Source organism: Scyliorhinus torazame, chromosome 26 (genome assembly GCF_047496885.1).
Source record: "Scyliorhinus torazame isolate Kashiwa2021f chromosome 26, sScyTor2.1, whole genome shotgun sequence".
Taxonomy (NCBI): Eukaryota; Metazoa; Chordata; class Chondrichthyes; order Carcharhiniformes; family Scyliorhinidae; genus Scyliorhinus; species Scyliorhinus torazame.
In genome coordinates this window covers 19,342,978-19,415,066 of record NC_092732.1, presented here as the reverse complement: position 1 = coordinate 19,415,066, position 72,089 = coordinate 19,342,978, and the positions used below count along the sequence as shown (strand labels likewise).

The window sequence follows — 72,089 nt, the reverse complement described above, 5'->3', positions numbered from 1 at the left end:
AATTTACCAAAATTCACTAGACTCTGGGGTGGTCCCGGCGGATTGGAAATTAGCAAACGTGACACCACTGTTTAAAAAAGGACGTAGGCAGAAAGTGGGTAATTATAGGCCAGTGAGCTTAACTTCGGTAGTAGGGAAGATGCTGGAATCTATCATCAAGGAAGAAATAGCGAGGCATCTGGATGGAAATTGTCCCATTGGACAGACGCAGCATGGGTTCATAAAGGGCAGGTCGTGCCTAACTAATTTAGTGGAATTTTTTGAGGACATTAACAGTGCGGTAGATAACGGGGAGCCAATGGATGTGGTATATCTGGATTTCCAGAAAGCTTTTGACAAGGTGCCACACAAAAGGTTGTTGCATAATATAAAGATGCATGGCATTAAGGGGAAAGTAGGAGCATGGATAGAGGATTGGTTAATTAATAGAAAGCAAAGAGTGGGGATTAATGGGTGTTTCTCTGGTTGGCAATCAGTAGCTAGTGGTGTCCCTCAGGGATCAGTGTTGGGCCCACAACTGTTCACAATTTACATAGATGATTTGGAGTTGGGGACCAAGGGCAATGTGTCCAAGTTTGCAGACGACAGTAAGATAAGTCGTAAAGCAAAAAGTGCAGAGGATACTGGAAGTCTGCAGAGGGATTTGGACAGGCTAAGTGAATGGGCTAGGGTCTGGCAGATGGAATACAATGTTGACAAATGTGAGGTTATCCATTTTGGTAAGAATAACGGCAAAAGGGATTATTATTTAAATGATAAAAAATTAAAACATGCTGCTGTGCAGAGAGAATGGGTGTGCTAGTGCATGAGTCGCAGAAAGTTGGTGTTCAGGTGCAACGGGTGATTAAGAAGGCAAATGGAATTTTGTCCTTCATTGCTAGAGGGATGGAGTTTAAGACTAGGGAGGTTATGCTGCAATTGTATAAGGTGTTAGTCAGGCCACACCTGGAGTATTATGTTCAGTTTTGGTATTTTTACTTGAGAAAGGACGTACTGGCACTGGAGGGTGTGCAGAGGAGATTCACTAGGTTAATCCCAGAGCTGAAGGAGTTGGATTACGAGGAGAGGTTGAGTAGACTGGGACTGTACTCGTTGGAATTTAGAAGTATGAGGGGGGATCTTATAGAAACATATAAGATTATAAAGGGAATAAATAGGATAGATGCGGGCAGGTTGTTTCCACTGGCGGGTGAAAGCAGAACTAGGGGGCATAGCCTCAAAATAAGGGGAAGTAGATTTAGGACTGAGTTTAGGAGGAACTTCTTCACCCAAAGGGTTGTGAATCTATGGAATTCCTTGCCCAGTGAAGCAGTAGAGGCTCCTTCATTAAATGTTTTTAAGATAAAGAAAGATAGTTTTTTGAAGAATAAAGGTATTAAGGGTTATGGTGTTCGGGCCGGAAAGTGGAGCTGAGTCCACAAAAGATCAGCCATGATCTAATTGAATGGCGGAGCAGGCTCGAGGGGCCAGATGGCCTACTCCTGCTCCTAGTTCTTATGTTCTTATGTTCTAAATCAGTATCCACTGCTTTACCTCCATCCACATGCTTGGTCACCTCCTCAAAGAATTCAATAAGACTGGTAAGGCAAGACCTACCCCTCACAAATCCGTGCTGACTATCCCTAATCAAGCAGTGTCTTTCCAGATGCTCAGAATTCCTATCCTTCAGTACCCTTTCCACTACTTTCCCTACCACCGAAGTAAGACTAACAGGCCTGTAATTCCCAGGGTTATCCCTAGTCCCTTTTTTGAACAGTGGCACGATATTCGCCACTCTCCAATCCCCTCATACCACCCCTGACAGTGAGGACGAAAAGATCATTGCCAAAGGCTCTGCAATTTCGTCCCTTGCTTCCCATAGAATCCTTGGATATATCCCGTCAGGCCCGGGGGACTTGTCTATCCTCAGGTTTTTCAAAATGCCCAACACATCTTCCTTCCTAACAAGTATTTCCTCGAGCTTACCAGTCTGTTTCACACTGTCCTCTCCAACAATATAGCCCCTCTCATTTGTAAATACAGAAGAAAAGTACTCGTTCAAGACCTCTCCGATCTCTTCAGACTCCATACACAATCTCCCGCTACTGTCCTTGATCGGACCTACCCTCGCTCTAGTCATTCTCATATTTATCACATATGTGTAAAAGGCCTTGGGGTTTTCCTTGATCCTACCCGCCAAAGATTGTTCATGCCCTCTCTTAGCTCTCCTAATCCCTTTCTTCAGTTCCCTCCTGGCTATCTTGTATCCCTCCAATGCCCTGTCTGAACCTTGTTTCCTCAGCCTTACATAAGTCTCCTTTTTCCTCTTAACAAGACATTCAACCAATCTTGTCAATCATGGTTCCCTCTCTCGACCATCTCTTCCCTGGATGAGGGACATACATATCAAGGACACGTAGTACCTGTTCCTTGAACAAGTTCCACATTTCACTTGTGTCCTTCCCTGACAGCCAATGTTCCCAACTTATGCACTTCAATTCTTGTCTGACAACATCGTATTTACCCTTCCCCCAATTGTAAACCTTGCCCTGCTGCACGCATCTATCCCTCTCCATTGCTAAAGTGAAAGTCACAGAATTGTGGTCACTATCTCCAAAATGCTCCCCCACTAACAAATCTATCACTTGCCCTGTTTTATTACCAAGTACTAAATCCAATATTGCCCCTCCTCTGGTCGGACAATCTACATACTGTGTTAGAAAAGCTTCCTAGACACACTGCACAAACACCACCCCATCCAAACTATTTGATCTAAAGAGTTTCCACTCAATATGTGGGAAGTTAAAGTCACCATGACTACTACCCTGTGACTTCTGCACCTTTCCAAAACCTGTTTCCCAATCTGTTCCTCCACATCTCTGCTACTATTTGGGGGCCTATAGAAAACTCCTAACAAGGTGATTGCTCCTTTCCTATTTCTGACTTCAACCCATACCAACTCAGTAGGGTGATACTCCTCGAACTGCCTTTCTGCAGCTGTTATACTATCTCTAATTAACAATGCCACCTCCCACCTCTTTTACCACCCTCCCTAATCTTATTGAAACGTCTGTAACCAGGGACTTCCAACAACCATTTCTGCCCCTCTTCTATCCAAGTTTCCGTGATGGCCACCACATCGTAGTTCCAAGTAACGATCCATGCCTTAGATTCACCCACCTTATTCCTGATGCTTCTTGCGTTGAAGTATACACATTTCAACCCATCTCCGTGCCTGCAGGTACTCTCCTTTGTCAGTGTTCCCTTCCCCACTACCTCATTACACACTTTGGCGTCCTGAATATCGGCTTCCTTAGTTGGTGGACTACAAATCCGGTTCCCATTCCCCTGCCAAATTAGTTTAAACCCTTCCGAAGAGTACTAGAAAACCTCCCTCCCAGGATGTTGGTGCCCCTCTGCTTCAGATGCAACCCGTCCAGCTTGTACAGGTCCCACCTTCCCATGAATGCGCTCCAGTTATCCAAATACCTGAAGCCCTCCCTCCTACACCATTCCTGCAGCCACGTGTTCAGCTGCACTCTCTCCCTATTCCTAGCCTCGCTATCATGTGGCACGGGCAACAAACCAGATATGACAACTCTGTCTGTCCTGGCTTTTAACTTTCAGCCTAACTCCCTAAACTTGTTTATTACCTCCACACCCCTTTTCCTACCTATGTCGTTGTTACCAATGTGCACCACGACTTCTGGCTGCTCCTCCTCCCCCTTAAGGATCCTGAAGACACGATCCGAGACATCCCTGGCCCTGGCACCCGGGAGGCAACATACCTTCCGGCTGTCTCGCTCGCGACCACAGAATCTCCTATCTATACCCCTAACGATTGAATCTCCTTCTACTATTGCTTTTCTATTCACCCCCCTTCCCTTCGGAGCCCCAGAGCCAGACTCAGTGTCAGAGACCTGGCCGCTAGGGCCTTCCCCCGGTAGGTCATTCCCCCCCCCCCCCCAACAGCATCCAAAACGGTATACTTGTTTTGAAGGGGAACGGCCACGAGGGATGCCTGCACTGTCTGCATTTTTGTTTTTTTCCCCCTGAATGTAACCCAGCTATTCTTGTCCTGTACCTTGGGTGTGGTTACCTCCTTGTAACTGTTCTCAATCACCCCCTCTGCCTCACGGATGATCCGAAGTTCATCCAGCTTCAGCTCCAGTTCCCTAACACGGTCTTTGAGGAGCTGAAGTTGGGTGCACTTCCCGCAGGTATAGTCAACGGGGACACCGGTGGTATCTCTCACCACCCACATCCTACAGGAGGAGCATGCAACTGGCCTAGCCTCCATCCCCTCTTACCTGACAGAATATAGCTGCCCTGTGGACTAACTAGATCTCCGCCCTCCGACTCTGCTCCCAGCCAGCTACCCTTTCTGTAAACTCCTGGCTCTCTTCTCACTCTTTGCGGAAATGTCGGAAACAAAATGAAAGGAGCACCTTACTCCCTCCTCACCTAGCTCCCTCCGTCACCAAACTCTTACTAAGGCACTCAAATGCACCAAATTCAGCACTCAGTGCAAACAAATTCTGCACTGTCGGGGATCACTTTTATATTGTGAACCTAGCCTCTGAAAACTGGCCTAATCCAATTAACCAATTAACACGCTCCAGCTGCAAGTGCCTACAAGTAGAAGCTTGTTTAAAGCTGATTGAAAATTCACCTTCTTCTAAACCAAACAGCAACTTTTAAGTTGATTAACGAAATAAAAGAATTACTAAACTTTAGATAAAAATGAAGCCTTATACTCCCTCGGTCACCAAACTCTTACTATAGCACTCAAATGCACCAAATTCAGCACTCAGTGCAAACCCAGAGACACACACAGAGACAGTAATACACACATTCACAGACACGCAGAGACACACATGCATTCAGTTACAGACAGACACAGAGACACTCATACACACACTCACTAATACAAACTCACAGACACGCAGAGGCAAAAAATACACAAACTCATTCACACACAAACACTACTACACACATTCACAGGCTCCGAAACACTAATGTGCCCTCACACACACACACACACACACACACACACACACAGACACGAATGCACACACTCATAGATACACGCAGAGACAGTATTACACATATTCACGGACACACAGAGACACAAATATACACAGTTACAGACAGACACAGGAACACTAATACACACTCTGAAATACATGCACAGAGACACGAATACACACATTCATACACACGCGGAAACTCACTTACACCTCACAGACACACGCAGAGACACGAATACACACACTCACACACATACACAGGCACTAATACACACTCACAGACACACCGACAGATATGCTCACACAGACACAGACAAAGACAGCAATACACACACGCACAGACACACATAGACACTAATACACATACTCACACACATACACTAATGCACACACTCACAGACAAACACAGAAACACTGGTACACGCACTCACATAAACACAGAGCCACTAATACACAAACTCGCACACACAGACACTAATACTCACACAACAGACTCTCAGAGACACTGATACACACACCAACACACACAGACAATACACGCAGGAACACAAACACAGAAACGTATACACACACTCACACATAGATACACTAATACTCACACATAAACAAACATACACTAATGCAGACGCTCACAGACACTCAAAAACGTTAACACACACAGACACCTTTACAGACCCTCTCAGAAACACACAGACACTAACACACACACTCACAGACACAAACAGAGACACTAATACACGCACAAAGATTCACCGAGACACTAATATACACACTCATAGACACACACATAGAAACTAAAGTGCGCATTCACAGACACACATAGACAATAACTCAGACATACACACAGACACTAATGCGCACATTCACATACACGCACAGAGACACCAAAACACACTCACACACAGGGAGACACTAATATACACACTCACGTACGCACACAGAGACACTGTTAAATGCACTCACACACACAGATACTAATACACACTCACATACACAAACACTGATGCACATACTCACAGACATAGACAGAGACACTGATACACAGACTTATCGACACACACAAACAGACACAAATATAAACACTCCCAGACACATAAAATCACTAACACACACACAGACACTAATACACACACACAGACACAGAGTGACACTAATACACAAACAGACACATACAGAGATACTAATACACACACTCACAGACACACACACATAGAGACATAATTATAGGCACTTCCAAACAAACAAAAACACTAACACACACATAGACACGAATACACACACTCGCAGATGAAGACAGATACACTAATACACACACTCAAAGACACACAGAGAGACACTCATACACATACTCACAAACACAGGGCGGCATTATAGCACACACTCAATACACGGACACTAATACACACACTCACACGCACATACACTAATACACACACTCGCACACATAGAAACACTAATATGTGCACTAACAGACAGAGACACGCTAATACAGACACTCACAGCCACACAGGTACACTAATACACATACTCACAAACACACGGAGGCATTATTGCACACACTCACCGACAGAGACACTAATACACACACTCACACGCACATACACTGATGCACACACTCGCACACATAGAGACACTAATATGTGCACTCACAGACAGAGACACACTAATACACACACTCACAGCCACACAGAGACACGAATACACATACACACACAGACAGTAATACACACACTCGCACACAAAGAGACAATACTACACACACTCACACAGGCACACAGAGACAGTAATATACAGACTCACAGACACACACACAGATACTAATGCAAACACTCGCACAGAGAGACTCTAATACACACACTCAAAGGCACAGAGAGACTAATACACACACTTAAAGACACTAAAAGACGCACACAATAATACACACACTCACACACACAGATACAGTAATACACATTCAAAGACACGCAAAGACACTGTCAGACACACTCACAGACACACGCAGAGACAAGAATACACACACTCACAGACGGACAGAGACACTAATACACACACACAGAGTCACTAATACACACACACACATACACTAATACGCACACGCAGAGACACATGCACTGACACGAATACACACACACAAATACGCACACTCACACATGGACACTAATACAAACAGTCGCAGAAACACAGATAAACTAATACACACACTTGCGCACACACACAGCCACTACTACACTCCCACGCACACACAGAGATGATAACATTCACAATCATACAGACACAGATAAACTAATACACACAATCACACGCACATATACCAATACACACATTCAAAGGCACACACAGAGGCCCCTATACACACACTCAGACACAGAGTGTGTGTATACGCACTCTCAGAGAGACACTAAAACACACAATCACACAAACACACAGACCCTAATACACACATCGCAGACACACAGATACACTAATACACACAAATACACACACTCACAGACATATACAGATACACTGATACACACACTCACAGGCACACACACAGAAAACGAATACACAATCTCAGACACACACCGAGATTCTAATACACACATTAACAGACACAGAGAAACCAATACACACACTCATTGACACACAAAGTGACACTGATATAGCCACTGACACACAGAGACTCTAATACACTAACACATACACACTAATACACACACTCACACACACATAGGCACTAATACACACACACAAATACACCCAATCATACACTCACACTGTGACACTAAAGCACACACACACACACACTAATACGCAGACTCACACACATAGAGACACTAATACACACACTCGCATACGAATGCACACACTCACGTACAGAGACACTAATACGAACACTCACAGACGCACAGAAACTCTAACAAAGTCAGAAACACATACAGAGACATTGATACAGTCACGCAGACACTAATACACACACTCAGACATACACACACTTATTCATGCACTCACACACACAGACACTAATACACACACCCACACAGAGATACTAATACACACATAGGCATGTAAATACACTTTCACACTCACTCACAGACACAGCCACTAATATACACACACACGTACACGAATCAACACGCTCAAGGGCACAGAGTCACCAATACAAACACGCATAGACACACACAGTGACACTAATACACAAACTCACACTCAAATACACTTATACAGACACGGGCACTAATGCACACCCTCACGCACCCAGTGACAACAATACACACACTCAGACTCACGCAGAGACACTAATACACGCACACACACAGGAACTAATACACACACATACACACACACCGTGTGGCACTAATACAACACACAGACACTAATACACACACACACATATCTGGACACTAATACACCCACTCGCACACACAGAGACAATAATACTCTCAATCACACATTAAAGTGACACTAATACACACGCACCCTCGGTTACTGACACACACATTCAAAGACACACACAGAGACCGTTAGACATACACTCAGACACAGAGATACTAATATGCACACACACAGACACAAAGAGACACTGACACGCACAATCGCACAGACACACAGACCGTAATACACACATCTCAGCCATACTCAAACAGACGCTAATGTACACACTCACAGGAACACAGAGACACTAATACACACACAGTCACTAATAAATACTCACACACACACACAGATGCACTAATGCATACACTCACAGACACAGAGAGACATTAATAAACACACTCAGGCACACAGAGACAAATGCATACACTCACACACGGACTAGGCCAATTGGATTACGCCAGTTTTCAAAGGCTAGATTCATAGTATAAAAGTGATCGCCTACAGTGCAGACTTTGATTGCACTGAGTGCTGAATTTGGTGCATTTGAGTGCTGTACTGGGCGTTTGGTGGCTGAGGGAGTATAAGGCTTAATTTTTATCTAAAGTATGGTCTTTCTTTTATTGAATTAATTAACTTAAAAATTGCTGTTTGGTTGAGAAAAAGGTGAAGTTTCAATCAGCTTTAAACAAAGGTTCTACTTGTAGGTGCTTGCAGCTGGAGCTTGTTAATTAGTTAATTGGATTAGGCCAGTTTTCAGAGGCTAGATTCACAGTATAAAGCGTTTGATCAGTAAAGCGTTTGATAAGGTTCCCCACGGTAGGCTACTGCAGAAAATATGGAAGCATGGGATTCAGGGAGATTTAGCAGTTTGGATCAGAAATTGGCCAGCTGGAAGAAGACAAAGGGTGATGGTTGATGGGAAGTGTTCAGACTGGAGTCCAGTTACTAGTGGTGTGCCACGAGGATCTGTTTTGGGGCCACTGCTCTTTGTGATTTTTATAAATGACCTGGAGGCGGGCGTAGAAGTATGGGTGAGTAAATTTGCAGATGAGACAAAGACGGTGGCGTTGTGGACAGTGCAGAAGGATATTACAAGTTACCGAGGGACATAGATAAGCTGCAGCGCTGGGCTGAGAGGTGGCAAATGGAGTTTAATGCAGAAAAGTGTGAGGTGATTCATTTTGGAAGTAATAACAGGAAGACAGAGTACTGGGCTAATAGTAAGATTCTTAGTAAGAAGTTTTACAACACCAGTTTAAAGTCCAACAGATCTGTTTCGATGTCACTAGCTTTCGGAGCGCTGCTCCTTCCTTAGGTGAACGAAGAGGTATGTTCCAGAAACATATATATAGACGGATTCAAAGATGCCAGACAATGCTTGGAATGCGAGCATTAGCAGGTGATTAAATCTTTACAGATCCAGAGATGGGGTAACCCCAGGTTAAAGAGGTGTGAATTGTGTCAAGCCAGGACAGTTGGTAGGATTTCGCAGGCCAGATGGCGGGGGATGAATGTAATGTGACATGAATCCCAGGTCCCGGTTGAGGCCGCACTCATGTGTGCGGAACTTGGCTATAAGCTTCTGCTCGGCGATACTGCGTTGTCACGCGTCCTGAAGGCCGCCTTGGAGAACGCTTACCCAGAGATCAGAGGCTGAATGCCCTTGACTGCTGAAGTGTTCCCCGACTGGAAGGGAACATTCCTGCCTGTTGATTGTCGCACGATGTCCGTTCATTCGTTGTCGCAGCGTCTGCATGGTCTCGCCAATGTACCACGCTTCGGGACATCCTTTCCTGCAGCGTATGAGGTAGACAACGTTGGCCGAGTCGCACGAGTATGTACCGCGTACCTGGTGGGTGGTGTTCTCACGTGTAATGGTGGTATCCATGTCGATGATCTGGCACGTCTTGCAGAGATTGCCATGGCAGGGTTGTATGGTGTCGTGGTCACTGTTCTGAAGGCTGGGTAGTTTGCTGCAAATAATGGTTTGTTTGAGGTTGCGCGGTTGTTTGAAGGCAAGTAGTGGGGGTGTGGGGATGACATTAGCAAGATGTTCATCGTCATCGATGACGTGTTGAAGGCTGTGAAGAAGATGTCGTAGTTTCTCCGCTCCGGGAAAGTACAGGACGACGAAGGGTATTCTGTCGGTTGTGTCCCATGTTTGTCTTCTGAGGAGGTCGGTGTGGTTTTTCGCTGTGGCGCGTTGGAACTGTCGATCGATGAGTCGAGTGCCATATCCCGTTCGTACGAGGGCATCTTTCAACGTCTGTAGATATCTGTTACGCTCCTCCTCGTCTGAGCAGATCCTGTATATACGGAGAGCTTGTCCATAGGGAATGGCTTCTTTAATGTGTTTAGGGTGGAAGCTGGAGAAGTGGAGCATCATGAGGTTCTCCGTGGGTTTGCGGTAAAGCGAAGTGCTGAGGTGACCGTCCTTGATGGAGACGAATGTGTCCAAGAATGCAACTGATTTTGGACAGTAGTCCATGGTGAGTCTGATGGTTGGATGGAATTTATTGATGTAATCGTGTAGTCGTTTCAGTGATTCTTCGCCGTGGGTCCAAAGGAACAAAATGCCATCGATGTATCTGGTAAGATTCTTGGCAGTGTGGATGAGCAGAGAGATCTCGCTGTCCATGTACATAGAACCCTGAAAGTTGCCACTCAGGTAGAGACGGTTGTTAAGAAGGAGTACGGTGTGTTAGCTTTTATTGGTAGAGAGATTGAGCTTCGGAGCCATGAGGTCATGTTGCAGCTGTACAAAACTCTGGTGCGGCCGCATTTGGAGTAATGCATGCAATTCTGGTTGCCGCATTGTAGGAAGGATGTGGAAACATTCGAAAGGGTGCAGAGGAGATTTACCAGAATGTTGCCTGGTATGGAGGGAAGATCTTATGAGGAAAGGCTGAGGGACTTGAGGCTGTTTTCGGCAGAGAGAAGAAGGTTAAGAGGTGACTTAATTGAGGCATACAAGATGATCAGAGGATTGGATAGGGTGGACAGTGAGAGCCTTCTTCCTCGGATGGTGATGCCTAGCACGAGGGGACATAGCTTTAAATTGAGGGGAGATAGATATAAGACAGATGCCAGAGGTAGGTTATTTACTCAGAGAGTAGTAAGGGTGTGGCATGCCCTGCCTGCAACAGGAGTGGACTCGCCAACACAAAGGGTATTCAAATGGTCATTGGATATACATATGGACGATAGGGGAATAGTGTAGATGGGCTTTAGCGTGGTTTTACAGGTCGGCGCAACATCGAGGGCCGAACGCCTGTACTGCGCTGTAATGTTATATGTTCGAAAAGTGATCTCCAACAGTGCAGACTTTGTTTGCACTGAGTGCTGAATTTGGTGGATTTGAGTGCTATACTGAGAGTTTGGTGACTGAGGGAGTATAATGCTTCATTTTTATCTAAAGTCTAGTCTTTCTTTTATTTAGTTAATTAACTAAAACGTTGTTGTTTAATTTAGAAGAAGGTGAACTTTCAATCAGCTTTAAACAAAGTTTCTACTTGGAGGTACTTGCAGCTGGAGCTTGTAAATTAGTTAGTTGGATTAGACCTGTTTTCACAGGTAGATTCACAGTATAATGCGTTTGATCAGTAAAGCGTTTGATAAGGTTCCCCACGGTAGGCAACTGCAGAAAATACGGAAGCATGGGATTCAGGGAGATTTTACAGGTTGGACCAGAAATTGGCTAGCTGGAAGAAGACAAAGGGTGGTGGTTGATGGGAACTGTTCAGACTGGAGTTCAGTTACTAGTGGTCTGCCACAAAGACCTGTTTTGGGGCCACTGCTGTTTGTCATTTTTATAAATGAACATGAGGAGGGCGTAGAAGTATGGGTGAGTAAATTTGCAGATGACACTAAAGTCGGTGGGGTTGTGGACAGTGCGGAAGGATGTTACAAGTTACAGAGGGACATAGATAAGCTGCAGCGCTGGGAGGTGGGAAATGGAGTTTAATGCAGAAGAGTGTGAGGTGATTCATTTTGGAAGTATTAACAGGAAGACAGAGTACTGGGCTAACGGTAAGATTCTTGGCACTGTGGATGAGCAGAGAGATCTCGGAGTCAATGTACATAGCATTTCATAGCATTTACAGTGCGGAAGGAGGCTATTCGGCCCATGAGTCTGCACCGGCCTTGGAAAGTGCACCCTACCCAAGCCCACACCGCCACCCTATCCCCATAACCGAGTAACCCCACCTAACAGTAAGGGTAATTTGGACACTAAGGGCAATTTAGCATGGCCAATCCACCTAACCTGCACAATCTTTGGACTGTGGGAGGAAACCGGAGAACCCGGAGGAAACCCACGCACACACGGCGAGAACGTGCAGACTCCGCACAGACAGTTACCCAAGCCGAGAATCGAACCTGGGCTCCTGGAGCTGTGAAGCATTTGTGCTAACCACTATGCTACCGTGCTGCCTGATATAGATCCCTGAAAGTTGCCACTCAGGTTGAGAGGGTTGTTAAGAAGGCATACGGTGTGTTAGTTTTTATTGGTAGAGGGATTGAGTTTCGGAGCCATGAGGTCATGTGGCAGCTGTACAAAACTCTGGTGCGGCCGCATTTGGAGTAATGCGTCCAATTCTGGTCGCCGCATTATAGGAAGGATGTGGAAGCATTGGAAAGGGTGCAAAGGATATTTACCAGAATGTTGCCTGGTATGGAGGGAAGATCTTATGAGGAAATGCTGAGGGACTTGTGGCTGTTTTCGTTAGAGAGAAGAAGGTTAAGAGGTGACTTAATTGAGGCATACAAGATGATCAGAGGATTGGATAGGGTGGACAGTGAGAGCCTTTGTCCTCAGATGGTGATGTCTAACACGAGGGGACATAGCTTTAAATTGAGGGGTGATAGATATAAGACAGGTGTCAGAGGTACGTTCTTTACTCAGAGTGTATAAGGGTGTGGAATGTCCTGCCTGCAACAGTAGTGGACTCGCCAACACTAAGGGTATTCAAATGGTAATTGGATAGACATATGGATAGAGTGTAGATGGGTTTTAGAGTGGTTTCACAGGTCGGCGCAACATCGAGGGCCGAAGGGCCTGTACTGCGCTGTAGTGTTCCATGTTCTAAAAGTGATCCCCTACAGTGCAGACTTTGTTTGCACTGAGTGCTGAATTTAGTGCATTTGAGTGCTATCCGAAGAGTTTGGTGACTGAGGGAGTATAAGGCTTCATTTGTATCTAAAGTCTAGTCTTTCTTTCATTTAGTTCAGTAACTTAAAAGTTGTTGTTTGGTTGAGAAGAAGGTGAAGTTTCAATCAGGTTTAAACAAAGGTTCTACTTGTTGGTACTTGCAGCTGGGTCTTGTTAATTAGTTAATTGGATTACGCCAGTTTTCAGAGGCTCGATTCACAGTATAAAAGTGATTCCCTGCAGTGCAGACTTTGTTTGCACTGAGTCCTGAATTTGGTGCATTTGAGTGCTATACTGAGAGTTTGGTGACTGGGGGAGTTAGGCGAGGAGGGAGTAAGGTGCTCCTTTCATTTTGTTTCCTGCATTTCCGCAAAGAGTGAAAAGAGAGCCAGGAGTTTACAGAGAGTGCAGCTTACTGGGAGCAGAGTCGGAGGTCCAGTTGGTCCACAGGGCAGCTACATTCTGTAAGGTTAGAGGGGATAAACCTAGGCCAGTTGCATGTTCCGCCTGTAGGATGTGGGTGGTGAGGGATACCACCGGTGTCCCCGCTGACTATACCTGCGGGGAGTGCACCCAACTCCAGCTCCTCACAGACCGTGTTAGGGAACTGGAGCTGAAGCTGAATGAACTTCGGATCATCCGGGAGGCAGAGGGGGTGATAGAGAAGAGTTACCGGGAGGTAACCACAACCAAGGTACAGGACAAGAGTAGCTGGGCTACAGTATGGGGAAAGAAAACAGACAGGCAGACAGTGCATGGATCCCTCGTTGCCGTTCCCCTTCAAAACAAGTATACCGGATGCTGTTGGGGGGCGGGGGGGGGGGGGGGAGGGGGGAAGACCTACCGGGGGAAGGCCCTAGCGGCCAGGTCTCTGGCACTGAGTCTGGCTCTGGGGCTCAGATGGGAAGGGGGGGGGGGGGAGAATAGAAAAGCAATAGTAGTAAGAGATTCAATGGTTAGGGGAATAGAAAGGAAACTCTGTGGTCGCGAGCAAGACTCCTTTTGGACACTAAAGGCAATTTAGCATGGCCAATTCACCTGACCTGCACATTTTTGGACTGTCGGAGGAAACCGGAGCACCCGGAGGAAATCCACGCAGACATGCACAGAACGTGCTGACTCTGCACAGACAGTGACCCAGCAGGAATCGAACCTGGGATCCTGGCGCTGTGACGCGACAGTGCTATCGACTTGTGCTACCTTGCTGCTCTAATTGCCCCTTCGTGTCCAAAAGGAAAAGGGTGGGTACTGAGTTATTGGGTTAGGGAAGGGGCTTCACCCTCGGTGGGGAGTCTTTCAAAGTGTCGATGCAGACTCGATGGGCCAATGACCTCCTTCTGCACTGGAAGAATTCTAGGTTCTGCGAATCATGCCGAAAAATAACCTAATCTCAGACTCACTACAAACATACCACTCACTTTCCAAGGGAAATTTCAAGATTATGGTCAAACTCTCAGCCATGAACCTTTCCATCACTCACCGACTCTCACACACACCGACTCTGCCCCGCCAGGAGCATTGAAGACCACAGGACGTGGGTCACTGTCTGTGTGGAGTCTGCACATTCTCCCCGTGTGTGCGTAGGTTTCCTCCGGGTGCTCCGGTTTCCTCCCACAGTCCAAAGATGTGCAGGTTAGGTGGATTGGCCATGATAAATTGCCCTTAGTGTCCAAAATTGCCCTTAGTGTTGGGTGGGGTTACTGGATTATGGGGATAGGGTGGAGGTGTTGACCTTGGGTGGGGTGCTCTTTCCAAGAGCCGGTGCAGACTCGATGGGCCGAATGGCTTCCTTCTGCACTGTAAATTCTATGATAATCTATGACACCACTTCTAAACTGGGAGAATATTCTCCTCTGTTCTGACATGAAAAGTATTGGATTGAAAGGGGTTAACTGGCCCTGTTTGTTCAGTGACTAATTAATGTGAATCTCCATGGAGCTTAACTGTGTCACTGCAGGCTTTCCGTCTTCTTATAATAAGCGATTCCTTTCAACGTGCTTTCACACACTGTCAGCGGGAGCATTAACTCCAACACTGACAGAGACCAGCGGCTTCAGAGAGACCGAGAGGAGGGATCAGAATGTGAAAACAATCGATTGGAACATTAAAAAAACAGATCCGAATCTGGCAACAATCAATCGGAGCGTTAAAGCAATGGGTGAGAATCTGACATCAATCGATTGGAATGTTACAACTGTGGTTCGGCGTTTCACCTATGGACTTTATTGGTTTACTCATGGTCGGAATGTATTAAAATGGAGGATTGGATATGCACTCGAGATTATGCAAGCGGGATACTTTCCGATCCTGGGTATTGTTGGTATCCCTGGTAAGTCTCTCTGTCCAGTTGTTAATTCCAGAAACTCTTTACAACTGTATTACTGATCTTGTCCTTGACTCTGCCCTGTTTGCTGCTGTTCCGGTTGAGTCGCTGTACGCATCTTTTAAATTTACTGCTAAATGCTATGTGTTTACCCTCTCCTCTGGATCCTAGTGGAATTGTTGCCATGTCCCTATATGCAGCTAATAAAATTGTAATCCCCTTTTCAATGTATGACTCTCCTTTGTGTTTAATTCACGGGAACATGAACGATGACTTCAGACCAACTCAAAGACTCTGTTGCCTACACCTGACTCCATTCCGATACCTCAGGCTGGTCCACACTGATTACCACCTCTGTTACCCTTTAACCCTGAGCAGATTTCTGACCCCATATCCACCCCATCATTAATTCTGTCCACTGACACCTCCGAAATATCATCCTCTGGCTGACCGCAGCTCTCAATCCGAATTCCAGAATCGCTTATTCCAATTCTCTGCTGACCAGCCTCCCAGTTATAAAGCTGCATCAAAGCTCATCTTAAGCTCTGCTGTTCATATACAATCTCTGACCAAATCCACTTCACCCATCACCCTTGTGCTCACTGATCTCGATTACCAGCCGCTCAGCAAAGGCTTAATTTTCTGACTCATCTGACCCAATCACTCCATTACTTTGTAAAACAGAATGCCTCACCCTCTGTCCATTTCCCAACATGTGTTTGCTTGCTCACGTTTAAACAGAGCCTGGACACCCCCCCCCCCCCCCCCAATCTTCCCGCACACAATGTCTCTGAAACAAGTTTCACTAATACAGCTTCTCTTGTCCCTGTGCCGTGAAAATATCGATCCATAAATAGTGCAGCCACGCTGCTGGTCACATCCAGTGTGTTTTGTCCATCTCCCCATGCTGGACAGATATCGTGTTGTGGTGTATCCAGATAGGGCAGGTAATGTGAGGCAGCTTCTGAATGTGACATCAATGAGTAACCAATTATCTTTTTCCAATTAAGTGACAATATATCGTGGCCAATCCACATGCCCCCCAAATTTGGGTTGTGGGGGTGAGACCCACACAGATACGGGGGGAATGAGCAAACTCCAGAAGGACACTAACATGGAGCCGGGATCGAACCCGGGTCCTCGGCGCAGTGCAACAGCTACGCTAACCACTGTGCCACCCAATGAACTGTTTCAATCAATCTAGCAGTCTCTGTGTTTGAATTTCCCTATTTATGTGTTTCAATTCTCTCTCAAATTTGTCACATTCCATTTGCCCAGATCGCCACAACGTGTTGCCTTTAAGAATGTGGGCAAATCCCGGTTTGTAGTTAATTTCTATCCTCAGTATCACTCCATTATTTTGATTTTGTGTCCATAGAGTCACTGGTGCTGGTGTGACAGAGTTGAGAAAACATGAAATCCTGTCGCTTCAGTTCCTGGCGTCTCCCGTGTGGGGCTACGTGATGGACAGTGGATTTAAGCAGCTCTGGCACATGTGTTTGAAACTTGGTCCGTTCCTCTCCACTCAACACCTTAAGATGTCATCACAATACCAGGTTAAAGTCCAACAGGTTTGTTTCGAATCACTAGCTTTTGGAGCTCAGCTCCTTCATCAGGATTGAAGCCTTTAAGTTGGTGTTGTGAGACCTCTTACTGTGCTCACACCAATCCAACGCCGGCATCTCCACATCACTGAACACCTGTGTTAGACACTGTCAGCTGAACATGTGTTCAGCAACAGGATGAACCCCCTCTCGTGTTATTATAAATGATCCAGGGATATAACTTGCAGCAAAGTGGCTTTTGACTTACTTCTGTCATTGCACGGTTAGTGGAGGTGCTGTGGATGGGTTCCAGGAGGTTGTGTTAAAGAATGTTGCTGTCTTTCATTGTTTCTAAATATGGCTGTCAATATGGTCGCCTTCCTTATTTCTAATTACGTTTACTTTAGAGTCGCCAGATATCTTTCGATACCGCCACAAGGTTCAGACCCGAATACTGACCAAAACGTCGGAACACCAGTTAGTTAGTTCAAAGTCAATATTATTTATTTACATACACAGCGATATGTAATCATGCACGAAACACTACAAACTAAACTTTCACTACTGCTAAAGCCTATACTTAGCTTCGGGCGCCCACTCAGTCAGAGGAACAATGGCCGTTGTTCGGTTCTGAGGCTGCTGCCGTCGACGTGGTAGAGGGGAACAGCTAAGGTCGTCCGTCTGGTAGCGAGCATTGACCTTGGACTTTTTTGCTTCTGGTGTAGCTCGTGGAAGGGTCACTCCGCTTTGAGAGACGATTCCAAGCGAGCGATTCTCTCTTGGGGCCTTCATCTTATACCCGAAGGGGGCTTCGCGCGCTTTTGGGCGGGCCTTCAACGGCCCCAATCAATTGGGCCATTTCTTGATCATTCGCATTGATCATGACCAATAAAAGGGTGGGTGGCCTGATGGCTGGGCGTGTCCTAGGTGGCCGTTCGCCTGCTTTGTTTTCTGCTTTCAGTTTGGGGAACAGGCGCCGCGAGGTCTGGGGCCAGATCGGTTACTTAAGTATCTTCCTTTGTTCCGGGAGATGGGCCATCCATATGCTAATGAGCCTATAGTTTCAGTCTCGTCTGGGAGCTGTTTCTCCAATATTCAGGCAGTCTCTGTGCCTGCTTGCTTTATTAACATTGTCCATTTTCCCCTGCAATATTTGCAAATGTCCATTTTGTATTCTGGAAGTGGCCATCCCAGATGGCTACCAACCCTCCTTGTGATCCTCAACGCGAAGCGTGAAGGATCACATTACCGCATCTTCTTTGTTCTCCTCCTCAGTTGGGCACCCATAAGCACTTGACAGGCTCTACACTGCTCTGTCCTCTGAATTGAAATGTTCCCTAAATTTCTTTATGTACATACATCATTATAAAATTATATGGGGCGCTATGACATTCAAGCATGCATTACTAAATCAAATCACTGGAATCTCTAACTGTCCTTAACTAAACTAGCCTCAATCAATCAAAAAAAATTACAACATTTTAAACTGTACAATAGCAGCAACACAGGTCTCTCTGGCTTGGCTGTCAAGCGCAGGGTTTAACATTTCTTTATTCGAACGAAACGAACACACACAAAGAAACGGATGTACTTTAATTCACGAAAAGGGGTTGCGGGGTTTGTTGAAGTCCGAAAATAGGGGACCTGAGAGTATATATTGGGATGCGGGAGGCTTTCCACTGCCATTTCCTGAGTCTAAGGGTCTGAATGATACTGCAGAATATCGCCAGTAATAACAGTGCTTCCACAATGTAGGAGAGGGAATACCAGGTGATGAACTTGTCACACCAGGTCGGTGTATCGGTAACTATCTCGGGACTTAGTGCATGGCAGGGGTGGGATACATTCACGGACTGTGTGGTAGGGGTCAGGGGGGTACCGTCCGCGCGCAACTGGAGGGAACCCGCTAATATCCAACTGTAGAGCATGATGGTTGTCTTCATCTTTCCTTCTTTCTGTCTTCTTCTTGAGGCATCTGTGGTTCCGGAGTTCTGTGGACACAAGCATAATTTCTGTTATTACCTTGATTAAGATCTCGTATATCTGTCTGTCCTTTTATTACAAATTACCCATTATAATTGGTCACCACCTGTGACTCCCTCATTTAAAAAAACAAAAAACAATTATTTGGGGCAAGGCATCCGAGAAAAATACTGACACAGTGCGAGCCGTATCGCAGCCTGTGTGATCTACCATCCTAGTGTTTGGAGATGTAAATAGCATCTGGAAGCAACCTCTGGGTTGCCATAAACAAACAAAGGAGTTGTGAACTTAAAGAGTCACAATGGGGTGCGTATGTGCCGCGGCGGGTAAGAATGGGTTGACTCCCTGATTAGGACGGTAATCAGTGCCATATGTTCTCTACCCGAGCGTAGCTGACCGGAGGGGGGTCCTCAGGAAGGGCGGGGACCAGTGCCATTTCTCCACTGCCTGAGCGACCGGCAAGAAAGGAACGAATATGTGGTCGTCGTGGGGGCTGCCTCATATGATTACCTTCGAATCAGAAGAGTAGCTATGATTGGTTGTCTGCCGACAAACTAGTTCGTCAAACAGCCATTGGGCGTCAGAAGGATAGTTCTGCCTGCATCAAGATGTGGCGTGGGGCCATGAAAACTTTAAATTGACAAACAACATTTAACATTCACAATAACGAACAAACATACATTACAAACATGGTGCAGGTTCCATCAGAAATGACACCGTAACTCTCCATCGGTTCCTTTTTACCATCATCTGGACTCCTCATTGCTCTAAAGCGAAGAGTCGCAAAGGGATTTGTTTGGTGGGAGTCAGACTCGATATCATCATCTTCTCCCGGCTGCCATACTCTTGACTGGAGAAGGTTTGTTAAAGCTGCGTGGGGTGGATTGGGGCCCATTTCATCATTCCGGATGAGCCTGATCGAATTGTCTCGGTGCCAGAATCTTGTGTCGAGGTTGGAGCTGCAAGGGCTGAATCCGAAATCGTCGGGTGCTGGGTCTCGCTCAGGGGCTTTAATGTATGTAATCTCGAAGAGGTCGCTGGAATCATGTTCAGTATCGCTGGGAGTGGGGCCTGGTGCAGGGGTGTAATGGTAGCGTGGTGTGGTGGGGCTGTCGTCATCGCTATCGCTGTCGCTGTTGGTTGAAGGAAGGGAGAGGCGGAGTCGTGCGTCTGGGGGTGGAGTCCAAGTCGTGTCTGAGGATGGGCTGGTCAGGTTGGGGAAGGATAGCAATACGTCGTTCGCGGGCGGGGCGTGGTCCTCTGCTGCTGCAAGTGAGATGTAGTGTGAATGGTTGTTCTACGAGCCATAAGCCTTAAGCTGGTTTACGTGAAACCACGCAGACTTGCCATTCGGATAGGTGATCTGATACACGGAGGGGCTGACTTTATCTGAGATAGAATACGATCTGGAAAATTCCGGGGAAAGGGAAGAACTGGGTTTGTATAGCGATAGCATCACTTGCTGCCCTACTACAAACTCGGTGGTGTGTACCGTTTTATCAAAGCAAGACTTGCTTTGCTTCTTGCGGGTTCCTAGCCTGACGGCTGCTGCAAGCTGGGCGGCCTTCACATTCTCAAAAACTGTTGTACTGCTTTCTCATGCGTGAGGGTGGTGACCGTGGGGCGAGCCAAATCCAGTCCTAATACATATTCTGTCCCTTTCATGGGGCGTCCGGTCATGAGGGAGTGGGGATGCATCCGTTGGACGAGGATAATTTGTTTCCAATGAACATTAATGCAAATGGGAGAACTGCGTCCCAGGTGCTGTTGTGCTGTTGCACCATTTTTCTGAGGGTGGCTTTTAGAGTTATGTTCATCCTTTCTACAATGCCGTTTGATTGAGGGTGGTAGGCTATATGAAACTTTTGCTTTATTCCGAAAATTTTCATCACTCTTCCAGTAAAATGGGAGCCTTGATCGGACTCCATACTGCGTGGGAGGCCCCATCTTGTAAAGATGTGCTGGGTTCGGATTTTAGCTGTCGTTTTGGACGTGTTTGTTCTGGATGGAAAAGCTTCCACCCATTTTGTGAAGGTGTCGATGACCACCAACACATACTTAAAACCATTTCTGCAGCGGTGGGGGGGGGGGGTGCGTATGGGTCCTATATAATCTATTTGCAAATTCGACCAGTGGCCATTAACGGGGCGGGTGTGACTAAGCTGAGCCTTTCTTGCATATCTGTCCGGATTGTTCTGGGAACAGATCAAGCATTTCTCAATGTAATGGGTAACATTGGCTTTTAACTCAGGCCACCAGCAGAGAGGTCTGAGGTGGGCTAGGGTGGGCTCAATGCCCTTGTGTCCATGATTGTCATTGAACTGACAAATAATTTGATGCCTGTCCTGGCTGGGGACTATATAAATGCTGTCTTTTAGAATCACACCGTCATGTGCGGTTATCGCGTATTTAAACTTAACATTAGCGGCTGGGAAGTTGCATTTTTAACCTTCCCTGAGCTTCTCATCTTCCTTTTGAGCCTTTGCCAAATCTTGAATGTTGGACTGTGAGACCTGAACCGCGTGTATTGGCGCGCTTTCGGTGGGTGGGGGGGGGCGGGGGAGGGGGGGGGGTTTCCAAAAGTGACCATGTCTGGATACTGACTTCGCTAGGGCGTCTGCTTTAACGTTACCACGGCGGGGGGCAAGAACGATGACGACTTCGAATTTGATGATTCCATATTTACGGTCTTTGGCCATTTTCAGAATATGTTGGAGTAATGGGGCTGAGCCTCTTGAGATGAATGACAACATTGCATTTGCTTTCTTAATTACGGACTCAACCTGCAAGTTTACCTTTAGAGAATCCTGAACTCGGATTCCCAAATCCCTTTGCATTTTAGCATTATGAATTTTGTCACCGTTTAGAAAATAGTCCATGCCTCTATTCTTTTTTCCAAAGTGCAAGACCTCGCACTTGCCCACGTTGAATTTCATCAGCCATTTCTTGGACCACTCTCCTAAACTGTCTAAACCTTTCTGCAGCCTCCCCACCTCCTCCATACTACCTGCCCCTCAACCTATCTTTGAATCATCGGCAAACTTAGCCAGAATGCCCCCAGTCCCGTCATCTAGATCGTTAATATATAAAGAGAACAGCTGTGGCCCCAACACTGAACCCTGCGGGACACCACTCGTCACCGGTTGCCATTCCGAAAAAGAACCTTTTATCCCAATTCTCTGCCTTCTGCCTGACAGCCAATCGTCAATCCATGTTAGTACCTTGCCTCGAATACCATGGACCCTTATTTTACTCAGCAGTCTCCCTTGAGGCACCTTATCAAAGGCCTTTTGGAAGTCAAGATGGATAACATCCAGTGGCTCTCCTTGGTCTAACCTATTTATTATCTCTTCAAAGAACTCTAACAGGTTTGTCAGGCACGACCCCCCCCTTACGAAATCCATGCTGACATGCCCTAATCTGACCCTGCACTTCCAAAAATTTAGAAATCTCATCCTTAACAATGGATTCTAGAATCTTGCCAACAGCCGAGGTTAGGCTAATTGGCCTATAATTTTCCATTTTTTTCCTTGTTCCCTTCTTGAACAGGAGGGTTACAACAGCGATTTTCCAATCCTCTGGGACTTTCCCTGACTCCAGTGACTTTTGAAAGATCATCACTAACCCCCCCACTATTTCTTCAGCTATCTCCTTTAGAACTCTAGGATGTAGTCCATCTGGGCCCGGAGATTTATACATTTTTAGACCTCTTAGTTTCTCTCGCACTTTCTCCTTTTTGATGGCTACCATATTCAACTCTGCCCCCTGACTCCCCAGAATTGTTGGGATATTACTCATGTCTTCTACTGTGATGACTGACGCCAAGTACTTATTTAGTTCCTCAGCTATTTCCTTGTCTACCATCACAAAATTATCAGCGTCATTTTGGAGCGGCCCAATGTCAACTTTTGCCTCCCGTTTGTTTTTAATGTATTTAAAGAAACTTTTACTATCATTCCTAATGTTTCTGGCTAGCCTACCTTCATATTTGATCCTCTCTTTTCTTATTTCTCTATTTGTTATCCTCTGTTTGTTTTTGTAGCCTTCCCAATCTTCTGACTTCCCACTACTCTTTGCCACATTATAGGCTTTCTCTCTGGCTTTGATGCATTCCCTAACTTCCTTTGTCAGCCAAGGCTGCCTAATCCCCCCTCTGATAACCTTTCTTTTATTTGGGATGAACCTCTGTACTGTGTCCTTAATTCCTCCCAGAAACTCCTGCCATTGCTGTTCTACTGTCTTTCCCACTAGGCTCTGCTCCCAGTCGATTTTCGTCAGTTCCTCCATCATGCCCCTGTAGTTACCTTTATTTAACTGTAACACCTTTACATCTGATTCTACCTTCTTTCTTTCAAATTGGAGATTGAATTCTACCATATTATGACCTCTGCCTCCTAAGTGCTCCCTTACTTTAAGATCTTTAATCAAGTCTGGCTCATTTCATAACACTAAGTCCAGAATGGCCTGTTCCCTCGTGGGCTCCATCACAAGCTGTTCCAAAAAGCCCTCCTGTAAACATTCAATGAATTCCCTTTCCTTGGGTCCACTGGCAGCACTATTTACCCAGTCCACCTGCATATTGAAGTCCCCCATGATCACTGTGACCTTGCCTTTCTGACATGCACTTTCTATTTCGTGGTGCATTTTGTGCCCCCGGTCCTGATCACTGTTAGGAGGCCTGTACATAACTCCCATTATTGTTTTTTTTGCCTTTGTGGTTCCTCAACTCTACCCACACAGGCTCCACATCATCTGACCCTATGTCATTTAGTGCTATTGATTTAATTTCATTCCTAATTAACAAGGCAACCCCGCCCCCTCTGCCCACCTCCCTGTCTTTTCGATAGGTTGTGAATCCCTGGATGTTTAAATGCCTGTCCTGAACCCCCTGCAACCATGTCTCTGTGATGCCTACCACATCATACCTGCCAGTCACAATCTGGGCCACAAGCTCATCTACCTTGTTCCGTACACTGCGCGCATTTAAATATAGCACCTTTAATTCTCTATTGACCGTCCCTTTTTGTTTTCTTAGTGTGGTGGACCTTGGTTTACTGAGCCTTTCCATACACTGTATAATATTTTGTGGGATGGGGACTATAGTAACCTCTCCTGAGTTTTGTCTTTTCGTGCTTTTTTGTATTCCTAAGAAGCTACGCTTCCCACTGATTACTTCACCTCTTGGTTCCCTGACTTCCCCTTCCCACTCCCACCCCACCCCCCCAATCTTTAGTTTAAAGTCCTATTGACCACCCTATTTATTATTTTCGCCAGAACACTGGTCCCAGCTCGGTTCACATGGAGACCATCCCAACGGTATAGGTCCCCCTGTCCCAAAACTGATGCCAGTGTCCCATGAAAAGGAACCCCTCTTTCCCACACCACTCTTTCAGCCACGTGTTAACTTCCCTGATTCTTGCCTCCCTATGTGAATTTGCACGTGGCTCGGGCAGTAATCCGGAGATTATGACCCTTGAGGGCCTGTTTTTTAATTTGAATCCTAGCTCTTTATAATCTCTAAACAGGTCCTCTTTCCTAGACTTGCCGATGTTGTTGGTACCGACATGGACCACAACAACTGGATCCTCCCCCTCCCTCTCCAGTATCCTTTCAAACCGGTCAGAGATGTCCCGCACCCTAGCACCGGGCAGGCAACATATCATGCGGGACTCTTTATCCTGCTCACAAAGGATACCATCTATCCCCCTGATAATAGAATCCCCTACAACTACAACTTGCCTATTTACTCCCTCCCCTTGAATGGCCTGCTGAACCTAGGGCGCTTCCCTGCGCGTCCTCTAAAAAATACCGCAAGGGGTGATTCTTTTCCCATTTAAAACTGTGGAGGAGCCATCCACATAGATTCTAAGGGGTAGCATGTGTCTGTGGGCTGGGGTCTCTGAGGCGTGATACATGCTTTCCTGGGGGCTGACTTTGGTATAAAGGGTATTATGTTTTGTGGTGATGATCTCACACTCGTGTTGGGTACCTGCATATTGTAAGTTATCGGCGAGGACATTTTGGTCTTGGGTCTCTTAACTGTTATGTCCTGTCCCTGTAAAAGAAGGTCCAAACCGCTGCGTGGATTTGACTGACTGTGCCATCTTTAAGTCGACCGTCTAATAATAGCTGTGTTGAGGTGTGTTCAGTGAGAATGGTGATGGGGTTGAGTCCTGTAATGTAGGCAGAAGTACTGTACTGCCCAAAAAACTGCGAGCAGGTGCATTTCGCAGGCAGAAAATCCTTGCTCGAGAGGATCTAACACGCGTGAGGCGTATGCCACGGGGCCTAATTTATCATGTCTTTCTTGTAGGAGCACGGCCCAAAGGGTTCGGTCGGTGGTTGCGACCTCAATTGCGTACGGGGATAGTGGACCTGGGACCTGTAATGCGGGGGCTGGGCTGAGGAATCTTTTTAAAGCGTCCACGGTATCCGTGTGCTCTGGAAGCTATTCCCAAGGTGCTTGTTTCGTGAGAAGTTCGGATGGGGGCATTGCCTTTGTGGCCAACCCGTCGATATGGTTTTTGCAGCAGCAACCAGTCCTAGAAATGAACGGAGGGCTGATTTGACGATCGAGTCGATTCTTTTCTGCTCGATCTCGCGTTTGCCAAGTCTGATCACTGTACCTAAGTAAATCACTTTTTCCTGTAAAATCTGGGCGTTCTTGGGGTTTACGTGATAGCCAATTTGTTGCAGGAGTCCTAATAATTCGGCGAGAAGCTAAATGTGCTCTCCCTTTGTGTTTGTCTGCAGTAGCAGATCATCTACATATTGGACCAGAAAATCGGGTCGGGGAAATTTTGCTGAACCATTTGCCAGCTGTCGGTGGAAAATGGAGGGGGAGTTGTAGGAACCTTGTGGAAAGCACGTCCACGTATATTACTGTCCCTGGAATGTGAATGCGAATTCATATTGGCACGCTTTATCCAATGGATTGGACCAAAAGCCGTTGCTAATGTCCAGAACCGAACAAAAAATTGACTGTAGTCCCTGTTTGAGCATGGTCTTGGGACTCGTTGCTACGGTGGGGGCTGCTACTGCGATTACTTTGTTCAGTTCCCGGTAGTCAATGGTCAGTCGCCATGATCCATTGGGTTTCCTGTCTGACCAACACCGCCCGTTGCATATCCTGGTAGGCTTTGTCATATTCGGACTGCAAGCTGCTTAAATGGGCGAGACAAGACTGGTGTGCCCGCTTCGCATCCTCCATCTCTTTCTCCCTCGCCGCTAACTTCTCTCTGAATTTCTGGTTCTCTCTCTCACTTCTGTTCACAGCTCCCTCTTGTCTCTGTCCTCAATCTCTCTACGGAGCGTCCTCACGATCTCCTCTGTGCCTCGCAATTTTGCCAAGCAGGACACGATTGCCGTCGGCTTGCGAGCTTTCCCTAAACTCTTCCTGTGGATCTCTGTCAGTTTGTCCCACCAATAATGCCCTATACTCCCGGGACCTGTTCAATCATTGGCGCAGAATTCACTCCAAAGGGGCCATCCTTTCCCTTTGAGATATTTTCTGATCTCTTCTTCCCGTCGGGACACTGTCCTACTCTACTGGTCGCTGCGACCTCGAATTCCTAGGGGATCATAAGGCGTTCCATTTCCTTCATTGCCATTTTTCTCTATCTCTGGGGTTTGCGCCGAATTTGGAACGGGGGGTTCAAAACTCTGGTGCGACCGCATTTGGAGTATTGCGTGCAATTCTGGTCGCCGCATAATAGGAAGGATCTGGAAGCATTGAAAAGGGTGCAGAGGTGATTTACCAGAATGTTGCCTGGTATGGAGGGAAGATCTTATGAGGAAAGGCTGAGAGACTTGAGGCTGTTTTCGTTAGAGAGAAGAAGGTGAAGAGGTAACGTTATTGAGGCATACAAGATGATCAGAGGATAGGATAGGGTGGATAATGAGAGCCTTTTTCCTCGGATGGTGATGTCTAGCACGAGGGGACATAGCCTTAAATTGAGGGGAGATAGATATCGGGCAGATGATAGAGGTAGGTTCTTTACTCAGAGAGTAGTAAGGGCGTGGTATGCCCTGCCTGCATCAGTAGTGGGCTCGCCAACACAAAGGGCATTCAAATGGTCATTGGATAGACATATGGACGATAACGGAATATTGCAGATGGGCTTTAGAGTTGTTTCACAGGTCGGCGCAACATCGAGGGCCGAAGGGCCTGTACTGCGCTGCAATGTTCTATGTTCTATGTTCGATGTTGTACAGTTTCAGTCTCGTCTGGGAGCGGTTTCTCCAATATTCAGGCAAGCTCTGTGCCTGCTTGCTTTCATAACGTTGTACATTAACCCTGCAATCTTTGCAAATGCCCATTGTGTATCCTGGAAATGGCCATCCCAGATGGCTACAAGAACAAAGAACGAAGAAACGTACAGCATAGGAACAGGCGCTTCGGCCCTCCAAGCCTGCGTCGACCATGCTGCCCATCTGACTAAAATCCTCGACACTTCCTGGGTCCGTATTCCTCTATTCCCATCCTATTCATGTGTTTTTCAAGTTGTCCCTTAAACGTCACTATCGTCCCTGCTTCCACCACCTCCTCCGGCAGCGACTTCCAGGCACCCAGTACCCTCTGCGTCAAATACTTGCCTCGTACATCTCCTCTAAAATTTGCCCCTCGCAACTGAAACTATGCCTCCTAGTAATTGAGCCCACTACCCTGGGGAAACGTCTCTGACTATCCACCCTGTCTATGCCCCTCATATTTTTGTAGACCTCTATCAGGACGCCCCTAAACCTCCGTTGTACACTGAGAACAAACCGAGTTTATTAATAGCTAATAAACTCTCCTCATAGCTAATTCCCTCCATACCAGGCAACATCCTGGTAAATCTCTTCTGCACCCTCTCTAAAGCCTCCCCATCCTTCTCGTAGTGTGGGGACCAGAATTGAACACTCCAAGTGCTGCCTAACTAAGCTCCCATACAGCTACAACATGACTTGCCAATTTTTATCCTCATGCCCCGGCCAATAAAGGCAAGCATGCCGTATGCCTTCTTCACTACCGTTTCCAGCTGTGTTGCCTCTTTCAGTGACCTGTGGACCTGTACACCAAGATATCTCTGGCCGACAATCCTATTGAGGGTTCCGTACCTGCATTAGACCTTCCAGAATTCATTACCTCACATTTCCCGGATGGAACTCCATCTGCAATCTCGGGAAACGATCTTAATCCTGCTGTATCCTCTGACAGTCCTCATCGCTATCCGCAATTCCACCAACATTTGTGTTGTCCGCAAACTTACTAATCAGACGAGTTCATTTTCCTCCAAATCATTTCTATATACTACGAACAGTAAAGATTCCAGCACTGATCCCTGCGGAACACCACTAGTCACAGCCCTCCAATCAGAAAAGCACTTTTCCATTGCTACTCTATGACTTCTATGACCGATCCAGTTCTGTATCTATCTTGCCAGCTCACCTCTGATCCCGTGCGACTTCAGCTTTTGTACCAGTCTGCCATGAGGGACCTTGTCAAAGGCCTTGCTGAAGTCCATATAGACAGCATCCTCTTCCCTACCTGCATCACTCATCTTTGTGACATCCTCGAAAATCTCTATCAAGTTATTGAGACACGGCCGCCACTTCACAAAACCATGCTGCCTCTCACTTATACGTCCATTTTCTACCAAATGGGAGTAGATCCTATCTCGAATAATTCTCTCCAGTAATTTACCCACCACTGAGGTAAGGCTCACCGGCCTATAGTGCCCTGGATTTTCCTTGCTACCCTTCTTAAACAGAGGAACAACATTGGCTATGCTTCAGTCCTCCGGGGCACGACCTGAAGACAGTGAGTATCCAAATATTTCTGGTAAGGCCTCAGCAATTTCCTTTCGTGCCTCCTTCAGTATCCCGGGGTAGATCCCATCAGACCCTGGGGACTGATCTATCTTAATATTTTTCAAGATGCCCAACACCTCTTCTTTTTGGATCTCGATGTGACCCTGGCTATCTACGCATCCTTCTCTAGACTCAACATTCAACAACTCCGTCTCTTTGGTAAGTACAGATTCAAAGTATTCATTCATTTAGTGCCTCGCCCATTTTCTCTGGCTCCACACATAGATTCCCTCCCCTGTCCTTCAGTGTGCCTACCCTTTCCCTGGCTACCCTCTTGACTTTTATGTACGTGTAAAATGCCTTGGTATTTTCCTTAACCCTATTTGCCAATTACTTTTCGTGACCCCTTTTAGCCCTCATGACTCCTTGCTAAAATTCCATCCTACTTTCCTCATATACCACACAGGCTTCGTCTGTTCCCAGCCTCTTAGCCTTGACAAAAGCCTCCTTTTTTCTTTTTGACGCGGCCGACAATACCATCTCATTATCGAAGATTCACGAAATTTGCTGTATTTGACCTCCTTCCGCACAGGAACATGCTGGTCCTGAATACCTTTCAACTCACATTTGAAAGCCTCCCACTTGTCAGATATTGATTCATCCTCAAACATCCGCCTCCAATCTCGGTTCTTCAGTTCCCACCTAATATTGTTATAATTAGCATTCCTCCAATTTAGTGCATTCACCCTAGGACCACTCTTATCCTTGTCCTCCAGGCCTTTAAACTTTAAACTTGCTGAATTTCGGTCACTGTTCCGGAAATGCTCCCCTACTGAAACTTCTACCACCTGGCCGGGCTCATTCCCCAAACCAGGTCCGGTACAGCCCATTCCATAGTTGGACTCTCTACATATTGTTTTGAGAAGTCCACCTGGATGCTCCTTACAAAGTCTGCCCCATCCAAGCCCCTAGCACTGTGAGTCCCAATCAATATTAGAAACTTCAAGTCTCCCATCACAACAACCCTGTTGCTTTTACTCTTTTCCAAAGTCTGTCCACCTATCTGCTCCTCTATCGCCCGCTGGCTTTTCGGTGGCCTGTACTAAACACCCAATATTGTGGCTTCACCCTTCTTATTCCTGATCTCTACCCAAATAGCCTCGCTGCCCTCTGAGGTGTCCGCCCGTAGTACAGCTGTGATATTCTCCCTAACCAGTAGCGCAACTCCTTCACCCCTTTCACATCCCCCTCTATCCCGCCTGAAAAATCTAAATCCTGAGACGTTCAGCTGCCAACCCTGTCGTTCCCTCAACCGGGTCTCTGTAATGGCAACAACATCATAGTTCCAAGTACTAATCCAAGCTCGAAGTTCATCTGCTTCACCTGTTATACTTCTTGCATTAAAACATATGCACTTCAGGCCACCATTGCAGCTGTTTTCAGCAACACCTCCGTGTCTGCTCTTCCTCCGATCCATACTTGCCCTAATCCCTAGGTCTCCCTCAATGTTTTCACCTTCTTGCCTACTCCTCCGGTACTAGTTTAAACCCTCCCGTGTGGCAGTAGCAAACCTCGCGGTCAGGATATTTATGCCTCTCCAGTTTAGATGCAACCCGTCCTTGTTATACAGGTCACACTTGTCCCGCAAGAGTAACAGATAACTGGTCCAGATAACTGAAACCCTCCCTTCTACACCAGCTGTTTAACAACGTGTTTAGCTGCTCTATCTTCCTATTTCTAGCCTCACTGGCACAGGGAGTCATCCTCAGTTTAAAATGCTAGAGGTCCTGTCTTAAATCTTTGTGTCTAACTCCCCGAACTCTTGCCGCAGGACCTCATCCCCCTTCCTGCCTATGTCGTCAGAACCAATATATACCACGACCTCTCCCAGTTTGCCGCCCCATTCAGGATGCCCACTGCCCGATCTGAGACATCCTGGACCCTGGAACCAGGGATACAACATACCATTCTGGAGTCTCTTTCACGTGTACAGAAGCGCCTTTCTGTGCTCCTGACTATAGAGTCCCCTATGAGTATTGCTCTTCTGCGCTTTGACCCTCCCTTCTGAACATCAGAGCCAGCCGTGGTGCCATGGCTCTGGCTGCTGTTGTTTTCCCCTGATAGGCTACTTCCCCCGACAATATCCAAAGGGGTATACCTGTTCGAGAGGGGGAGCAACCACAGGGGATTCCTGTACTGACACTCATCTCTCTGCCTGCACATTGGGTGTGACGACATCTCTATAACTCCGATCTATGACGTTTTCCACCACCTGCATGCTCCTAAGTGCATCCAATTGAGGCTCCAACCGAACCACGCGGTCTGTGAGGAGCTGCCATTGGTTACACTTGCTGCAGATGTAATCGATCGGAACGCTGGAAGCGTCACAGATCTGCCACATCTCACAGTTTGAGCACTGCACTCCACTGAGTGACATTTAAGCACTAGTTAATTAATTTAAAATAAACACTTGAATTATTGTTAGAATGAGTTACAATTAACTATATGGTCCTGACGCTAGTTTTTTCCTGTAATGTTAAATGCTAAATAACGATCTCTGCCCTCAGGTTGAGTTAATCCACTATCTAGTTGATCAATTACGTCTGTTTTGCAATATCAATATTTTTTTCAAATTTCACAGATTCCCAACCAGCCAGTCAGGTCGTAGCTTTACTCTTCGGTCCCCCCACCCCCGCCCCCCTCCCCCACGCCCACCCACATACAATTTGAAAAGGTAATAACAATCATTCACCTTCCCAGGATGCTCTCACGTTCTATCCCTGCAGATTAACAGTTACAGGCCAGAAGAAAGAAAAGAGAATGGTCGGGAAAAAGCACCTTCCCCCACTCTGCACCGCAATACCTCACTGTACCAAGTTACCAAGTTCCAATTCCTACTCTAGCTGTGTCTTATTCATTCAGGCTGTGTCTCCTTCACTTGTGCAAAGCTGATGTGTTGTGAGCTATTGGACACATTCAGGGAGGACAGGTGATTAGGTGACTCAGCTCTGGGCGAGGTATGGAACTGCAGTTACAGTGTATCTGCGTCTGTAACATGGCCAGCAAATAGACCCGAGGCTGCAGAGAGGGGACGCTCTGTAAACAGAGAGTAGGGTGTTTGCCCTCCCAGTCCGGGTTTCACAAGCACACAGAGGTATTTTCACTGAACTGGTAATCCAGTGGTAAAGGGCAATACTCTGGGGACACAGGTTCCAAACCCACCCCGGCAATTGGCGGTAATTGAATTAAATAAGGAACAAAGTCTTCTGGATTTAAAAGTTTAATGATGGACGGCACGGTTGCGCAGTGGTTAGCACTGCTGCTTCACAGCGCTGAGAACCCGGGTTCGATCCAGTCACTGGTTACTTTCCGTGTGGAGTTTGCACATGCTCTTCGTGTCTGCGAGTGACTCACCCCACAACCCAAAAGATGTGCACCTGAGGTGGATTGGCCACGCTAATTGCCCCTTAACTGGAAAGAAAAAATGTGTGCTCTAAATGTATTTTTAAAAAGAAAACTGATGACCATGAAACCATTGCCGTTTGTTGTAAAACAGCATCTCGTTCACTAATGTCCTTGAGGGTGGGAAATCTGCCCTCTTTACCTGGTCTGACCCACATGAAAGTCCAGAATCACTGCAATGTGGTTGAAACTTAACTGTCCTCTGAAATGGCCGCGACAGCTACTGAGTTGTTTCAAAGATGACAAATAACTAAAACTGGATGGACTAACCGGCATCGACCTCAGATGGAGAAATAAGGACACCAAACACAACCCTGTGGACCTTGCAAAATCCTCACTATTTATATCTGGGGGCTTGTGTGGATGTGGGAGAGCGTCTCACAGACAAGTCAAACATCAGCCTGACGCTCGAACCACCTAGAACAGAGAACATAGAACATAGAACGATACAGCGCAGTACAGGCACTTCGGCCCACGATGTTGCACCGAAACAAAAGCCAGCTAACCTACACTATGCCATTATCATCCATATGTTTATCCAATAAACTTTTAAATGCCCTCAATGTTGGCGAGTTCACTACTGTAGCAGGTAGAGCATTCCACGGCCTCACTACTCTTTGCGTAAAGCACCTACCTCTGACCTCTGTCCTATATCTATTACCCCTCAGTTTAAAGTTATGTCCCCTCGCACCAGCCATTTCCATCCGCGGGAGAAGGCTCTCACTGTCCACCCTATCCAACCCCCTGATCATTTTGTATGCCTCTATTAAGTCTCCTCTTAACCTTCTTCTCTCCAACGAAAAGAAACCTCAAGTCTATCAGCCTTTCCTCATAAGATTTTCCCTCCACACCAGGCAACATCCTGGTAAATCTCCTCTGCACCCGCTCCAAAGCCTCCTCGTCCTTCCTATAATGCGGTGACCAGAACTGTACGCAATACTCCAAATGCGGCCGTACCAGAGTTCTGTACAGCTGCAACATGACCTCCTGACTCCGGAACTCAATCACTCTACCAATAAAGGCCAACACCCCATAGGCCTTCTTCACAACCCTATCAACCCGGGTGGCAACTTTCAGGGATCTATGTACATGGACACCTAGATCCCTCTGCTCATCCAGACTTCCAAGAACTTTACCATTAGCCAAATACTCCGCATTCCTGTTATTCCTTCCAAAGTGAATCACCTCACACTTCTGTACATTAAACTCCATTTGCCACCTCTCAGCCCAGCTCTGCAGCTTATCTATATCCGTCTGTAACCTGCTACATCCTTCCACGCTGTCGACAACACCACCGACTTTAGTATCGTCTGCAAATTTACTCACCCACCCTTCTGCGCCTTCCTCTAGGTCATTGATAAAAATGACAAACAGCAACGGCCCCAGAACAGATCCTTGTGATACTCCACTTGTAACTGAACTCCATTCTGAACATTTCCCATCAACCACCACCCTCTGTCTTCTTTCAGCTAGCCAATTTCTGATCCACATATCTAAATCACCCTCAATCCCCAGCCTCCGTATTTTCTGCAATAGCCTACCGTGGGGAACCTTATCAAACGCTTTGCTGAAATCCATATACATCACATCAACTGCTCTACCCTCGTCTACCTGTTCAGTCACCTTCTCAAAGAACTCGATAAGGTTTGTGAGGCATGACCTACCCTTCACAAAGCCATGCTGACTATCCCTGATCATATTATTCCTATCGAGATGATTATAAATCTTGTCTCTTATAATCCCCTCCAAGACTTTACGCACTACAGACGTGAGGCTCACCGGTCTATAGTTGCCGGGGTTGTCTCTGCTCCCCTTTTTGAACAAAGGGACCACATTTGCTATCCTCCAGTCCTCTGGTACTATTCCTGTAGCCAATGATGACATAAAAACCAAAGCCAAAGGTCCAGCAATCTCTTCCCTGGCCTCCCAGAGAATTCTAGGATAAATCCCATCAGGACCCGGGGACTTATCTATTTTCAGCCTGTCCAGAATTGCCAACACCTCTTCCCTACGTACCTCAATGCCATCTATTCCATTAGCCTGGGTCTCAGCATTATCCTCCACAACATTATCTTTTTCCTGAGTGAATACTGACGAAAAATATTCATTTAGTATCTCGCCTATCTCTTCAGACTCCACACACAACTTCCCATCCCTGTCCTTGACTGGTCCTACTCTTTCCCTCGTCATTCGCGTATTCCTGACATACCTATAGAAAGCTTTTGGGTTTTCCTTGATCCTTCCTGCCAAATACTTCTCATGTCCCCTCCTTGCTCGTCTTAGCTCTCTCTTTAGACCCTTCCTCGCTACCTTGTAACTATCCATCGCCCCAACTGAAACTTCACACCTCATTTTCACATAGGCCTCCTTCTTCCTCTTAACAAGAGATTCCACTTCTTTGGTAAACCACGGTTCCCTCGCTCGATGCCTTCCTCCCTGCCTGACCGGTACATACTTATCAAGTACACGCAGTAGCTGATCCTTGAACAAGCTCCACTTATCCAGTGTGCCCAACACTTGCAGCCTACTTCTCCACCTTATCACCACCCCCCCTCCCCCAAGTCACGTCTAATGGCATCATAATTGCCCTTCCCCCAGCTATAACTCTTGCCCTGCGGGGTATACTTATCCCTTTCCATCATTAACGTAAACGTCACCGAATTGTGGTCACTGTCCCCAAAGTGCTCTCCTACCTCCAAATCCAACACCTGGCCTGTTTCATTACCCAAAAACAAATCCAACGTGGCCTCGCCTCTTGTTGGCCTGTCAACAAATTGTGTCAGGAAACCCTCCTGCACACACTGTACAAAAAACGACCCATCTAATGTACTCGAACTATATCTTTTCCAGTCAATATTTGGAAAGTTAAAGTCTCCCATAATAACTACCCTGTTACTTTCGCTCTTATCCAGGATCATCCTCGCCACCCTTTCCTCTACATCCCTAGAACTATTTGGAGGCCTATAGAAGTCTCCCAGCAGTGTGACCTCTCCTTTCATGTTTCTAACCTCAGCCCATACTACCTCGGAAGATGAGTCCCCATCTAGCATCCTATCCGCCGCCGTAATACTGCTCTTGACTAGCAGCGCCACACCTCCCCTCTTTTGCCTCCTTCTCTGAGCTTACTAAAACACCTGAACCCCGGAACCTGCAACATCCATTCCTGTCCCTGCTCCATCCATGTCTCCGAAATGGCCACAACATCGAAGTCCCAGGTAACAACCCATGCTGCCAGTTCCCCTACCTTATTTCGTATACTCCGGGCATTGAAGTAGACACACTTCAAACCACCTACCTGAACACTGGCCCCCTCCTGCGACTTCAAATCTGTGCTCCTGCCCTCGATACTCTCATTCTCCCTTACCCTAAAACTACAATCCAGTTTCCCATGCCCCTGCTGCATTAGTTTAACCCCCCCCCAAAGAGCACTAACAAATCTCCCCCCCCCAGGATATTTGTGCCCCTCAGGTTCAGATGTAGACCATCCTGTCTGTAGAGGTCCCACCTTCCCCAGAAAGAGCCCCAGTTATCCAGAAATCTGAATCCCTCCCGCCTGCACCATCCCTGTAGGCACGTGTTTAATTGCTCTCTCTCCCTATTCCCCATCTCACTATCACGTGGCACGGGCAACAACCCAGAGATAACAACTCTGTTTGTTCTAGTTCTGAGCTTCCATCCTAGCTCCCTGAAAGTCTGCCTGACATCCTTGTCCCCTTTCCTACCTATGTCGTTAGTGCCAATGTGGACCACGACTTGGGGCTGCTCCCCCTCCCCCCTTAGGACCCGGAACACACGATCCGAGACAGCACGTACCCTTGCACCTGGGAGGCAACATGCCAAACGTGAGTCTCTCACGCTCCCACAAAATCTCCTATCTATGCCCCTGACTATCGAGTCCCCAATTACTAATGCTCTGCTCCTCTCCCCCCCCCCCCTTCCCTTCTGAGCAACAGGGACAGACTCCGTGCCAGAGGCCCGTACCCCATGGCTTACCCCTGGTAAGTCCCCCCCCACAAGTATCCAAAGCGGTATACTTGTTTCTCAGGGGAATGACCGCAGGGGATCCCTGCACTGACTGTTTTTTCCCAGTCCCTCTTTACAGCTACCCATCTATCTCCAATCTTTGGTGTAAATAATTCCCTGAAGCTGCTATCTATGACCCCCTCTGCCTCCCGAATGATCCGAAGTTCATCCAACTCCAGCTCCAGTTCCCTAACTCGGTCTTGGAGGAGTTGGAGATGGCAGCACTTCCTGCAGGTAAAATCAGCAGGGACACTAACGGCATACCTCACCTCAAACATCCTGCAGGAGGAACATTGCACTCCCTTCCCTGCCATTCCTCTAACTTTCTACCAAGATCTGGCTAACAACTAAATTAATTTTTTTTAAAAATAATAATAATAATAAAATATGGTACTTACCTCACACCAATGGGTTTTATTATTAGGTTAGAGGAGGAGGGCGGGTGGGAGACACTACACGTGGAGTGTCTCGGCTTTCCTCTCCACCAGAATTTATTGGTGAGGGTCTTCCCAGAGGTCCGCGGGTCGAACTTCCTGTTCCCGCCTTAAACTCTAAAATTAAAAAAAAAACAGCAAAGAGGGACCGAAAACGGGACCAGGTAAGTGTTTACCGCTGAAATTGACTAGCCTGCTCCTGTGAAGGTCTCCCAGAAATCACTAGCGCACCGCTCCCGCTGAAATCGACTGACCTGAGACTGGTTCAACAGCAGCAACACCTTGCCGGTGTTAACCAGCTGAACCCTAATGCCAGCAGGACAGTTCCCCCCCCCCCCCCCTCCGCCACCCTCTCACCTCCCCATACCCACCTCCGCCAGATAGAGAAGTAAAACACAATTTAACTTTATCGCTCGTTCCGAGGATAACCCAATGCCCCACAAGCCCAAAGGAATATAACAATATAACGCCAACTGGAGCAATAAAAGCACAACAACTACAATTCTAAAGAGTTTAATCCACCGACATCCAAACCAGACGTGAAGCAGAAACCCTCCGACATCCCCGTAGAAGTAAAACAGAAAAAGATCAGAAAAATGTCACCCTCAAACAACAACAATTGTATATCGGATTCCCCAATACTCTCCCAACCTACAGCAGGCACAGACCAATCAAAACATCATAAATTTAAACCGAGTTCTTGCTCCTTGATGAAGGTGTCCCTCCTCCGGTCTATCAAAGTAGGTGACCCCCGACTTGGCAGTGATCCGCAGCCTGGCCGGGTACAACAGGTTGAAGCTGACTTGGCAGTGACCCGCAACCTGGCCGGGCACACCAGGCTGAACCTGGCTTTGCAGTGACCCGCAAGCTGGCCGGGTACACCAGGCTGAACCTGACTTTGCAGTGACCCACATCCTGGCCGGGTGCGCCAGGCTTAATCTGACATGACAGTGACACGCAGCCTGGCCCGGTACACCAGGCTGAACCTGACTTGTCAGTGACCCACATCGTGGCCGGGTACACCAGGCTGAACCTGACTTGGCAGTGACCCACATCCTGGCCGGGTACACCAGGCTGAACCTGACTTGGCAGTGACCCGCAGCCTGACCGGGTACACCAGGCTTAAGCTGACTTGGCAGTGACCCGCAGCCTGACCGGGTACACCAGGCTGTACCTGACTTGGCAGTGATCCGCAGTCGGCCGGGTACACTGAGCGTGTGTGTGGGTAGGGTTGAGGGTTTGTGTACATGTGTGAGTGTTTCGTTGTGTTTGCATGGGTGTGTGGCGAATGTGTGTTGGTGTGTATGTGTGTGCGTATGTATATGGCTGTGTGTGTTTGTGCGTGTGTGGAGGGGAGAGCTGTGTGTTTGTGTGTGCGTCTGTGCGCAACTGTGTGTGGCTGTGCTTGCGTGTGCTTGTATGAGCGTGTGTCGGAGCATGTCTGTGTGTATCAGTGTTGGTGTGTGTGCGTGCGAGTGTATGTGAATAGGAGTCTGTGTGTGTGTGAGTTTAGTGTGGTTGCCTGTTTTTCTCCGCGTTTATGTGTGTTTACGGTAAGTAAGCGCGTACGTGTGTTCGTGCGTTCGTGGGTGGCGAGTGTATGGGTGTGCATGAGATGTTGCGAGTGTGTTTATGTGTGTGTGGGACTGTGGTATGTGGGTGTTTGGGTGCAGGTGGGTGTGCGTTTCTGCGCATATTTTGCGTGAGTGCAGTGTGTTTATGGTTAGGTATGAGGGTGAATGTGTGTGTGGCTGTGTAGGTGTGGATTTGTGAGTACATGTGCGTGTGGGGGGGGGGGGTTGAATGTGTTTATGTGTGTTTTGGTTGTGTATACATGTGTGTGTGAGTATGTGGGTGTTCTTGCGTGTGTGTGTGTGTGTGGGGGGGTCAGTGTGCATATGTGTGACTGAATGCGTGGATGTGTATGATGGCGGGTGCGTGAGGGAGGGTACAGGTGGGTGGGTGTTTTTCAGCATGCCTCGTTGAGTGTATGTATGGGTGTGCCAGAGTGCGTTTAGGTCAGTGTGTGTCTGTAGTTGAGCTTGACGCTGTATTTGTGTGCGGGAGCGGGTGTTTGCAGGTGTGTTGTTATGTGTGTGCCTGTGTGGGTTTGGGTGTCGGTAGGTGTGTGGGTGAGTTTCTGGGAGCCTGTGTTTATGGATGTGCGTGAGAAATTGTGTGGGAACATGTGTGAGCGTTGGTATGTGTATGTGTGTTGGTGTATATATGCGTCTGTGGGTAGGTCTGACGGTGGGTGTATGCGTGCTAACTCGTTTGTGTGTGTTTGCATGTGTGACGTTTGTATGGTTGTGTGTATATATCTGTGTGTACGTTTCTGAGTGTGTGTATGTGGTTGTGTAACTGTGGATATGTATTTGTGTGTGTAGGGGAGTATGGGTGTGTGGTATTGTGGACGTGCATATGCGTGTGTGAGTACATGTATGGGTGTATGTGCAGGTGTGTGTGGAACAGGTGTGTGTGGGCGTCGTTGTGTGCAGGTGAGAGTTTATGTGTACACGTGCGAAGTTCAGTGAGTGGCTGTGTGCCTGTCTGGGCAGGATTGTGTGTGTGTGTGTGTTGGGGGGGATGTATGTGGGTGGATAAGTGTGCATGCCTGGATGCGTGCACATGTGCGTTGAACTGAGTGTGTGTGCGTTTAAATGTGTGGGAGTGTGAGGGTCTGCATTCCGGTTTGTGTATGCATATGTGTATGCGTGTGTCTGTGTGAGGGGGTGTTTGTGTGTGTGGGTGGGCGTATCAGTGTGGGTGTGTATGTATGAGTTTGTGTCTGTGGGTGAGAGTGTGGATTTGTGGGGGTGTTTATAGGTGGGTCTGTGTGTGGGAGCATGCCAGTCTGCGCGAGTGTTTGTGTGTGGGTGAATTTCTGGGTATGTGTATGTGGGTGGGTGACTCTGTGTGTGGGTTGGTGCAGTTATGTGTCGGTGTAGTAAGTGTGTGAGTGCATGTGTGTGTCTGTGTATATGCGTGCGTGTGAGATGTTATGGGCGAGGCATTTTCAGAACCCCAAAATGTATCATGGAGTTCAACCTACCTCTCCCTTTAATGTACTGTTGCTTTTCCTAGCACACGGCTTTTTCCTTCGGTATGGCATTACAATTATGGACACGTGGGTTTGTAAACACAAATCAATGTTTATTCCATGAACTCATCTTAACATCTTAAATAAACATCGGATCTCTTAACATTCCTTACTTCAGAGATAACTCAGAAAATATTGCAACGGTAAATAATTCGTTAAAATGTTCCTTCAAACTACCAAGAGACTTAACACCTTTAAACAACATCATATCAGGTTAAAGGCTTTACTTTAAATCACCTGAATGATCCAGAGATAGTCTTTCATGGCAGAGATACAGCTCACTGCAAAACACAGACACACACCCAGCTGTTTTCAAAACTTGCAGCTCTCTGTAAACACAGACACACACAGACTGCTTTTTAAACGGAAACTAAAAGCCTGCAAAATGGCTCACCTAAAGCCCAGCTCCACCCACTCTCTGACATCACTGTTTTCTTAAAGGTACATTGCTTAAACATCCATGTCTTCAAGGTACCCTCACATGACACCTCCCCCCAAGAAAAAAAAATAATCCATCAACTTCAATATGGTTTAATTTTTCACTTTTGCGCCATCCACTAAGAAATGCACACAGTAAATATACCTTTCCGTTTAAAAAAAAAAACAACACATGCAGACAGGTATAATAATATAGTCCATTTTTTAAAATCTTCTTCCTCCAACCGAAATCATTCTCGATTGACAGTCTCTTCGAACAAAGTCTCTGCACGATCCCTCCATTCCTCTACTCCTCGGCATTTCTCTTTAGAATCAGATACTTTAGTTCAATCTGACCACAGAGTCCCTTGCAATTCTCCAATACAGGAACATTGGTGATCACAGCTTTCAGGCAGTCAAATGGCTGTTGAAAGTCCACTGTCCATTGAATATTTTTACGTTTCTTCATCAATTCCATCAGTGGAGTAATCACGCCACAAAACCTTTGCACAGCTGTGCGATCAAATCCACTCATGCTAAGAAATCGCATTATTTCCCTTCGTCTTGAGGATGACGGAAACTCCGCAGGGAAAGTGATTCGTGCTTCTCCAAATTCACTTTCGGCTGGGTTCATCACCAAACCCGACTCCTGAAGTCGATCGAAGAACTCCATACGATGCTTTAAATGCTCTTTCCATGTCTGCGAGTTAGAAAGAAAAGCAGATGGTCCCCCTTTCTACATGCAATCCTTCCATGGTGGGACAGGATAAGAGTCCGTTTTTTCTATAGTCCACACACAACCATTAGGTACCTTCTGGTTTAGGTGCCATCACTGTGGGCGAGCTCCATCGGCTGCAACCCACATCAATTATGCCATTCTTCAGAATACTCTCAATCTCTTGGTTAACCTGTGCCAATTTTAAAGGATTAAGTCTTTATGGATGTTGTTTGATAGGAGCAGCATTTCCCACATCTACATCATGTATATCCATTTTAGTACTTCCCAATTTCTCTCTACAAACTTGCCCATGTGACATCAATAACACTTTCAGGTCAGTTCGTTTTTCCTCTGGAAGGTAACTTAACAATTCATCCCAATTTTTAAGAACATCCTCATTTTCCAATTTAACTTGAGGTATGTCAAATTCCCAGTCATCTGGATTTGGTTCGTCACTTTGAGTGAGAATCATTAAAACCTCCTTTTTCCCTCCTTCCCTTTCAAAGTACTTTTTAAGCATATTCACGTAACACACTCGATGAGTCATTTTTCTATCTGTTTTTTTTTAACCAAATAATTCACCTCACTGAATTTCCTTTCAATATGATACGATCCACAAAACCTAGCTTTCAAAGGCTCCCTTACCACTGGTAATAACACTAAAACGTTATTCCCACTGGCAATACTACGAGCTTTGGATTTCTTGTCCGCCACCCGTTTCATCACATTTTGTGCAACTTTCAAATGTTGTCCAGCCAATTCATCTGCTCTATTTAATCGTTCCCTAAAATTTGACACTTAATCCAATAGTGTAATTTCCGATTTCTCACCCACCAATTTTTCCTTCATCAATTTAAGTCGTCCTCTTACCTAATGACCAAAAATTTGTTCAAAAGGACTAAATTTGGTAGACTCATTAGGTGCATCCCTAATTGAAAACAATACGATTCCTTTATCCCAAACCTCTGGATAATCTTGACAATACGGCCTTAACATTGTCTTTAATGTCTGATACCACCTTTCTAACGCTCCCTGCGATTCTGGATGGTACGCAGTTGATTTGAGTAGTTTCATTCCTAAGCCATCCATAAATTCTTTGAACAACTTTGAAGTAAAATTCATTCATTGAACCCATTGAATTTCTGTGGGTAGTCCATATCTAGTAAAAAATTGAAGTAACTCCTCCACAATCCTTTTAGCTGTAATATTACGTACTGCAATGGCCTCTGGAAACCTAGAAGACACATCCATTACAGTCAAAACATATTGATTCCCATTTTTTGATTTCGGAAGCGGTCCTTCACAATCGATTAGGACCCTTGTAAAAGTTTCCTCAAATGATGGAATGGGGATTAAGGGCGCAGGTTTTATCACTGCTTGAGGTTTACCTATCACTTGACATGTGTGACATGATTGACAAAATGTAACTACATCTTTATGTAGTCCAGGCCAATAAAAATGTTTCTTGATTTCAGCTTGAGTTTTCCTTATTCCCAAATGACCGCCCACTGGTACCACATGTCCAAGTCGCAACACCTCCTTTCTATATGCTCCCGGCAATACTACTTGATGAACATCTGCCCACTTTTCATCCGCCTGTATGTGTGCAGGTCTCCAATTTCTCATCAAGACATCATTTTTACGGCAATAACACTCTGGTATACTCTCAGATTCCTCTTCCGTATATGATTTCTGATAAATCCGTTTTATTTCTACATCTTTCTGTTGTAACTCCGCCAATTTTCCTGAACTAAAAGTATCCGCCTCATCCTCCACCTATTCTTGTTCTTTTTCAACCATCTGATCAAAAATCGTTTCTGATAATTGCACTTCAACTTCATCTTCACTCTTTGATTTCTCCTCGTGTCCTAACTTTAACTTTGCGACCTTTTTACTGCACAATCCGGAAAACTCCCAGGACATTCGTCCTTCAACACTTCCGTTGTCTGATTTTCCAGTGGCTTATCAACCACAGTAGGCATTACTCCCACCTGCGATCCAGCTATATCATTACCCAAGATAAACTGTATTCCTGGACAAGATAGTTTATCTATTACTCCTACCACCACTTCACAACTCTTCACTGGACTTCCCAACCTTACCTTATATAATGTAACGCCACTCCTCTCATCCTGAATTCCACATATCACCACCTTTTCTGCCAACATTCTTCCTAAACTGCATAATTCCTCATCTCTTACTATTAAAGATTTACTAGCCCCTGTATCTCTTAAAATTGTAACTTATTTACCTGCTCCTCCTGATACACATGAGTAAACTTTACCCACACAAGTAAAGTATTTAAAGACACCTGGCACCTTATTAACAATTACTTCTTGAACAGGCTGTACAATCGTTTGCAGCTCCTTCGAATCCCTTGGGCTTTCCTTTACCACTCTAACAAACCCCACTATCTTATCCTGTTTTACCACAACAGCCTTCCCAATTCTTTTCATCAACCACCAACACTGTGACTTTACATGGCCTATTTTATGAAAATGAAAACATCTGAAATTTTTCATTTCTTTTCCACCCTCCTGGATTTCTTTTAAATCTGAGGTGCACATTCTTTGTGCACCGCCCATCAGATCACTTTTACCTTCACCACGTGAGTATTTCTAATGTCACCAGTTTCTATCCCTCACCGGCGAAAAGTGATGTTGGAGACCAATCTTTGATTTATGAACTTATTCATAATCATCTGCCATTTCCGCTGCTAATCGCGCAGTTTTAACCCTCTGTTCATCCACATGAGTTTTCACTACATCAGGAATTGAATTTTTAAACTCCTCCAAAAGTATAATTTCTCCGAGAGATTCATACGTTTGGTCTATTTTCAAAACCCTTATACACCTATCAAAATTACTCTGTTAGAGCCTTTCAAACTCCATGAATGTTTGACCAAATTCTTTCCTTAAATTTCTAAACCTTAGTCTGGAAGTTTCAGGCACTCGCTCATATGCACTTAAGATCAATTTCTTCACCTCCTCATACGTTCCAGATACCACCTCCGGCAGTCATGCAAACACTTCACCATCTCTACCTACCAGCTTTGTTTGAATCAGTAACACCCACATGTCCTGTGGCCATTTCATTTGTTTAGCTACCTTCTCAAATGAAATGAAAAAGGCTTCCACTTCCTTTTCGTCAAACCTTGGCAATGCTTGGACATAGTTAAATAAATCCTCACCACGTCTTCGTCTATGACGCTCTTTCTCACTATCCTCATCACTATCATCCAACTGTACGTTTTCATTTATGTCTGCCGATTTTAATTGATTGTCATGTTTCACGGCCATTTTCTGAAGTTCAAACTCCCTCTCTTTATCTTTTTCCCTGATCTGTATCTCCCTTTCTTTTTCTTTTTGTTCTGCTGGGGCTATTCTTTCTTTTCTCCTTTCTTCTCTCTCCTTTTCTTTTTCCTCTCTCTCTTTGTCTTTCTTTTCCCTCTCTGTCTCTTTCTCTTTCTTTTTCCTCACTCTCACCCTCGTGTTCCAGCCGTTTAAATACTTTCTCAGGTTCCATTTGTTTAATTTGCATCTGAATTTTTGCCATTTCCAATGAGTCAACACTATCTCAGGCAACATTAAATGCTTAACCACCGCCATAATTACCTCATCTTTTCGCATTTTGTCAGGTAATGTTAACTGCAATGTTCTTGCCAAATCTAACAGTCTGCTTTTCGTTTCTGTCCGTAAAGTTTGTGTGGGCGGGGGGGGGGGGCGGCTTGGTTGTGTGTATGAGAGTGTTTGGGTGTGCGCGTTTGTGTGTCTGCGTTTGGTGTCGGTGTGTGGCTAAGTGTATGTGTCCATGTGTGTGTGGGGATGTGTATCAGTGTTTGTGTGTGTGGATGCGTGTAAGGATGTGTGTGGGTGCGTGCGTGAGTGCAGGTTGTATATGAATGTGTGGGAGTGTGTGGGTATGTGTCTGTATGTGTAGGTTTGGCTGTGGTGTGTATGATCAGGTCGCTGTGTATTGGCTAGATGTGAGTTTGTCAGGATGTGGGTGTGTATGTATGTATGTCTGTGTGTGTGTGACTGGGTGTATGTATGTGTGGGCGTGTGTGAGTGTATGTTTTTGTGTCTCAGTGTGCCTGTGTGTGTATTTGTGTCTGTGACTATGAGCGTGTGCATTTGTGTTTCTGTGTCTGTGAGTCTGCGAATTTGTGTTCCGAGTCTGGGACTCTGTATTTGTGTCCCACTTTGTCTGTGAGTGTGTATTTGTGTCTCTGTCTGTGATTATGTATTTGTGTTCCACTCTGTTTGTGATTGGGTTCATTTGTGTCTCTGTGTATCTGTGTGTGTATTGAGTCTCTGTTTCTGTGAGATTCTGCATTTGTTTACCACTGTGTCTATAAGTGTGTGTATGTTTTTCTGTTTCTGTGAGGTTGTTTATTTTTTATCTCTGTATCCTAAAGTGTGTGTATGTTTTTCTGTTTTTGTGAGATTGTGTTGTTTTTTAATTTGTGTCTGTGAGTGTGTGTATTTGTTTGACTCTGTTAACACCACCCGAATAAAATGGTAATGCCTTAATTTTCTTTCCTAACAGTGAACATCATCACAATTGTGATCCTGAGGAGAAAAAACTGTGGACTGTCCAAATGTGTCACTTGCTACCTGTTGGGCATGGCAGTGGGGGATCTACTGGTCGTTATTCTCGACATCATATTGAGGCAGATTCCCATTGTTTTTATGGAACAGTTTCTGTTCCTGCAGTCCATCCCCGTGTGTAATATCCACGCCGTCCTGCTTTTTGCAGCCACTGACTGCTCTGTGTGGTTCACCGTCACTTTCACCTTTGACCGATTTGTGGCCATTTGTTGCCCGAAGCTGAAAAGTAAATATTGCAGCGAGAAAACGGCGTCTGTGGTTCTGGGAACAGTGTCTGTGCTGAGCTGTTTGAAGAACATTTTCTGGTATTTTATGTTCTCGACTGGGTATCGGCTGGCGAACACACCCTGGTTTTGTGACGTGGAAAGATATGTTTATTACTCTCCAGTCTGGGCAGCAATCGATTTCCTGCACAACATTCTAACCCCGTGTGTACCATTTGTCCTGATTCTGCTGTTCAATGTTTTCACCGTCAGACACATTGTCGTTAGCAGCAGGGCCCGCAGGAGACTCCGAGCTCACAGCGTTGGCGACAGTCCCAGAGACCCAGAGATGGAGAGTCGAAGGAAATCTATCATGTTACTGTTTATTATCACAGCCAATTTCATTCTGTTATGGTCATTATTTATGATTTATTCTATATGGTATCGGATGCTTTATTTCGGGTTTAATTCTATGCAGTTAGATAATTTTGTTAGGGAATTGGGCTTCATGCTGCAACTTCTGAGCTGTTGCACAAACACTGCGATTTACGCCGTGACCCAGACTCAGTTCAGACAGCAATGGAAGAATGTTCTGAAATATCCCTTCACTCCATTTCTTCAATTCATTAAATCCTGAGAGGAAACCCCACCAACTCTCCTCTCCCATTGGCCGCTGAAGCTGCACATCACTAAGAATGCCATTGGCTATCTTCAGGTGCCAGGGAAGACGGTGGGAGGCCATTGTGAGTTGCCGGGGAGACGGTGCCCCGCAATCTTCCATTGCTGGAGAGACAGTGGGTCTTCATCTTCCGTTGCTGGGAGATGCTGTCAGTGTCGCTTCTTCCTCTTTAATAAATGAAATGAAATGAAATGAAAATCGCTTATTGTCACAAGCAGGCTTCAATGAAGTTACTGTGAAAAGCTCCTAGTCGCCACATTCCGGTGCCTGTTCAGGGAGGCTGTTACGGGATTAATTATAATTAACGGAAAGAAGTCTTACAATACCATTTTAAATTCCAACATATTTATTTGTAATCACGAGCTTTCGGTGAGTCACTTGATGAAGGAGCTACGCTCCTAAAGTTTCTGATTCCAAATAAGCCGTTTGGACTTCAACGAGGTGTTGTAAGAGTTATTGCTGTCCCCACCCCAGTCCAACTCCGGCAAAAGCATATGATTAAACTTAACGGCTACGAATGGGAGGGGCCGGCGGTGACGTGCCCCAATATGGGGCAGCACGGTAGCCTTGTGCATAGCACAATTGCTTCACAGCTCCAGGGTCCCAGGTTCGATTCCAGCTTGGATCACTGTCTGTGCGGAGTCTGCACATCCTCCCCGTGTGTGCGTGGGTTTCCTCCGGGTGCTCCGGTTTCCTCCCACAGTCCAAAGATGTGCAGATTAGGTGGATTGGCGATGATAAATTGCTCTTAGTGTCCCAAATTGCCCTTAGTGTTGGATGGGGTTACTGGGTTATGGGGATAGGGTGGAGGTGTGTACCTTTGGTAGGGTGCTCTTTCCAAGAGCCGGTGCAGACTCGATGGGCCGAATGGCCTCCTTCTGCACTGTAAATTCTATAATTCTATGATTCTATGATGGCGGTCCCGCCACGCCGACACCTACTCTCTGGGACCCGGATGTCGCGGTCACAAAACATCGGCTGGGTTGTGGGTGACACCGGGAGGAACATCAGGCACTGAATGGAGAACTTTAGCGGCCCTTGGCGTCCAGGAGGATGGGGAGGAATAGTCACAACGGGAATAAAGACTGGAAAATATCTCAAAAGAAATAAATCCACTGACACAAATTTTATTATAATGCTTTTCAAAAATTTGAATGGCCACATTTGTGACGTGCAAAAATGTCCCGTTTCAGACAAATAAAAGGCACAGCACCAACATTGAAATGTGTTTGAGGAATGCGAGAGCTTCAGCAAAGTGTCCATCGACAGTGTCCCCGATAAACGGTGTATGGGGAAAATGAGGGACAGATCAGGGACGGCGTCCCTGATAAACGGGGTATGGGGAAAATGAGGGACATAGTTCAGCGGCAGCGTCTCTATTAAACGGGGGAGGTGGGAATGAGGGACAGACTTCACGGATATGTCCCTCTTAAACGGTGGGGGATGTGGTACAGAACAAATCGACAGTGCACCTGATAATTGGAGGTGGGGGAGAGGGGGGGGGGGGAGGGACAGGATTCACCGACCGAGTCCCTGACAAACTGGGAGGGATGAGGGACAGAGTTCAGCGACAGTATCCCTGATAAACGTGATGGGAGGGATGTGGTGGGGGGTGGAGGAACAGATTTCACCGACAGTGTCCCTAATAAACGGGGGTGTGGGGGGGGGGGGGAGGGGGGTGAGGGACAGAGTTCGCCGACAGTGTCCCTGATAAACGGGGTGGGGGGGGGGGGGGGGTGAGGGACAGAGTTCACCGAAAGTGTCCCTGCTAAACCGGGAGGGCGCGATGAGGGTCAGAGTTCACCGACAGTGTCCCAGATAAATTGGAAGGGGGGGTGAGGGACCGAGTTCACGGATAGTGTCCCTATTAAACGTTGGGAGAGATGAGGTACAGAATAAATAGACTGTGTCCCTGATAAATGGTGGGTGGGCAGCGGGGGAATGAGCGACAGAGTTCACGGATATTGTTCCTGACAAACTGGGGGGAGGGTGGTGGATGAGGGTCAGAGTTCACCGACGGTGTCTCTGATAAACGGCGGGGGGGGGGAATGAGGGACAGGTTCACCAAAAGTCTCCCTGATAAACGGCGGGGGGGGGGGGGGGGGATGAGGGACAGAGTGCACTGACAGTGTCCCAGATAAACAGGGAGTGGGGGGATGAGTGAAAGAGTTCACCGACAGAGTCCCTGATAAACGGGGTCCTCAAAAAATCATGGAATTTACAGTGCAGAAGGACGCCATCGGCCCATCAAGTCTGCACCGGCCCCTGGAAAGGGCACCCCACACAAGCCCACACCTTCACCCCGTCCCTTTTACCCAGAACCCCAACTTTATGGTCAATAATGACAATTTAGAATGGCCATTCAACCTAACCTGCACGGCGTTGGACTGTGGGTGGAAGCTGGAGCACCCGGAGGAAACCCACGCAGACACGGGGTGAACGTGCAGACTCCGCACAGACAGTGACCCAAACTAGGAATCGATCCTGGGGCCGAGTTCAAATCTTAACCCGCTTTTCTCTAGGTTTAGCCCGTCTATTTAACTATTAATTCTTGCATTTTTAAATGTCATGGTAACAATTCGTAGCCTTCCCTTTTCTTAATCTTACTTATTACAATCAAGTACCATTTCATTCGATCTTTATCTTTATTTTTATTTGTAAGTTGGCAAACCTTCTGAATATTATCAGCAGTGGCACAGCAGCATAGTGGTTAGCACTGTTGCTTCACAGCTCCACGGTCCCAATTTCGATTCCCGGCTTGGGTCACTGTCTGCGCGGAGTCTGCATGTTCTCCCCGTGTCTACGTGGGTTTCCCCAGGTGCTCCGGGTTCCTCCCACAGCTCAAAGATATGCAGGTTAGATAGATTGGTCATTCTACATTGCCCTTAGTGTCCAAATAAATGGTAAGGTTGAGTAACGCGGATGAAGCGGATAGGTTGGAATTGCGGTGCTTCGGGAGGGTTTCCTTTTCAAGGGCCGGTGGAGACTCGATGGGCTGAATGGCCGCGTTCTGCACTGTACATTCTATGATTCTATGATTCCATGATTCTAGGAGATATTAGAAGCATCATGTTTTAAAACATTCTATTTAATATCAGTGCTGATCTTAGGTAACTCAAGGAACTTTTCCCTTTCACCTTTCGCTCTCTGAAATATCTCTTCTAAAGAAATCTCTGCTGGATCCTGATCACCAACAGAGGTCGCCGACGACACCGCTGTCGCCATTCTCCACTTCACAGTGTTTCTAGCCACGGCTTTCAAGTCTGCAGACCAATCAATTATCTTGTCGAAACGATCACATTGTATCTCATAGACTTCGGCCAATTAACTCCTGACAGAATCAGTTCGAAAAAGAGCGTAGAAAATCGCCCGTTGTCTGCACATGATCGCAGACCTGCAGTACACTTACTTTGTATCTCCTAATTCACTGCCCCGTTAGCAACACTCCAGTACTACGGGAAGACATTCGGTATCTTCTTTCGTCGCTCCCCTTGGTCTAACAAAGAACAAAGAACAAAGAAATGTACAGCACAGGAACAGGCCCTTCGGCCCTCCAAGCCCGTGCCAACCATGCTGCCCGACTAAACTACAATCTTCTACACTTCCTGGGTCCGTATCCCTCTATTCCCATCCTATTCATGTATTTGTCAAGATGCCCCTTAAATGTCACTATCGTCCCTGCTTCCACCACCTCCTCCGATAGCGACTTCCAGGCACCCACTACCCTCTGCGTAAAAAGCTTGCCTCGTACATCTACTCTAAACATTGCCCCTCTCACCTTAAACCTATGCCCCCTACTAATTAACCACTCTACCATGGGGAAAAGCCTCTGACTATCCATGCTCTCTATGCCCCTCATAATATTGTAGACCTCCATCAGGTCTCCCCTCAACCTCCTTCGTTCCAGTGAGAACAAACCGAGTTTATTCAACCGCTCCTCATAGCTAATGCCCTCCATACCAGGTAACTTTCTGGTAAATCTCTTCTGCACCCTCTCTAAAGCCTCCACATCCTTCTGGTAGTGTGGCGACCAGAATTGAACACTATACTCCAAGTGTGTCCTAACTAAGGTTCTATACAGCTGCAACATGACTTGCCAATTCTTATACTCAATGCCCCGGCCAATGAAGGCAAGCATGCCGTATGCCTTCTTGACTACCTTCTCCACCTGTGTTGCCCCTTTCAATGACCTGTGGACCTGTACTCCTAGATCTCTTTGACTTTCAATACTCTTGAGGGTTCTACCATTCACTGTATAATCCCTACCTGCATTAGACCTTCCAAAATGGATTACCTCACATTTGTCCGGATTAAACTCCATCTGCCATCTCTCCGCCCAAGTCTCCAAACAATCTAAATCCTGCTGTATCCTCTGACAGTCCTCATCGCTATCCGCAATTCCACCAACCTTTGTGTCGTCTGCAAACTTACGAATCAGACCAGTTACATTTTCCTCCAAATCATTTATACATACTACAAAGAGCAAAGGTCCCAGCACTGATCCCTGTGGAACACCACTGGTCACAGCCCTCCAATTAGAAAAGCATCATTCCATTGCTACTCTCTGCCTTCTATGACCTAGCCAGTTCTGTGTCCACCTTGCCAGCTCCCCCCTGATCCCGTGAGACTTCACCTTTTGTACTAATCTACCATGAGAGACCTTGTCAAAGGCCTTACTGAAATCCATATAGACAACATCCACTGCCCTACCTGCATCAATCATCTTAGTGACCTCCTCGAAAAACTCTATCAAGTTAGTGAGACACGACCTCCCCTTCACAAAACCATGCTGCCTCTCACTAATACGTCCATTTGCTTCCAAATGAGAGTAGATCCCGTCTCGAAGAATTCTCTCCAGTAATTTCCCTACCACTGAAGTAAGGCTCACCGGCCTGTAGTTCCCTGGATTATCCTTGCTACCCTTCTTAAACAGAGCAACAACATTGGCTATTCTCCAGTCCTCCGGGACATCCCCTGAAGAGAGTGAGGATACAAAGATTTCTGTCACGGCCTCAACAATTTCCTCTCCAGCCTCCTTCAGTATTCTGGGGTAGATCCCATCAGGCCCTGGGGACTTATCTACCTTAATATTTTGTAAGACACCCAACACCTCGTCTTTTTGGATCTCAATGTGACCCAAGCCATCTACACACCCTTCTTCAGACTCAACATCTACCAATTTCTTATCTTTGGTGAATACTGATGCAAAGTATTCATCTCGTACCTCGCCCATTTCCTCTGGCTCCACACATAGATTCCCTTGCCTATCCTTCAGTGGGCCAACCCTTTCCCTGGCTACCCTCTTGCTTTTTATGTCCGTGTAAAAAGCCTTGGGATTTTCCTTAACCCTATTTGCCAATGACTTTTCGTGACCCCTTCTAGCCCTTCTGACTCCTTGCTTAAGTTCTTTCCTACTTTCCTTATATTCCACGCAGGCTTCGTCTGTTCCCAGCCTTTTAGCCCTGACACATGCCTCCTTTTTCTTTTTGACGAGGCCTACAATATCTCTCGTTATCCAAGGTTCCCGAAAATTGCCGTATTTATCTTTCTTCCTCACAGGAACACGCCGGTCCTGAATTCCTTTCAACTGACACTTGAAAGCCTCCCACATGTCAGATGTTGATTTGCCCTCAAACATCCGCCCCCGATCTATGTTCTTCAGTTCCCACCTAATATTGTTATAATTAGCCTTCCCCCAATTTAGCACATTCATCCTAGGACCACTCTTAGCCTTGTCCACCAGTACTTTAAAACTTACTGAATTGTGTCACTGTGACCGAAATGCTCCCCTACTGAAACATCTACCACCTGGCGGGGCTCATTTCCCAATACCAGGTCCAGTACCGCCCCTTCCCTAGTTGGACTGTCTACATATTGTTTTAAGAAGCCCTCCTGGATGCTCCTTACAAACTCCGCCCCGTCTAAGCCCCTGGCACTAAGTGAGTCCCAGTCAATATTGGGGAAGTTGAAGTCTCCCATCACCACAACCCTGTTGTTTTTACTCTTTTCCAAAATCTGTCTACCTATCTGCTCCTCTATCTCCCGCTGGCTGTTGGGAGGCCTGTAGTAAACCCCCAACATTGTGACTGCACCCTTCTTATTCCTGATCTCTACCCATATAGCCTCACTGCCCTCTGAGGTGTCCTCCCGCAGGACAGCTGTGATATTCTCCCGAACTAGTAGCGCAACTCCGCCTCCCCTTTTACATCCCCCTCTATCCCGCCTGAAACATCTAAATCCTGGAACGTTTAGCTGCCAATTCTGCCCTTCCCTCAACCAGGTCTCTGTAATGGCAACAACATCATAGTTCCAAGTACTAATCCAAGCTCTAAGTTCATCTGCCTTACCCGTAATACTTCTTGCATTAAAACATATGCACTTCAGGCCACCAGACCTGCTGTGTTCAGCAACTTCTCCCTGTCTGCTCTGCCTCAGAGCCTAACCCGCCAAGTGTCAGATCTTCTCTCTCCTCGGAATCAGGCACTCGGTCCGGTTGAAGAGATGTCCATAACACTTGTTATTTTTCAAGAATTCACTTAATATATTTGCACAGAATTAATTCGAACCTCAGATCAAAATAATACATATACTTTTGAGTACAGCGAAAAAAATGCTAAGTTTCGAGATAATGGAGAGTAAAAAACAAACAACAAAGAAATGTACAGCACAGGAACAGGCCCTTCGGCCCTCCAAGCCCGTGCCGACCATGCTGCCCGACTAAACTACAATCTTCTACACTTCCTCGGTCCGTATCCCTCTATTCCCATCCTATTCATGTATTTGTCAGGATGCCCCTTAAATGTCACTATCGTTCCTGCTTCCACTACCTCCTTCGGTAGTGAGTTCCAGGCACCCACTACCCTCTATGTAAAACACTTGCCTCGTACATCTAGTCTAAACCTTGCCCCCACTCACCTTAAACCTATGCCCCCTAGGAATTGACCCCTCTACCCTGGGGTAAAGCCTCTGACTATCCAAAGAGTTCAATAGTGAAGAAAAGACTGCAAAATGAAATAATTTCAGCAAATATTTAAAAATAATGTCAACAGATATTTCAAAATGTAACTAATTTCCACGGATGCTTCAAGAATCTCGGGAGTAAAACATTCTTCTAATACTCAGTCATATGGATCACATTCTTACGGAAATTCTCATCTATGTTTTAGCCCCTGATTTACTTTCATCGGTTCTAATTCTCAGCTGAGACCCGCTGATTCGTTGACGAACGTGTCAGTCACTCAACAGGTGATTAGTTAATTAGACATGAATTAATTACTCCAAATTAATTAGCCTTCCCCTGACACAGCACCGTTGCCATGCATTCTGTCCCACAGTCAAACCCCTTGCATCATGTCTGGCCTTCGCTATGCCACTGATGCTAAATCTGTCGTTTCACTTCATTAGGCATATTTGTACTGTACATTTTCCGAAACATTTGTATCTATAGACAGTCATGGTCAGGGTTCAACAGTTCAGTACATGTTTTCCTAATTTGCTCATGCTTCTGCAAATTAAATAATTCTTCAATAATTATTTTATTTTCCAGTAGCTCATTCTCTTAAAGGATCCCCAAATAATTGTTAAATCCAATATCCCTTGTATCAAAAAATAAATGTCCAGGGCTGAGTTCCAGATAGCAATCTAATCGTGAGTATTGGGATTGGTTATACATGGAGCAGCAGATATCCAGGACAGAATTAAAGATTGAAATCTATTCCCGAGTTCCAGGGTGGTTTACATATACAGAAGCCAAGAAGGTAAATGAACAGAACTAAATTAATCCACTCAGCCGTAAGTGTCTGATCCACCTTTTAATCATGGCTGATACTTTCTCCTTTTCTATCTCCTGCAATCTCTCCAAAACCCCTGATCCGCTTATTAATGAAATTGTCTATATATCTCTGTCTGGTGGACACTCAGTAACATTCATCCCCCACCACCTGGCCTGCGAAATCCTACCAACTGTCCTGGTTTGACACAATTCACACCTCTTCATCCTGAGGTTACCCCATCTCTGGATCTGTAAAGATTTAATCACCTGCTAATGCTCGCATTCCATGCATTGGCTGGCAGCTTTGAATTTGTCTATATATTTGTTTCTGGAACATACCTCTTTATTCACCTGAGGAAGGAGCAGCACTCCGAAAGCTAGTGACATCGAAACAAACCTGTTGGACTTTAACCTGGTGTTGTAAGACTTCGTACTGTGCTCACCCCACTCCTACGCCGGCATATCCACATCATGGCTACCATCGACACCGCAAACTGCTGGCTCAAAGTGGAGAGGATCTCCAGGAAGATCGCCCATATAGACACTGACGTTAAGTTTCTACAAAGATGCAAGAAAGCAGACAAGATCCCGAAAGGGCTACAGATCACAAACCCACTCAAGTCGACCTACAACACAGACTACGCTGAGAGACTCTTCCGGCGCACCTCTCTCACACTCCTCAAACACCTCGTCCACCAGCTCTACAGCAGACGACGCAACCTGGAAACCAAGATAGAGGCCATATTCTCAACTTGCGCTCAAGACGCAACAGACCAGCTGCGGAACACCGCCAAACAGATGAGACAACAAAACTATGCCACCTATTTGCACACCAAGAACAGAAAGCTTGAGAAACTCGGCATCACCGCCAGCAGCAATCAAGCCACCCCGGTTCCACAGTAGAAAACAATACAGGGAAGTCTATTGTCAACTTTTCAGACTACACCCTTCAACCAGGCGAAATCGAAGTCCTCAGCAGAGGGCTCAATTTCTGCACCACCACCAAAATGGACCCCATCAGTCTCGCGGCAGACACGGAGGAATTCATCACGCGAATGAGGGGCCACTGTCATACTGAACAGAACGGACTACTGCAAAGAAGTATACCGACAACTGAACAACCAAGAACACTACAGACAGTTAACCGCAGATCCGACCAAGGAACACATCCGCCAACTTAACAGGCTGATCAAGACCTTGGATCCAGATCTTCAGAGCACCCTACGTGCTCTCCTCCCACGCACTCCCCGCATTGGAGATCTCTACTGCCTCCCGAAAACACATAAGGCCAACACACCAGGCCGCCCTATCGTTTCAGTCAATGGGACCTTGTGTGAGAACCTCTCTGGCTACATCGAGGGCATCTTGAAACCCATCATACAAGGTACGCCCAGCTTCTGTCGCGACACGACGGACTTCCTACAGAAATTCAGCAACCATGGACCAGTTGAACCAGGAACATTCCTCGTCACAATGGACGTCTCGGCACTCTACACCAGCATCCCCCATGACGACGGCATTGCTGCAACAGCCTCAGTTCTCAACACCAACAACTGCCAGTCTCCAGACGCAATTCTGCAACTCATCTGCTTCATTCTGGATCACAACGTCTTCACCTTCGACAACAAGTTCTTCATCCAGACGCACGGAACAGCCATGGGGACCACATTCGCACCCCACTACGCCAACACCTTCATGCACAAGTTTGAACAGGACCTTCAACCGACGTTATACACCAGATACATCGATGGCATTTTTTTCCTTTGGACCCACGGCGAAGAATCACTGAAACGACTACACGATGACATTAATAAGTTCCATCCAACGATCAGACTCACCATGGACTACTCTCCAAAATCAGTTGCATTCTTGGACACACTCGTCTCCATCAAGGACGGTCACCTCAGCACTTCGCTTTACCGCAAACCCACGGATAACCTCACGATGCTCCACTTCTCCAGCTTCCACCCTAAACACATTAAAGAAGCCATCCCCTACCCAGTCTTCAGAACAGAGACCACGGCACCACACAACCATGCCATGGCAATCTCTGCATGACGTGCCAGATCATCGACATGGATACTACCATTACACGTGAGAACACCAACCAGGTACGCGGTACATACTCGTGCGACTCGGCCAACGCTGTCTACCTCATACGCTGCAGGAAAGGATGTCCCGAAGCGTGGTACATTGGCGAGACCATGCAGACACTGCAACAACGAATGAACGGACATCGCGCGACAATCACCAAGCAGGAATGTTCCCTTCCAGTCGGGGAACACTTCAACAATCAAGGCCATTCAGCCTCTGATCTCCGGGTAAGCGTTCTCCAAGGCGGCCTTCAGGACGCGCGACAACGCAGAATTGCCAAGCAGAAACTTATAGCCAAGTTCCGCACAGATGAGTGCGGCCTCAACCGGGACCTGGGATTCATGTCACATTCCATTCGTCCCCCACCATCTGGCCTGTGAAATCCTACCAACTGTCCTGGCTTGATACAATTCACACCTCTTTAACCTGAGGTTACCCCATCTCTAGTTCTGTAAAGATGTAATCACCTGCTAATGCTCGCATTCCAAGCATTGGCTGGCTGCTTTGAATTTGTCTACATATTTGTTTCTGGAACATACCTCTTCATTCACCTGAGGAAGGAGCAGCACTCCGAAAGCTAGTGACATCGAAACAAACCTGTTGGACTTTAACCTGATGATGTAAGACTTCGTTCTGTACATGTAGAATAACAGATACTGAGAGTGAATGGCAGACTGGATGTAATCGAGGGGTTTGTGTGGTTTACATACAGAATGACAGACACCCAGAAGTGAGTTACAGACTGGAATCTAATCGAAGGGTTTGGGGTGCTTTATATACGGAATAACAGATACTTGGAAGTCAGTTATAGGTTGGAATCTAATTTAGGGGTGTAGGGTGATTTTTATACAGAATACGTACCTTACCCGGGAGTGAGTTACAGACTGGAATCTAATCTATGGGTTCACGGTGGTTTATATATGGAATAACAGGCACCCGGGAGCAAGTTACCGAATGGGAGCTAATTTAGAGGTTCGGAATCATTTATAAAAAGAATAACGGACATCCGGGAGCGATATCCAGACTGGAATCTAATCGAGGGGTTCGGAGTGGTTTATATATAGAATAACAGATAACCGGGAACGAGTTACAGACTGGAAACTATAAATGATTTGGCGTAGATATAAATGATTTGGAGGAAAATCTAACTGGTCTGATTAGTAAGTTTGCAGTCGACACAAAGTTTGGTGGAATTGCGGATAGCGATGAGGACTGTCAGAGGATACAGCAGGATTTTGATCGTTTGGAGTTTTTGCGGAGAGATGGGAGATGGATTTTAATCCGGACAAATGTGAAGTAATGCATTCTGGACGTTCTACTGCAGGTAGGGAATATACAGTGAATGGTAGAACCCTCAAGAGTATTGACACTCAGAGAGATCGAGGTGTACAGGTCCACAGGTCACTGAAACGGGCAACACAGGCGGCGAGGGTAGTCAAGAAGGCCTATGGCATGCTTGCCTTCATTAGACGAGATATTAAATATAAAAATTGGCAATTTATGTTGCAGCTGTATAGAACCTTAGTTAGGCCACACTTAGAGTATAGTGTTCAATTCTGGTCGCCATACTACCAGAAGGATGTGGAGAGGGTCCAGAAGAGATATACCAGGATGTTGTCTGGTGTGGAGGGCATTACCAATGAGGAGAGGTTGAATAAACTCGGTTTGTTCTCACTGGAACGACGGAGGGAAGGTGCGACCTCATAGAGGTCTACACAATTCTGAGGGGCATAGACAGAGTGGATAGTCAGGGGTTTTTTCCCAGTGTAGAGGGGTCAATTACTTGGGGGTATAGGTTTAAGGTGCGAGGGGCAAGGTTTAGAGGAGATGTACGAGGCAAGTCTTTCCTGGAATTTGCTGCCGGGGGAGCTGGTGGAAGTAGGGACGATAGTAATATTTAAGGGAAATCTTGACAAATACATGAATAGGATGGGAATAGAGGGATACGGACCCCGGAAGTGTAGAAGATTTTAGTTTATACGGGCAGCATGGTCAGCACAGGCTTGGTCGGCCGAAGGGCCTTTTCCTGTGCTGTACTTTTCTTTGTTCTTTGTTCTTCTAATCGAGGTGTTTAGGCTGGTTTATATATAGAATAACAGGTATCAGACGGCGATTTACAGACTGGAATGTAATCGATTGGTTCGGGATGGTTTATATTTGGATTGACAGATACCCGGAAGCGAGCTATGATAAGGAATGAATTAAGAGACATTCCAATTAGATGTTTCATTGATCCAATAATTGACACTGATAGATAAGGAGGCGACAGGCGGCCTTTGGCGCATGTGATGTGATGATAGAGTTTTGTACAGAATGTGTTCAAAAATAAAGCTGTTTGAGAAAATGAGCAGAGCTCTTGACTCTTTACTCAACAGCATCCAGAGGCTAACAGTGCGAGCAGAGGATGGTTGCTCTGCAAATGTAAAGGGTTGAAAGGTACAAATTTTCCAGTAGAAAAACATATCTGCATCAAGCAGAGGACAACTCTATTGAGGATTATATAATGGAATTTAGCAGACTACACAGAATGCTGCGCAAACATCGCCTGATATTTCGACAGTCTGTGTTGGCACTTAATTTATTGGACTCTGCTCGGGTGTCCAATGTGGATAGGCTCCTGCTTTGACAGGAGTTAAATTTGTGGATAATGATACCTTATTCGATCAGATGATAGAGATCTGAAAGACGTTACTGATGAAACATTCAATTCCTTTGGCTCTTGTGACACAAATGGGTCAGTCAGCAATAACGCAGATTATGGAAGGTGCACTACTGACAGGATGCCGAGGTCGTCCGGCTACGAACAGGTGACGAGAGTATGGAAGGACATCAGGAGCCGGAAATTATGAGGACATAAACCAATTTAAAACCCATAACATAGAACATAGAACATTAAACATTACAGCGCAGTACAGGCCCTTCGGCCCTCGATGTTGCTCCGACCTGAGAAACCACGCTAAAGCCCAGCGACACTATTCCCTGATTGTCCTTATGTCTATCCAATGACCATTTGAATGTCCTTAATGTTGGCGAGTCCACTACTGTTGCAGGCAGGGCAGCCCACGCCCTTATTACTCTCTGAGTAAAGAACCTAACTCTGACATCTGTCTTATATCTATCTCCCCTCAATTTAAAGGTATGTCCCCTCGTGCTAGACATCACAATCCGAGGAAAAAGGCTCTCACTGTCCACCCTATCCAATCCTCTTATCATCTTGTATGCCTCAATTAAGTCACCTCTTAACCTTCTTCTCTCTAACGAAAACAGCCGCAAGTCCCTCAGACTTTCCTCATAAGATCTTCCCTCCATACCAGGGAACATTCTGGTAAATCTCCTCTGCACCCTTACCAATGCTTCCACATCCTTCCTATAATGCGGCGACCAGAATTGCACGCAATACTCCAAATGCGGCCGGACCAGAGTGTTGTATAGCTGCAACATGACCTCATGGCTCCTAAACTCAATCCCTCTACCAATAAAAGCTAACACACCGTACGCCTTCTTAACAACCCTCTCAACCTGGGTGGCAACTTTCAGGGATCTATGTACATGGACACTGAGAGCTCTCTGCTCATCCACACTGCCAAGAATCTTACCATTAGCCCAGTACTCGGTCTTCCTGTTGTTCCTTCCAAAATGAATCACCTCAAACTTTTCTGCATTAACCTCCATTTGCCACCTCTCAACCCAGCGCTGCAGCTTATCTATGTCCGTCTGTAACTTGTTACATTCTTCTGCACTGTCCACAACTCCACCGACTTTAGTGTCATCTGCAAAGTTCCTCACCCATCCTTCTACGCCCTCCTCCATGACATTGAGAAAAATGACAAACAGCAGTGGATCTAAAACAGATCCTTGTGGTATACCTCTAGTAACTGGACTCCAGTCTGAACATTTCCCATCACCAACCACCCTTTGTCTTCTTCCAGCTGGCCAATTTCTGATCCAAACTGCTAAATCACCCTGAATCCCATGCCTCCGTATTTTTGCAGTAGCCTACCATGGGGAACCTTCTCAGACGCTTTACTGAAATCCATGTACACCACATCAACTGCTTTACCCTCATCCACCTGTTTTGTCACCTTCTACAAGAAGTCTATAACGTTTGTGAGACACGACCTACCCTTCACAAAACCGTGTTGACTATCTCTAATCAAATTATTCCTTTCCAGATGATTATACATCCTATCTCTTATAAACCTTTCCAAGATGTTTCCCACAACAGAAGTAAGGCTCACTGGTTTGTAGTTACCGGGGTTATCTCTACTCCCCTTCTTGAACAAGGGGACAACATTTGACATCCGCCAGTCTTCTGGCACATTCCTGTAGACAAAGATGACTTAAAGGTCAAGGCCAAAGGATCAGCAATCTCCTCCCTAACTTCCCAGAGAATCCTAGGATAAATCCCATCCGGCCCAGGTGACTTATCTATTTTCACACTTTCCATAATTGCTAACACCTCCTCCTTATGAACCTCAAGCCCTTCAAGTCTAGTAGCCTGAATCTCGGTATTCTCCTCGACAACATTGTCTTTTTTCTGTGTGAATACTGACTACAAATATTCATATAGCACCTCTCCTATCTCCTCGGACTCCAAGCACAACTTCCCACTACTGTCCTTGACTGGCCCTACTCTTACACTCGTCATTCTTTTATTCCTGACATAGCTACAGAAAGCTTTTGGGTTATCCTTGATCCTACATGCCAAAGACTTCTCATGTCCCCTCCTGGCTCTTCTTAGCTTTCTCTTTAGGTCCTTCCTAGCTAACTTGTAACTCTCGAGCGCCCTTATTGAACTTTCATGTCTCATCTTTACATAAGCCTCCTTCTTCCTCTTGACAAGTGTTTCGACTGCCTTAGTAAACCACGGTTCCCTTGCTCGCCCACTTCCTCCCTGACTGACAGATACATACTTATCAAGGACACGCAGTAGCTGTTCCTTGAACAAGCTCCACATTTCCATTGTGCCCATCCACTGCAGTTTTCCTCTCCATCCGATGTATCCTAAGTCTTGCCTCATCGCATCATAATTGCCTTTCCCCCAAATATAACTCTTGTCCTGCGGTATCCCTATCCCTTTCCATCACGAAAGTAAACGTAATCGAATTGTGGTCACTATCATCAAAGTGCTCACCTACCTCCAAATCTAACACCTGTCCTGGTTCATTATCCAGTACCAAATTCAATATGGCCTCGCCTCTCGTTCGCCTATCTACGTACTGTGTCAGGAAACCCTCCTGCACACATTGGACAAAAACGGACCCATCTAAAGTACTCGAACTATAGCGTTTCCAGTCAATATTTGGAAAGCTAAAGTCCCCCATAAGATCTACCCTGTTGCTTTTGCTCCTATCCAGAATCATCTTTGCAATCATCTCCTCTACATCTCTGGAACTTTTCGGAGGCCTATAGAAAACCCCTAACAGGGTGACCTCTCCTTTCCTATTTCTAACCTCAGCCCATACTACCTCAGTGGACGGGTCCTCATCAAACATCCTTTCTGCCATCGTAATACTGTCTTTGACTAACAATGTTTCCCCTCCCCCTCTTTTACCACCTTCCCTGAGCTTACTGAAATATCTAAATCCCGGCACCTGCAACAACCATTCCTGTCCCTGCTCTATCCATGACTCCGAAATGGCCACTACATCGAGGTCCAAGGTAACAACCCATGCAGCAAGTTCACCTACCTTATTCCGGATGCTCCCGGCATTGAAGAAGACACAATTTAAACCACATTCCTGCCTGCCGGTACACTCCTGCAACTTTGAAACCCGACTCATGATCTCCCTACCCTCAACCTCCTGTATACTGGAGCTACAATTCAGGTTCCTAAGCCCCTGCTGAACGAGTTTAAACCCTCCAGAAGAGCATTAACAAATCAACCCCCCCCCCCCCCCCCAGAATATTGGTACCCCTCTGGTCCAGGTGCAGATCATCCCGTTTGTAGAGGTCCCACCGACCCTAGAATGAGCCCCAATTATCCAGAAATCTGAAACACTCCCTTCTGCACCATCCCTGTAGCCACATGTTCAACTCCTGTCTTTCCCTATTCCTCGTCTCGCTATCACGTGGCACGGGTAACTACCCAGAGAAAATAACACTGTTTGTCCCAGACCTAAGTTTCCACCCTAACTCCCTGAATTCCTGCCTTACATCCCCATTCCTTTTCCTACCTATTTCGTTGGTACCTACGGGGACCACGACTTGGGGCTGCTACCCCTCCCACTTAAGGATCCCGAAAACACGATCCGAGACATCACGCACCCTGGCACCTGGGAGGCAACACACCAACCGCGAGTCTCTCTTGTTCCCACAGAATCTCCTATCTATCCCCCTAACTATGGATTCTCCAGTGACTAATGGTCTACTCCTCTCCCCACTTCTCTACTAAGCAACAGGGACAGCCTCTGATCCAGAGACCTGTACCCCATGGCTTAACCCTGGTAAGTACCCCCCGCTCCCCCTCCCCCAACAGTATCCAAAGCGGTATACTTGTTACTAAGGGGAACGGCCACAGGGGATCCCTGTACTGACTGCTTCCTCCCAGCTCCTCTCACCGTCGCCATCTATCTTTATTATTCGAAGTAACTACATCCCTGAAGCTTCTATCTATGAGCAAATCTGCCTCCCGAATGATCCGAAGTACATCCAACTCCAGCTCCAGTTCCCGAACGCGGTTTCTGAGGAGCTGGAGATGGGTGCACTTCCCACAGATGAAATCAGCAGGAACACTGACGGCGTCCCTCACCTCAAACATTCTGCAGGAGGAACATTGCACTCCCTTACATGTCATCCCCTCCAGATTAAAAAAAGAAAGAGCTTACCTTTTATTCACTCCCCTTGTCAGCAAGCACTCAATCAGCAACCTCTGCGCACCCGCACGATAGCACCTGAGGGAAAATAAATAAAAACTACTTACCAGTCACCAGCCAATCCCTTACCTGCTGGCTGTGACGTCACGGTTCAACTTTCGACTTCTACCTGCCCTCGAGCCTTCCTCTTGATCCTTCCAGCGGTTATTCTTTTTTTGGTTAGATGAGGGGTTAGGGAGGGAAACACTGCAGAAGTAATTCGGGTATAAGTGTCACTTGACAAGAGCTCCTCCACAAACCACCTCCAAGTTAGGCTGAGCACACGGACGTATGCAAATTTCCCCTGCAACGGCTAATCAGCAGCTCTGCTCCACTGCCCTCTGCTCGATGCTTGTCTTCACTTGAACAGCTAGGGTATCTTGTTCAGGTACGCCTCCAAGTTAGGGTGAGCACACGGACGTATGCAAATCTCCCCTGCAACGGCCAATCAGCAGCTCTGCTCTACTCCCCTCTGCTGGATGCTTGTCTTCACTTGGACAGCTAGGGTCTCTTGTTCAGGTACGCCTCCAAGTTAGGGTGAGCACACGGACGTATGCAAATTTCCCCTGCAACGGCCAGTCAGCAGCTCTGCTCTACTGCACTCTGCTTGATCGGGGCAGAATTTGTAAGGAGCATTCAGGTGGGCTTCTTAAAGCAATATGTAGACAGTCCAACTAGGGAAGGGGCGGCACTGGACCTGATATTGGGGAATGACCCCGACCAGGTGGTAGAAGTTTCAGTAGGCGAGCATTTCGGGAACAGTGACCACAATTCATTAAGTTTTAAAGTGCTGGTGGACAAGGATAAGAGTGGTCCTTGGGTGAATGTGCTAAATTGAGGGAAGGCTAATTATAACAATATTAGGCGGGAACTGATGAACCTAGATTGGAGGCGGATGTTTGAGGGAAAATCAACATCTGACATGTGGGAGGCTTTCAAGTGTCAGTTGAAGGGAATTCAGGACCGGTATGTTCCTGTGAGGAAGAGGGGTAAATATGGCAATTTTCGGGCACCTTGGAAAACAAGAGATATTGTAGGCCTCGTCAAAAAGAAAAAGGAGAAAGGCTTGGAATATAAAAGCAGGGATGTACTTCTCAAGCTTTATAAAACATTAGTTAGGCCCCATTTAGAATACTGTGAACAATTTGGGGCCCCGCACTTCAGGAAGGACATACTGGCACTAGCGAGTCCAGCGGAGATTCACACGGATGATCCCAGGAATGTTAGGCCTAACATACGATGAACGTCTGAGGATCCTGGGATTATATTCATTGGAGTTTAGGAGGTTGAGGCGAGATCAAATAGAAACTTACAAGATAATGAAAGGCTTAGGTAGGGTGGACGTAGGGAAGTTGCTTCTATTCGCATGGGAGACTAGGACCCGGGGGCACAGCCTTAGAATAAAAGGGAGTCACTTCAGAACAGTGATAAGGAGAAATTTCTTCAGCCAGAGAGTGGTGGGTCTGTGGAATTCATTGTCACAGATGGCGGTGGAGGCCGGGACGTTAAGTGTCTTTAAGACATAAGTTGATAAATTCTTGATGTCTCGAGGAATTAAGGGCTATGGAGAGAGAGCGGGTAAATGGAGTTGAAATCAGCCATGATTGAATGGTGGAGTTGACTCGATGGGCCGAATGGCCTTACTTCCGCTCCTATGTCTTATGGTATAAGACAGTGAGGATCCAAAGATTTCTGTCAAGGCCTCAGCTATTTCCTCTCTAGCCTCCTTCAGTATTCTGGGGTATCTCCCATCAGGCCCTGGAGACGTATCTACCTTAATATTTTTCAAGACCCCCAACACCTCGTCTTTTTGGATCTCAATGTGACCCAGGCTATCTACACACCATTCTCCAGACTCAAGATCTACAAATTCCTTCTCTTTGGTGAATAGAATGGATTCAAGCATTTTCCCCACTACCGATGTTCAGCTTACTGGTCTATAATTCCCTGTTTTCTCTCTACCTCCTTCTTTGAATATCGGAGTGACGTGAGCTACCCTCCAATCTGCAGGGACAGTTCCAAAGTCGATAGAATCCCGGAGATGACCACCCTTATTTCCAGAGCCACCTCCTTAAGCACTCTGGGATGTAGATTCGCAGGCTCAGGAGATTTAGCCGCCTTCAATCCATGAATTTTCCGAGCACCATTTCTCTACTAATGTTGATCTCTGTCAGTTCTTCTCTCTCACTAAACCTTTCATTCTCCAACATTTCTGGGATCTGATTTGTGTCCTCATTTGTGAAGACCGAACCAAAGTATGTGTTCAATTGCTCAGCCAATTCTTTGTACCTAATTATGCATTCCCCTGTTTTTGTATGTAGGGTGGGGGGGGGGGCTACATTTCTCTTTACCAGTCCCTTTCTCTTCACATATCTATAAAAACTCTTTTTATAGATATGTGTTGATGTTCCCTGCAAGCTTCCATTTGTACTGAACGTTTCACTTCTCAATCAACCCCTTCGTCATTCTTTGCACAATTCTAAACTGCTCCCAATCCCCAGACCTATTATTAACAACAAAAATGGCGCATGCCAAGTATTTCACGAAATTAGATGACTCAAAGGGTTTCTGACAAGCCACGTGTGGATAGTAGAAACAAAAAATTGGGAACTTTTAACATTTCCTTTGCTGACATTGTTTTAACTGATTACCTTTCGGCATAACATCAGCCTTAGACGTCTTCCCCTGTGCGATGGAGACTTTAATTGACGGAATACGAGCTGCTTGTGTGTATGTCGATGATGTGATAATATGGTCCAACACTCCGGAAGAACACTGTGAAATGCTTCTGAAAGTCCAAACAAGAGGTAATTCCTATAGTTTCAAGCTGAACAGGGAAAAGTTCCAATTTGGCATCAAGAAACTAAAATTTCTTGCGAATGTCATGTCAAAGGAAGGTGCACAATCAGATCAAGGTAAGGTCCAGGCCATTGGTCAAATGGCGTTACCGACGAAAGCAAGTCTGGAATGCTGGGTGTAGTTAATGTTACGGGCAAGTTTATTCCCAATCTGTCCAGCAGAACAACAACTTTAAGAAATCTGATTAAAAAGAAGGTTGAATTTCTGTGGACACTTCAGCATGCAGCTGGTTGACAAGCCATGAAATCGTCATTAACCACAACTCCAATCTTAGAGTCTTTTGATTCCAGGAAGGAAACAAGAGTAACAACGGATCTCAGTCAGAATGGCATTTCTGCATAAGACCATAAGACATAGGAGCGGAAGTAAGGCTATTCGGCCCATCGAGTCCACTCCACCATTCAATCATGGCTGATTTCAACTCCATTTACCCGTTCTCTCTCCATAGCCCTTAATTTCTCGAGAAATCAAGAATTTATCAACGTCTTGGCCTCCACCGCCCTCTGTGGCAATGAATTCCACAGACCCACCACTCTCTGGCTGAAGAAATTTCTCCTCATCTCTGTTCTAAAGTGACTCCCTTTTATTCTAAGGCTGTGCCCCCGGGTCCTAGTCTCCCCTGCTAATGGAAACAACTTCCCTATATCCACCCTATCTAAGCCATTCATTACCTTGTAAGTTTCTATTAGATCTCCCCTGAACCTCCTAAACTCCAATGAATATAATCCCAGGATCCTCAGACGTTCATCGTATGTTAGGCCTACCATTCCTTGGATCATCCGTGTGAATCTCCGCTGGACCCGCTCCAGTGCCAGTATGTCCTTCCTGAGGTGTGGGGCCCAACATTGCTCACAGTATTCTAAATGGGGCCTAACTAATGCTTTATAAAGCTTCAGAAGTCCATCCCTGCTTTTATATTCCAAGCCTCTTGAGATGAATGACAACATTGCATTTGCTTTCTTAATTACGGACTCAACCTGCAAGTTTACCTTTAGAGAATCCTGGACTAGGGCTCCCAAGTCCCTTTGCACTTCAGCATTATGAATTTTGTCACCGTTTAGAAAATAGTCCATGCCTCTATTCTTTTTTCCAAAGTGCAAGACCTCGCACTTGCCCACGTTGAATTTCATCAGCCATTTCTTGGACCACTCTCCTAAACTGTCTAAATCTTTCTGCAGCCTCCCCACCTCCTCCATACTACCTGCCCCTCCACCTATCTTTGTATCATCGGCAAACTTAGCCAGAATGCCCCCAGTCCCGTCATCTAGATGGTTAATATATAAAGAGAACAGCTGTGGCCCCAACGCTGAACCCTGCGGGACACCACTCGTCACCGGTTGCCATTCCGAAAAAGAACCTTTTATCCCAACTCTCTGCCTTCTGCCTGACAGCCAATCGTCAATGCATGTTAGTGCCTTCCCTCGAATACCATGGGCGCTTATTTTACTCAGCAGTCTCCCGCGAGGCACCTTATCAAAGGCCTTTTGGAAGTCAAGATAGATAACATCTATTGGCTCTCCTTGGTCTAACCTATTTGTTATCTCTTCAAAGAACTCTAACAGGTTTGTCAGGCACGACCTCCCCTTACTAAATCCATGCTGACTTGTCCTAATCTGACCCTGCACTTCCAAGAATTTAGAAATCTCATCCTTAACAATGGATTCTAGAATCTTGCCAACAACCGAGGTTAGGCTAATTGGCCTATAATTTTCCATCTTTTTCCTTGTTCCCTTCTTGAACAGGGGGGTTACAACAGCGATTTTCCAATCCTCTGGGACTTTCCCTGACTCCAGTGACTTTTGAAAGACCAGTTTGCAGTTTTGTTACAGGAATCAGAAATTAATCTATGGAAACCAGTTATGTATTCATCTCATATGATGTCTCCGATGGAGCAGAGATATAAATATGCAGTGAGAGAGAAAGAATGCTGAGGTCTGTTAACTGACATAAGCAAGTTTCAGTACTATGTGTCTGGCTTACCGCACGCCGTTTTGGAAACATATCATCATCCTCTGGTCAACATAATAAAGAAATACCTCAATGACATGGCGCTGAGATTTCAGTGTATGACAATGAAATTACGTAGATATGACTTCACGTTAGTCTGTTTCCCGGTTCCACCTGTTCAGTAGTAACAGATTTGAGGGGCTGAATTGTCTCCTCATATTACTGTGCAAGAAGCTCCATAGGATAGACAACATCCTCCTATTCCGCAATAACAGACGACAAGGGGCTGAATGGCCTCCAAATGTTATTGTCTGAGAAGTTGCACAGGATTAACAACACCCGCCTGTTTTGCAGTAACAGTCTAGAGGGGCTGAATGGTCCCGAATGTTAGTGTGTAAGATGGTACACAGGATAACCAACATTCTCCTGTTCTGCAGTAAGAAACAAGAGGGGCTGAATGGCCATCCAATGTTACTGTGCACGAAGCTCCAAATGATAAACAACATCCTCCTGTTCTCCAGTAACAGACAGGTTGGGCTAAATGGGTTGGTCATCCTACTGCGTAAGAAGCTCCACAGGATAAACAACATCCTCCTCGTCCGTCGTAACAGACTAGTGCGGCTGAATGGTCTCCTAAAGTTACAGTGTAAGCTGAACAGGATAAAGAACATAGAACATAGAGAAATACAGCACAGAACAGGCCCTTCGGCCCACGATGTTGTGCTGAACCTTTGTCCTAGATTAATCATAGATAATCATAGTATTTACAATGCAGAAGGAGGCCATTTCGCCCATCGAGTGCGCACCGGCTCTTGGAAAGAGCACCCTACCCAAGGTCAACACGTCCACCCAATCCCCATAACCCATTAACCCCACCCAACATTAAGGGAAATGTTGGGTACTAAGGGCAATTTATCATGGTCAATCCATCTAACCTGGACATCTTTGGACTGTGGGAGGAAACCGGAGCACCCGGAGGAAACCCACGCACACACGGCGAGGATGTGCAGACCGCACAGACAGTGACCCAAGCCGGAATTGAACCTGGGACCCTGGATCTGTGAAGCAATTGTGCTATCCACAATGCTACCGTGCTGCCCTTAAGAACAAATTAATCTACACTATATCATTAGACCGTGGTCCATGCACCTATCCAATAGCTGCTTGAAGGTCCCTAATGTTTCCGATTCAACGTCCTCCTGTTCCGCATTAACAGACTAGAGGGGCTGAATGGCCTCCTAATGTGACTGTGTAAGAAGCTCCACAGGATAAACAACACCCTCCCATATCCTGAGTCGAGATTAGAGGGGCTGAACGTGCTCCGAATAGTACTTTGTAAGAAGTTACACAGGGTAAAAAACGTCCTCCTGTCCCGCAGTAACGGGCGAGAGGGGCTGAATGGTCCCTAATGCTACTGTGTAAGAAGCACCACAGGATAAACGACATCCTCCTGTTCCGCAGTAACACAGTTCAGGGGCTGATCGGCCTCCTAATGTTACTGTGTTCGATGCTGCACAGGATGAACAACATCCTCCTGTTCAGCAAATCAGACTAGAGGTGATAAATGGCCTCCTAATTTTACTGTGTAAGAAGCTCCAGAGGGTATAGAACATCCTCATAATCCACAGTAACAGACTAAAAGGGTTGAATGGCCTGCTAATGTTACTGTCTGTGTAACTTCACAGGATAAATGACATTATCCTGTTCCGCAATAACAGAGTAGAGGGGTTAATGGTCTCCTTATGTTACTGCGCAAGAAGCTGCACAGGATAGACAACATCCTCCTGTTCCGCTATAACAGACTGGTGGGGCTCATAGGTCACCTAATGTTACTTTGTAAGAAGCTCCACAGGATAAGCAACATCGTCCAGTTCCGCAGTAACAGACGAGAGGGGCTGAATGGCCTCCTAATTTTACAGTGTAAGAAGGTGCACGGGATTAACAATATCCACCTGTTCTGCTGTAAAGGTCTAGTAGGGCTGAATGGCACCGAATGTTACTGTGCAATGAGCTCCACAGAATAAACAACATCAGCCTGTTCGACAGTAACAGAGTAGAGGGGCTGAATGGCCTCCTAATGTTACTGTGTACAAAGCTACACAGGATATGCAACATCTTCCCGTTCCGCCGTATCAGAGAAGAGGTGATGTGTGGTCTCCTCATTTTACTGTGTTAGAAGCTTTAGACGATATACAACATCCTCCTGTTCCTCCATAACAGTGTAGAGGGGCTGAATGGTCCATATTATTATTATCTAAGAAACTGCACAGGATAAACAATATCCTCCTGTTCCGCAGTAGCAGAATCGAGGCGCTGAATGGACCCTAATGTTACTGTGTAAGAAGTTCCACAGGATAAACAACATCCTCCTGTTACGCATTAACAGACTAGAGGGACTGAATGGCCTCATAATGTTAATGTGTAAGAAGCTGCACAGGATAAAGAATGTCCTCCTTTTCCACAGGAACAGACTAGTGGGGCTGAAAGGTCCCTAATGTTACTGTGTAAGAAGTTCCACAGGGAAAACAACACCCACCTGTTCCACAGTAACTCAGTAGTGGGGCAGAACGCCTTCCTCCATTTCATGCCAGGATTTCATTGGCTGACAGTTGTGTGACCTGAATGCAAATCGTCAGTTAACAGTCCCGATATTGTCCAGGACCTGTTGTACACAGACATGGACTGATTCATATCAGAATCACACTGTGATGCTCCGATGCTGTCCAGGACCTGTTGTATACAGGCAAGGACTGATACAGTATCTGAGTCACACACTGTATAGCTCCGATAGTGTCCAGGCCCTGTTGGAAACAGACATATACTGATTCAGTATCTGAGTCACACACTGTGTAGCTCAATATAGTCCAGGTCCTGTTGTATACAGAAGCGGACTGATTCAGTATCTGAGTCACAAACTGTGTAGCTCAATATAGTCCAGGTCCTGTTGTGTACAGACACGGAATGATTCAGAATCAGAGTCACACATTGTGATGCTCCGGTATTGTCCAGTTCCTGTTGTATACAGACACGGACTGCTTCAGTATCTGAGTCACACAATGTGCAGCTCCGATATTGTCCAGGCCCTGGTATATACAGACACGGACTGATTCAGTATCAGAGTCACACACAGTGTAGCTCCGATATTGTACAGATCCTGTTGTATGCAGACACTGACTGATTCCGTATCAGAGTCACACACTGAGTAGCCCCGATATTGTCCAGGTCCTGTTGTAAACAGACACGGACTGATTGAGTATCTGAGTGACACACTGTGTAGGTCCGATATGGCCCATGTCCTGTTGCATACTGTGGGTTAAAGTATTCACGAATAGACCGTTGAGTGAGTAAAGAAACGATTTATTAATTTTCAGAATTCTGGGAGAAAGGCCTCTGACCTCCATGGTCTGCAGCACCCTTTATTGCCTGAGCTGATGTCGCACTGAGTTAATATACAGAAGGAAAGCGGAATTAGTTTGTATTCACATTTACATATACCCAATCAATTCTTTTCGCGTCACAAATTCATAACATGCATATTTAATGCCATAAATGGCTACAATTTAGCTCATATAGCCTCTAATTGGCAGTCGCCTTACCCGGTGAATTCATTACATAGATTTTTTAAAAAGCAATTTCTTTTCAAATTTTCACAAATTACAGAAAGAATAGAACAGCCCCCCCATACATAAATTAACGACCAACATCAGCACAAAAGCAAATATACACGCTCACTCAAGAAAAACGAATCAACCATCCCACCC

General features: G+C 46.2%; 1 protein-coding gene across 1 annotated transcript; it reads left to right on the top strand.

The window, feature by feature from the left end:
* The first annotated feature begins 15,585 nt into the window (after window positions 1-15,585).
* On the top strand, window positions 15,586-46,761 carry LOC140402846 (probable G-protein coupled receptor 139). The gene is made up of 2 exons (XM_072490470.1): window positions 15,586-15,844; window positions 45,860-46,761. The coding sequence occupies exons 1-2, from the start codon at window positions 15,670-15,672 to the stop codon at window positions 46,759-46,761; spliced, it is 1,077 nt and encodes a 358-aa protein (XP_072346571.1). The 5' UTR covers window positions 15,586-15,669.
* Window positions 46,762-72,089: the final 25,328 nt, after the last annotated feature.

Coding starts and splice junctions, on each gene's coding strand:
- LOC140402846 (XM_072490470.1), top strand. CDS start 15,670: ATGGGTGAGAATCTGACATCAATCGATTGGAATGTTACAACTGTGGTT. Junction 15,845..45,859: donor GGGTATTGTTGGTATCCCTG/GTAAGTCTCTCT, acceptor CTTTCCTAACAG/TGAACATCATCACAATTGTG.